The sequence below is a fragment of the Trichosurus vulpecula genome, chromosome 3, assembly GCF_011100635.1.
Source record: "Trichosurus vulpecula isolate mTriVul1 chromosome 3, mTriVul1.pri, whole genome shotgun sequence".
NCBI classification, from domain to species: domain Eukaryota; kingdom Metazoa; phylum Chordata; class Mammalia; order Diprotodontia; family Phalangeridae; genus Trichosurus; species Trichosurus vulpecula.
The window spans coordinates 376,331,920-376,404,008 of record NC_050575.1 but is presented as its reverse complement, the minus strand read 5'-3'; positions in this window follow the sequence as shown (position 1 = coordinate 376,404,008).

The window sequence follows — 72,089 nt, the reverse complement described above, 5'->3', positions numbered from 1 at the left end:
ACTGCTGGGGGTGATGTCCAAAAGTTTAGAAGAAGAAATGGCAGGAGGGGAGGGAGACCTTCCTGGAGCAGAGAACAAACAGCTCATAGGTAGTCCATTATCTCCCTGTTTGGTGCTAACATCTGAGAGAAGGGGAAAGGCACGCCTACAGCTCCAGGCCCTGACCTTCTGGAGTCACCACAAGGCCAAATCCCAAGCCTCTCCTACTCCCTCAGACATTCCCTATTTCAGAAATATGAGAAGAGTGTAACCCCTGTATTTTACCCTGTGAAGTCTTCACAATTTATCCTTCCCATTCACTTATAATGTGACACCATTAGAATACCAACTCCTTGAGAGTAGGGACTTTTTTTTTCTGGAGGGGGATTTCTTTGCTCCCCAGCATTTAATTGTACCTGGCACATAGTAGGCGCTTAAACATGTTTCTTGACTTCTATTAGCAATATATTCTTGGGCTAATTGCTTTTTTTTCTGAGACTCAGTTTCCTCATCTCTACAGTGAGGAAGCTGAGTCTGCTAACCTTACAAAGACTATTTCGGCTTTTATGATGGAGAGAAGTATTCAATGAACCCGGGTTTGCATTTCTGCTGGTGCCAGATTCTTATGTTTCTGTGAGGTCTCCCCTTCTAAGATACATCATCATGCTTAGAGGTCCATGGTTCTATTGAGTATTTTCAAAAAAGAAGGGAATGAGATCTAATAACTTTTTCCTGGACTCATTCCTTCTAGAACTTTTCCCCCATCTGGGTCACTCTGGGCCATCCTTCAGACCTTAATAGATATCATGCTTCAGAAGAACCATGGCTCCTGACATCAAATATTTAAATGACTATTTCAGCCATGTCCCAGGCAATGGGGGGTTCTGCCCTTTGGAAACCAAACCTAATTGATTTATTATCACCAACAGGGGTATACACAACTCCCTGCCTGAACTATCCTAATTGTAAAATAGAATGTTCCTTTCAAGTTTTGATACTCTGCTATTCAGGCATCAACTGGCTAGAACAAATCTAGCCTAGCAGGGGGTTGCTGAGGTAGGCTTTCCCAGTACTCTGTGGAATAAAAGATGAACCCATTTAGGACTTCTAATCAATCCATTAGTGTCGTTTTAAACAATAATCTGCATTTCTATACCACTTTAAAAATAATTTACATTTCTATAGCACATTACTCACAATAGCCCTGTGAAGTAACTAGTAAACCCATTATCATCACCATTTTATGAAGGAAGAATTTGTGCCTCTGAGAGGTCAAAAAGTATTTATTAAACACTCTCTATTTGACAGGCACTGTGTTAAGCACTGAAAATATGAATACAAGCAAAAAAGAAAGCTCCCTCTAGGAGCTTACATTTTAACAGAGGAACACAACATAAAAAAGGAAGCTGAAAAGTGGAGGAGGGGGTAAGAATGAAGATATTTGGCATGGTGGAGGAAGTCAGGTGAGTGGAGCTCAGAGGGGAGTATAAGAATGAACATAGCTGGCCTGGGCAGTTTCCTTAAAATGGGGCTTCTAAGAGGAACTGGCCAATCAGAGGAAGAAGCCATGAGGGAAGAGTAAGAGTAATGAGAAAGCCTGGAGGGTCAGGAGTAGAGAATGGAGAAGCATGAAGGGTGAAAGGTGAATTTAGTGCCCAAAGTAATACAGTTGGTAAATGGCACAGCCTGGATTTTAACCTACATCTTTTCACCCCAGATCCGGTACTCTGGAAGTTCATATCCCAGGGGCACCCAGGCCAGAGGTCAGTCAACCCTTAAACGACACTTAAATCCTGCGGACGACGACCCTGCCAAGTAGCTGTCTTGTCTTTTTTGAATAACTTCTTTGACAAGGAAGTTACTACCTTCTGATGATTATTTTCATTATTTCTTTGCAGGAGGTGGTGTGGCATCCAGATCAAGATGTAGCAGAAAGGGCTGGGTCATAGAATCAGGCAGGAGTTCCAGATTTCAGTCTCAGCTGGGCTACCGACTTGCTGTGAGACCTTAGGCAAGGTGCTTCCATTGCCTGTCTCATACATTGGGTCCATTTGACCCTCCCAGCTGTAGATTCAGCCATATCATTCCCCCTCTCCCTACCAAATGCTTAGGCCATTCCACAGCAGGGGGTCAAAGCTCAGCAGCTGAACATCAAATGACTCTTGCTTCAGATCCTACTATGGCTTTGTGTGCTTGTTCTAGCCTTCTTTGTGATTAAACCCCAATCTTCTCTGCCAGTCCCCATAAATGGATCTCTGTCTTATTGCTCAAGCCCCTCTTTGTAGCCGTCTCAAAATTTTATTCTAATTAATATTCATCAATATTAACTAATTAAGAGGCTCTACCATCCTTGCCGTAATCAGCAGCAATTACAACTTCCACTGATAGTGGTAGGTAAGCCTAAGTTGTTGTTGAGCCATTTCAGTCATGTTTGACTCTTCATGACTCCCATTTAGGGTTTTCTTGGCAAAGATACTAGAGTGGTTTTCCATTTCCTTCTCCAGCTCATTTTACAGATGAGGAAACTGAGGCCAACAGATTAAGTAACTTGCCCACATAGTATTGAGTGTCTTAGGCCAGTTTTGAACTCATCAAAGTAAGCCTAAGAGGCCCAGGAATTAGCAGCTCCTCCCAGGTCACCAGCCCTAATGCTAGCACAGCCCCTGCAGCCATTACCCAGGGTAATCACCCTTGGCCATATGCAACATGGCAACTATGGTACCGCTCAAACACTGCACCCTCAGACAGCGAAATGGTTTTATCAGCAGAAATGACACTGAAGATGAATTGCCGCCTGCTTGGATACTGCACTCCAAAGGGCTTTCCATCTGATCTCCAACTGAAATCTCCTCTATGTGTTTGTTTTCCCCCACTGTTAGAATAGGAGCTCACTGACAGCAAGAGCAAGGTCGCTTTGCTCTTTGTACTCCTGATGCCCGGCACAGAGCTTTGTACATGGTAAGTGCATTTCATTCATCCATTCCTTATTATAATTAATAATAATAAAAAGTAATGAGATTCAGAATGGCCTTGTGGAGAGAAGGCTGATCTCATCACCAGGAAGACCTGGGTATGAGCCTTATTTCCAACACAAATTTTATCTGTTTTAGACAAATCATTTAAACCCTTAGCACCCTGTCTATAAGTCATAGACAAGTTACTAATTTATATTGGTGGAAAGAGTTGGCTGAGAGTTCAAATCTCACCAAAGATATTAGCTTTGTGACCCTGGGAAAGTCACTTAGCATCTGTCTGCCTTAGTTTCTTCATTTATAAAATGGGGAAAATAACGGCACCTACCTCCTCGGGTTGTGAGGATCAAATGATACAATATTTATAAAGTACTTTGCAAACCTTAAAATGTTATATAAATGCCAGCCATTTTTAGTACTACTGTTATCTGATCAAATCATAGCTATGGATGGCAAAATGGAAACCATATAAATGTAAGGTCATTGATGATGATGATCTTTCACTATGGTCTTTCCCCCATGTCTCCTTGTGTATTTCCAAAGTCTCTATCAATAAATTTCCAGCTCTGGTAGGTCCTACCCATCAGGGAAGACTTTGAGTACAGCCCCAGTAAGTTGTGTCTTTCACCTGGGGACTACTGCCGCTAAATGTGGAAATCGCGTCATCAGAGAGTTGTTGAGTATGGAAGGCCTGAGATCTCCATTAGTGGACAGACTTTATAAACCCTTACACATGGATCATCTAAAGTCACTGCAATACTGACAATAGCTTGCATTTCTACGGCACTTTATAGTGTAAAAGCACATCTAATATTTCTTTTAATCCTTATGAAATAGTTAACGTTAAGTCCTGCTGTTCTTATTTTACAGATAGGAAAAGTGTAGTGACTTGCCCAAGGTTACACAGCCAGTATGTGTCAGAGGTGAGATTGGAACCCAGAGCTCCTGATTCTCCAGTCCAATGTGCATTATACTACCCTATACTGCTAGTAGATAGATAAATGATAGCTGATATTTTTATAGGGCTTTAGGTATTGCAAAGCCCTTTTGTAGATTATCTCATTGTAGGGACAGTGGATGGAGTGCTGGGCCTGGAGTCAGGAAGACTCATCTTCCTGAATTCAAATCTGGCTGCAGACACTTACTAGCTGGGTGATCCTGGGAAAGTCACTTCACTTTCTTTGCCTCAGTTTCCACATCTGTAAAATGAGCTGGAGAAGGAAATAGCAAACTACTTCAGTATCTTAGCCAAGAAAATCACAAATGGAGTCACAGAGAGTTAGACATGACTGAAAAACAACTGAACAAAATGGATAGGGAGCTCACCTTGCATCTATAATGGCCTGGGTTCAAGTCCTGCCCCTGATACCTACTGGCTGTGTGACTGGGAAAGTTCCTTGACTTCTCAAATAACTGAGAAGTTCCTTAGGCTAACTAACCCAAGGAGATGACTCTGTAAGACTGTAAGATGCAGAGAAGGTGACCTACATTGGTGAGAAGGAATTTCCTTACCTTGCTGTACTAACCAAAGGCCCAACCCCTATCCTTAACAACTTTTTGAGGTGGGTACCACAGGTAGTGTCATTCTCCTTCTCCTCCTCTCCCCACACCATTTTTTAAAACCAGTTATGAAACTGAAGCTCAGAGGGTTTCTCTCTCTCTCTCTCTCTCTCTCTCTCTCTCTCTCTCTCTCTCTCTCTCTCTCCCTCTCTCTCTCTCTCTCTCTCACACACACACACACACACACATGCATGCACACACATACATACATGTACACACACACAATCACACAGCTAAACAAAAGAGGCAGAATTCAAACCTTTATTACCCCTAATTCCTAGTCAGTACTCTTTCCTCTTTAGAAAGAATAAAACATAAGTCATACGACATGACAATGAAGAAAGGAATGTGCCATTAAAATCCATATGTTTCTAAATATTTAGATATTCAGTTTGATGAAGAGGTGGCCAACTTATGATAAAAAAAGGAGTGATTTAAGGGCCTGGTATTTGGGTATACTGTGCATTGTGTTTGGATTTCAGGAAGAGGAGATTCAGCTCACTAACCAATCATGCATCTTTCATGGACAAGTGTGTGGGACTGTCCCTTGAGTTCCCTCTCAGAATGCGGAGAGCTCCTCAAAAATAAGTCAACTGGACAGTTCTGCTATTCATCTTCCCCTTGGTGCCTGCAGCTGCAGAGAAATCATGAATTGTCGGCAAAATAAAATGTCAGCTTTTATTTACGAGAGTCTCAGTGGCAAGGAGTTGGTGCTCTCTAGATTAGGTCTTATCCCTTCCCTAGCCCATTGTCTAGGAGTGTGTATGTGTGTGTTGAACAAAACAGGTTAATTTTTGTTCTCTGTGCCCTCTCCCCACCACATTCATTTCTATTTTTTTCATGTCTTTGCTCAAGCAGTTTCCCTATCTGGAGTCTCGAATCTTCCCCTTCCTTTGATTCATTCATTTGTTCATCCATCCATCCATCCATCCATCTATCCATCAATCTATCCATCCATTTATCCATCCATCCACTCTTTCATTTAATTTCAATTAAAGAAGAATTTGTTAAATGTCTATTATGGATAAGATACTCTGCTAGGTTCTGGGCATACAAAGACCAGACCAAAAAACCATTCTTTTCCAGCCCAAGTCCTGTCCTCTCTAGAAAGCCTTCGCTGATTACCTACATATGTATTCAGATCTGTATTCTTTTTTCTCTCTGTTGCTGAATCTTCATCCCTTGTCCACTCTTGACAGAGCTAAGAGATAGGGACCAGCAATCTGTTGGGACCCTTAGGCAAGATGGTGGCCCTACTGTATCCTAGAATTTCAGAGCTGAAAGCGACCTTAGTGGCAGTTCAGTCCAACACATACCCCCAAAAGAACCTTCATGACAACATATTTATATCAGGGGATTGGATAGAGTTAAGCCCTTCCCATAGACTGGCACTCTTCTAGTATACAATTGCTTTGACTAATCCAATCAGATAAGCTTCCCTGAAAGAAAGAGCTCAGAAACCATTTCTTCTCCTTTATGGTGGTTCACAGATTGAGCTTGATTGGCTTGATTGCCAATCCTCTTTGGCGTAGCCTCTGGCTCACTGGGACCAAGACACCAAATAAGAGACTTTGGTTCTGTCCCCCTGAATGTAGCCAAAGCACACACACCTGGCTTCATGGCAAGTGCTCCAATGTACCCCCCTGCATATACTTAACAAGTGATTATTCATCCTCCGTTGTTGGTGTTGTTCAATCATATTTTAGTCATATCCAACTCTTTGTGACTCTATTTGGGGTTTTCTTGACAAAAATACTGGAGTAGCTTGCCTTTTCCTTTTCCAGCTCATTTTACAGATGAGAAAACTGAGGGAAGCAGGGTTAAATGACTTGCCCAGGGTTACACTGGCAGTAAGTGTCTGAGGTCAGATTTGAACTCAGGAAGATGAGACTTTGTGGTGCCACCCCTGGCACTCTTATCCATTATGGCACCACCAAGCTGTATGTCCAACTGTAGTTCCTTGTGACATTCTATCAAACATCTCCCACATTGACATTGAATTGGTCATAACTCCTCTTTGAATTTGGTCATTCTACAAGTTTGAGATTTTTCTAGCTGTACTATCATCTCACCCACTTCTCTCTACCTTTTTCACAAAAATAGGCAGAGGTATTTGTTCAAATGCTTCAGTAAAATCCACCATCTCTGTAGATCTGATCTTCCAATTTAGTACCCCCATCAAAAAAGACACATGGTAGTCTGGCATGACCTACTTTTGATAGCTGGCTCTTTGTAGTCATCACTTCAGTTTCTAAATGTTCGCTGTTTAGGAGGCAGCTAGGTGGTGCAGTGGATAGAGCACTGGACTTGGAGTGGAGAAGACCTGAATTCAAATCCAGTCTCAGACCTGAGTGTTCTGGGGTTTGTCATTGAACCTCTCTGTACCTCAGTTTATTCATCTGTAAAATTGAGATAATAATAGGATTGTTGTGAGGATAAAATGAAATAATATTTGTAAAGTGTTTTGTAAACCTTAAGGTACGATAAAAATGCTAGGTATTATTAATATTATGTAATTAATACTAATGGTAATGAGACATTCTGTAATTTGGTAGGAACTGAATGAAGTCAAGTTCACTGGCCTCTAGTTTCCAGATGATTCTCTTCTCCCTCCTCCCACCCCTTTTTTGGGTAAAATCAGAGAACTTTTGATCTTCAGCTCTATAGTACTGTCCCATCATTCCTATATTATTTACAGTGGTTTGGTAATCTTATTTGCCAACTCCTTCTGCTTTGTGGTTGACCTGGGCCATGTGATTTGAATTCATCAAGGGCAGGTGCTTTCTCATAATCTTCTTACTTTTCTTTCGTATCAGCTCCTAATTAATTAATCATTTTTTGCTCTATCCTTTCTTATTGCATGTTATTTTCCTTGTCATAGAAAATAGAAGCAGAAAAAATAAGTTAGCAACTCTGCCTTCTATGCTATCATTTATCGACATCCCATCACCCTCAAGCAGTGATCTCATCCTCTTCTTTAATCCTCCTTTTTGTTCCTATATAACCAAAACCTCTTTTTGTTGTCCTTAGTTTTTCCAGACCCTCCTAAATTCATTTTGAGCTTTAACGATCTTGCATTATTCTACAAATATAAATTTCATAATATCCTTGGGAATTAAAAAAAATAACTAAACTATACTGGAGCCCAATCAAAATATTGTTCATAATTACTGAATCATAACATTGATCAACAAAAATGTAGGAACAACGTTGTTAATGGCTGCAAACATAGCGAACACTTGTATTCTCCAAGGTTTGCAGGACGGGAGAACTTTAAAATTTTGGACATAGTAGAAGATCTCAAAACCGAGTGGGAATAAGATGAGGTGCATTTCATCCCTCTGGTGCTATCTGCCAGCAGACATCCTAAGAATGTATATTTTCAAGGATCCTACAGAAGATAAGCTCACATTCTAATATTTTTATCTAATTTCAAAAACCAATTCTTTCATCTACTCATGTAGTAAGCCCCAGAATATGAAAGAATTATAGCAAGTTAATGACTCATACCCAGAACATTTCTATCTGAACTACATTTAAAAAATGAGAATAAAAACCATGATGCTAACAAGAACAAAAAATAGTTGATATTTATGTAACAGACAAAGAGGTAATTGGGATAAATAAATAGAGAAATCAGTCCAGGTGGTGGTGGTGGTGGTGACTCAGTGATTACTTTGGAGCCCAGTTAGACTTTCAATATTATAATTGGATTCCTCGATCCAGCCAAACTGGAATTCTTGCTGTTCCTCACACTCAACCCTCCATCTGGTATCCCCATTCTTGTGTACCTGTTGCCTAGAGTGCACTCCCATGTCAACTCTATGTCTTAGAATCCTGTTTCTTTCAAAGCTCAGCTCTATTACCATTTTCTCTATGAGGAATTCCATGATGCCTCAGCTGCTAATGCCCTTCCTGCCCCCAAATTAACTTGGATTTACTTTGTATATGTCTTATATATACTTAATTTGTATATACTTATATATATTTTCTTTCCCTACAAAATATAAATTCCTTGAGGACAGGGACTATTTCAGTTTTGTGTTTGTACCCCCAAACCTAGCGCCATCCCTGGCACGTAGTGCTTACGAAATACTTGTTGACCAATTGGTAATTAGCATGACACAGTTAAAAAAAGTATTGAATTTGGAGTCAACAAATTTAAGTTTGAATCCATCTATTGACTTCCATGGCTTCCTTTAAGTGCCAACCAAAAATCTCATGTTTTACACAAAACCCTCGCTAAGCCCTCTTAATTCTATTCTTAGAATTAATTCTTAGTTCCATTCTTTGAATTAATTCTTAATTCTATTCTTAGAATTAATTCTTAATTTTATTCTTAGAATTAATTCTTAATTCTATTCTTAGAATTAATTCTTAATTTTATTCTTAGAATTAATTCTTAATTCTATTCTAAACCCTTCCCTCTATTAATTATGGCCTATTTATCCTATATATATCTTGATATATATGTATATATGTATGCATGCATGTATTTGTTTGCATCTTGTCTCCCCTAGTAGATTGTAAGCTCCTTGAGGGCCAAGACTGTCTTTTTCCTCTTTTTGTATTCCCAGCCTTAGCCATGCCTGGCACTTGGTAGATACTTAATAAATGTTTATTGATTGACTGATTGGACCTGCTAGTTAACTAGTTTCAAGGTCTTAGGCAAGTAATTTCACTTCTCTGTGACTCAGTTTTCTCATCTGTAAGAATGAGGCATTAGACTAGATGATTCTTCAAATTTTGGAACCAATCTACATGTTGTAACTGAAGTTCTTGAAGATAGGGAGTTTTAGATTTTGTCATTGTATCTTCAGTGCCTAGTTATCATTTAATGAATTGTTTGTTGGATTGAATTGAATGCCAAGACAACAGAGTCTAGGTTAGAAGAGATGAGGCCCTGAATTAGGGCATTGTCAGCAGGGATGGAAAGGAGCAGCTGTAAACTAGACACAGAAGACATTAGACCTGAGACTCAACCACATCCCCCTAGGAGTATGTTAGACTCTGACATTAGAGAAAATCCATTTGGATGTCGAAATCCATGTTCAGATTCAATGACTTTCCTCTGTGCTCCAGAACCCTTCATAGATTTTGTTTACTCTGCTAATGAGATCTCACATATTCCTAGGTGATGGGTGGTCACCCCCCCCCCCCTTTTTGTCAATGAAGAAACACTTATGAGATAAAAGCTCTTACTTGATCATTGGAATTGCTATACTTGAAGCCAAAAACTTTTTTAAGTTTTAAGAAGTTTTCGACCCATCTTAAAAGTGTTCAGATTAATTTTCCAACTTAAAGACAAAAAGATTCAGGATAAGTTGAAGAACCTGTACTGTAAAATCTAGAGATAAGTTGAGAGGAGTCTCTGCTGTCCTTCCACTACCTGGAGCCAGTTTGATGATACCTAAGTGGGCATCATCTATCAGGAAACTCCATCACAGAAGTAAAATCCTCTTCCCTGATGATCTGAACATGTGGAGAAAACCAGCGGAGTCTATAGCAACCACAGGGAAACAGAAGATGGAGGAATGACTCCAGCTGTTTCCCTCCTTGCTTGCCAATGGGGTTTCTGTAGTTGCGATTAAGATATTGTCATGCTTAGAATGGGATGTTCTTTCCTTTGGCATCTTTCTGTTTAAGCTAATTTGATAGTTAAGGAGTTGAAACTCTGAAAGTCTTTTTCCCCTCAAGGAGGTACTTCTATGGGCCATTCACCAACATATCATGTGCCAGAGAGAGCAACTGCTCCCTTGGGAATCCTGCCAACTCTCTCAAGAATCTGACTGGCTGAGCCTGCTGTCAGCGGGATCTGGGGGAGGGTGGAGAGGCAGAGCATGGGTAAAGACTGGGGGATGGCTCGGTGTGGGGGGCATGTTTTGTATTTTTCTTCCTTCCTATGGGGTCGTAGGTGGCTCCTGTCCATGAATAGCACCAAGATTGCCAGAAAAACACTGTTATTACTGAAATTCAGAAAACTTTCTTCTTTCCCTCAAAGCAGAAATGGATAGGAAAACTCTGCTAAGTACTTTAATAATGGGCTGCCATTTACTGAACAATAGCTATTAAAACAATCAATTATTTATATCTGGAAAACGAGAAAAAAAGGCTTTTAGGAAAGCTTTTAAAACTTGCATAATGTCAACATCAGTGTTATTAATTTCCATCTCAAAGATAGTATTTAAAACATTGGTTATGAAATTCTCATAGGAAGAAACACTTCCCAAACATTCAGATTTCCAGCCAATAAAATGTCCTTCCACTTGTAGGTCATGGAATGAATTGCAAATTATCTCGTCTCTGGAGCTGCGACCTGGCCACCTTAACTGGCTATCAGTATGCTTCCACGACACTCTGCCCACTCTGTTGCTTTCTCTGGGCTAACTGAGTCGCTGCTGTTCATCTCCGATCCCATGAAGGCTGGAAGCCTTTGGCTCATTGATCCCTTGGGTGGTCTGGTGAAGCTTATGGATTCCTTCTTAGGATAATGTTTTCAAATTCATAAAATAAAATACATGAGATTATGGAGACCAATTATATTGAAATAAAGATGTAATTTTTTCCCCATCCAACTTCATGGCCCCTCTGAAATCTACCCACAGACCTCTGGTTAAGAGCTCCTACACTGGAGGGATCCCAGGGCCTCACATTAAAAACTTGACTCAGAAATTAAGAAATGGGGAGTCGTTATGAATATTAGAGTTAGAAATGGCATTGTAACGTCGAATGTCAGAACACAGAATGGAGAGCTGGAAGGGACGTTAGGGTTTGTCTGGTCCCATTAGCTCACTTTGCAGAACAGAAAACCAAAGCCCAGAGAGGGCAATGAGTTTTTCAAGATCATCTAGTTACTCACCAGCAGCAACAACTACAACGATGATGATGACAATAATAACAGTTAACATTTGTACTGAGCTTACTATGTGCCAGACTCCGTGCTAAGAACTTTACAATGATTATGTCATTTGATCCACACAACAACCTTGGGGGTGGGGTGGGGTGGGGTGGGTGGGTGCTATTATTATACCCATGTTACAGTTGAGGAAACTGAGCCAAACAGAAGTCAAATGACTTGCCCAGGGTCACACTTCTAGTAAGTGACCGAGAGTAGATTTGAACTCAGGTATTTCTGACCCCAGGCTTAGTGTTCCATCTACTATTCCCCCATCTGACTCTAAAAGGCAGAGCAAGTTTTGTTTTTTAACCACATAAGGCTGCTTTGGAAATCCCAGCCCCCTTGAAGCTTAATTTTCTTTCCTTTTTTTAAACTTAATTTTCAATTAAAAAAACACACAACTATTTTCTGTCTCCTACCTCTCCTCTCTGCCACATCCCATGGGAAACAAAAGAAAAAAAAGCCCTTTATAACAAACATGCAGAGTCACACAGTATATATAATATTATATATGTATATACATTATATATATAAAACACATGCAAATACATACATAACACACATATATATATATATATATATATATACATATTTCACATAGGAAGTAGGTACAAGGTAATCTTAGTGGGGGAAGGCAGTTGTAGTTGGTGAATTGGGGGAAAGACTTCCATTCTGAAAGGCAGCCCTTGAGAGGAGTCTTCCAGAAACCCAGAGATTCTAAGCGGTTGATATGAAGAGGGGAAACTTCCTAGGCGTGGAGGACAAAGACATGGAGGCTGGAAATGGAGTATTGTGTGTGAGGAACAGAAAATAAGCCAGCATGACTGGACTGTAGAATGTGTGAATGACAGTAATATCCAAGAAGACTGGAAAGATAGAAAGAGGTAAGGTTGGAATGAGCTTTGAATGCTAAACAGTAGAGTTTATATTTGACCCTGGAAGCCATTAGAGTTTATTGAGAAAAGGGATGTGTGTGTGTGTGTGTGTGTGTGTGTATGTGTGTGTGTGTGATACATTATTATATCTGTGTTTTAGAAAAATCATTTTGGCAGCTGCACTGAAGATAGATTAGAGTGGGGAGAGATGTGAGTCAGGGAGATCCACTGGGAGCTATTGTAGTAGCTAGCTAGGTGGGATGATAGGTAGAGTGCTGGGGCTGAAATCAGGACAACCTGAGTTCAAATCCAGCCTCAGACATTTACTAGCTGTGTGACCTTGGACAAGTCACTTCACCTCTGTCTGCCTCAGTTTCCACAACCGTAAAGTGGTGAATAATAATAGTACCTACTTCCCAGGGTTGTTGTGAAGAACAAATGAAATAATACTTGTAAAGCGTTTGGCACGATGCCTGCCTGGAACATAGTAGGCACTATATAAATGCTCTTAATTCATTCCCATTAGATTGTAGGCTCCTTGAGGGCAGAGACTGTCTTTTGCTTCTCTTTACATCTCTGACACTTAGCACAGTGCCCAGAACATAAGTAGGAGCTTAATAAATGCTTGTTGACTTGACTGACTGACTAGTACTAGCAAGAAGCGAGGAGGGGCTTGACTGGCGTGGTGCCTGTGTGAAGAGGTGGCCCATGTGAGCACTACCTTGGAGGCAGAAAAGATACATCTTGACAGCTGAGTGAATTTGTGGAATGAGAATGAGGAGTCAAGGAAAACAGCAGGATTGTAAGCTTGGGCGACTGGAAGGATGGAGGTGTCCTTGAAAGTAACGGGGAAGTCTGAAACAGGGGGAAGTTTGGGGAGGGGTGGCCAGGGCGAGGAAGATAATAAATTCTGTTTTGGCCATACTGTGTTTGAGATGGCTACAGGATAGTGATTAAGTGATTTAAGTGGTTTACATATTGTCTCCTCCATTGGACTGTGAGCTCAGGGCACTGTCATTTGAGCACAGGGACTGTCATTTGCTTTTCTTTATGTCCCTAGCACTCAGCACAGTGCTTGACAGACAGTAGGTAGTAGGTGCTTAATAAATGCTTGTTGACTGACTGGCTGACTTTTTCAAGGTATACATATAGTAATTAGCAGAACCAGAGTTTGAACTTAGGTCTTTGTTGCTTAGATCTGGTACTTTGTCTACTATTTAGTCAAGTTATCTGGGCTTTTGGAATGTCTTCATTAACTTGAGAAGAATCTTACATGGAGGCACACGGGCTGGAATTGATGGCTTTTAAAAATTTCTTTCAGCTCAGTGACTTCAATTTTGCAGTCAGTGGAGGACATGATTTGTATTTTGGTGAGTTACAAAATCACAGAATGTTAGAAGCAGGAAGGGACCTTAGAGACGCATGTTCTAGGTGCTAATGTTCTAACATTCTTTGTTTAAAGATCTCTCCCAGCTCTGACTTTCTGTGTTCTAAAGGTCCTTCCAGCTCTAACATTCTATGTCCTAAGGGCCCTTCCAGCTCTGACATTCTCTACTCTAGGGGTCTTTCCAGCTCCAATATTCTATGTTCTAAAGACTTCCAGCTCTGACATTCTCCATTCTAAGGGTCTTCTTTGTTCTAAGGGTCTTTCCTTGTTCTAAGGACCTTTCCAGCTCTGGCATTCTCTGTTCCAAGGCTCCTTTCATCACTGACATTCTGCATTCTAAAGATCCCTCTCAGTTCTGACCCTCTTTATTCCAAGGTTCCTCTCCAGCTTTATTATTCCAGGTTTGAAGGTCCTTTACACATTTAACATTTTATGTTCTAAAGTTGCTTTTAGAGCTCCTCTTTTATTCTCTAAGATCCTTTCAGCTCTAATGAAGCATGATTTTGACCTTACAGAGTAGTTCCAACTTGAAAAAAGAAACACTAAATTAGGGCAAACCTGGTAATCTCTTGACTGGGGACCTCGACAGCTTTCTCCTTCACAGAAAGAGAGCTAAGACCAGTAGAATAACAGAAGCTAGCATTTACAGAGCACTCTAAGTTTTGCAAAGCGCTTTACAAATTGTATTGCCTTTTAACCTCACAACAACCCTGGGAAGAGGCCTCATTTTACAAATGAAACTGAGAGGCTGACAAAAGTTACGTGACTTGCTCAGGAGTCACACTGTTACTAAGTGTCTGAAGCAGGATACCGGCTCAGGTCCTCCTGACTCCGGGTCTAGCATTCTATCTGCTGCATTACCTAGCTGCAAAATAATGATCCTTTCTATTTTTCAGAGCATTTTCAGTAGATACTCATCAACCTTTTGAAGTAACCAGGGCAAGGATTGTCCCCCATTTTTTAGATGAGGCACTTGAGACAGAGATAAATTAATTGGCTTTCCTGAGGTCCTAAAGATGGTGACTTACATTTTATTGCACTATAAAGTTATACGATGCACTTTCTCCTAAGAACCTTAGTGTTCTATTTTCATCATACTTATCTTGGAGATAAATGAAATGACTTGCCCAAGGTGAGTTATCCAAATAAGTGTCTGAACCAAGACTTGAGTGGAGGTATTCTGACTTTGAGGTCAGGCCTTTCCCCAGACCTCCATGCTACTTCTTACATGACAAGTTTGTGTCACAGTAGGGACTGGAACCAAGGCCTTCCAACTCTTTACTCAGTGCATTTTTCATTACACAAAGAGATGCCTTGTGTTGTCATTTGCACTCTTTATTCTACGGTTCTTTGATTTTCTTCACCTCCCAACTGCCCAATGCTCATTTCACCTATAGATAGGTAGGTGGTACACAGGAAACAATTCCGGACCTGGAGTCAGGAAGACCTGAGTTTAAATGCAGCTCACTACTTGTATGACTCTGAGCAAGTTACTTAATCTCTGTTTGCCTTAGTTTGCCTGTCTGTAAAATGAGGATAACAATAGAACCTGCTTTCAAAGAGTCGTCTGGAAGATCAAATGGGATGACATTTGAAAGCATTCTGCCAACTTTAAAGCACTATATAAATGCTGGCTATTATTATTATTTTAAAATTATTCTATTTATAGGTTCTGATTTGTGCTGCAATCAGAAATCTCCTTACAAAATTCCTGACCAGAAGGTAAGTAGCCTCCATTAAAAGAGTTCCACTCAATTTCTTCATCTATAATATGAGGGGATTGGGTTAGATGACCTCTAAGTTCTCTTGCAGCTCTATAATCTATGATCCCATCACCCTATGACCTCCAGTCATAGGGAATATAACCTTACTACCTACAGAGCTAGCCCAGTCCATTTTGAGACATCTCTAATTTTTAGGAAGATTTTCCATATGTGCAGCTCAAATCTGCATGACTAGAGTTTAAAGCCACTATTCTTCATTCTGCTCCCTGGAGGTTAGGTCCCCCACCCCCACAAAAAAATTTAAGCTCTCATTCTGGTGAGAGCCTTTCAAAATATTGGTGACAAGGGGCCATGTTACACCTAAATCTTCTTTTCTACATTTCCCAGTTCTTTAAATGATGCTCAAAGGACATAGATCAATTCATAGATAGAGAGAGATAGATTGTTAGATAGATAAAGGATTCATTAACTTCTAAGCCCTGGGTATAGAAAAAGAACCAAGAGAGCTACTGCCCTTACATTCTGATAAGAAGAAGAAAGCACATGATGGGGAGCCAGAAAATGATGGTGGTGGGAGGCATGATGTGGAGGTCTGGGTTTGGGCAGGATGGGGTGAAAGCTAACCTATCAGAGCCTGGTATCAGAAGGGAAGATCTGATTCTAAGTTGTCTCCACTATCCTGAGGGTCTTCCACTGTATATTTTCCCAACTGGATGAGTGGAGGAGCAGCCCTGGAAAAAGCTTGGCAAGCCCTCACTCCAGAGGTGCTAGTCCTCCCTGAGTGCCACATACACATTGCCAAGGTCATCCACTGCATCCTGAGACTTCACCAGTCATCTTGACTTTTGTCTTGCCATTGGACTTTGATGACTCTGGAAGAGAGAGTGAAGCTGATGACTTTGTCCAACTCTGCCTCACTTAAATCCAATTCACACATGAGTCAAGACACAACCCCATGATATCATTGGTCCTCTTCAAAAATGAAGGACCAACAACTCTCAGTTGTTAAGGTTCTTCCTAAAACTGTCCAGAAGAGAGCATGGTATTCCAAATGACACCTGACCTGGATAAGCATGTTGTGTGTGGGAGCCTGAGTATGATTTACCCTGATGCTGGCCCTCCCAACAGATGACCTTGTCAACTCATTGCAAAACTTTCCTCATCTTCCCCTTCATCTGCGGGTCCCCAGCACCCTGGAGAGTAAGGGCACAAGGTCAACAAAGACCTCTGAAGAGTCCATTTGCCTTAATCTTCTGAGGCAGAACTATTTCCAATCTTTTTAAAAGATTCATCCTAAAAGAGAGATGTTAGAAGCTTTGATGTCTCTGTTGGTCTCTCTGCAGGAAGAATAATAAAAAAAAGCATAGCACCATCAGACCCACTAAAGTATTTAAAACACTGCAGGGCACTGAGCTCTGTGCTCAGTGAGGTGGGAACGACAGCAGATGTGGGAGCCAATCCTGTGCAGTCCAAATACTAGGTGCTAATGAGAGACTGAGCAGGACCCAAGCCAAGAGTCTCGTTTACTCTTTTCCTAAATTGATTGAATCCCTTTCCATTTTCATTTGCTTACAACACAGGAATCTATCCCCCTGCAGTAATTTCAAGGAGATAGAAGTCTGCCTTGGAATTTCTGGCCATGTTGCTAATCCCCTAGGAGAGGATATTGGAAATATTTATGAGGTAATTCATATGTAACAGGTTGGCATTCTGTCCCCAACAACTGCAATGGTGGTAGGGGGCGGGGGAGAGGAGCTCAGGCCTGACTAAAAGCAGGCTCTTTCTTTTTTTCATGAGATCTCAAGTCACTGAAAAATCCCTGTTTCCACTTAGATCTTGTGTTTTGTTCACAAGTCATCCAACCTCCCATTCTTAGTTAAACGAACAGTTTAATTAAATCAGTTAAAGCATAGTAATAGAGAGGAAATACATCGGCAGGAGGAGACACAGTCCCAGAAACCTCAGCTAATCTCAGCTTTTTCCTCCCAGGGATGAAGCTTTGCTACCTGGTGGTTCGAAGGCTTCAGGAAGCTCCCTAATTGGCACCACAGAGGGCACAAGTGGGAAGTGTGCAAAATCACATGGGTGGGGGGATGACAGTAGTTGTTCTGATTGTGGGTACAAATAGTGGGGAGGGAGCTGGGCTGCTTTACCTGTGTAATAATATTATGATAATAATAACATCAAAGGAATACAACCATAGCAAACACACTTAAAATGTCAAAAAAATGATGCAGTGGATAGAATGCTAGAACTAGAGTTAGGCTAGACCTGAGTGCAAATCCAACCTCAGACACTGACTAGCTATGTGATGCTGGGCAAGGCACTTCACCTCTGCCTCAGTTTCCTCATCTGTAAAATTGAGATAATAATAGCATCTACCTCTGAGGGTTGTTCTGAGGATATTTATAAGGTGCCTTAAAATGCTATATAAATGCTAAATATTGTTATTATCATTCACAATTATAGACACTTTCATTGCCCGAACAAGTTACTTTATACCCTTTCATCTTTAAGTAACGAAGATTGTAAACCCAGTATCTCCCTTATGCCTGGACTGATTCTATGTGAACTAATCTAATCTAATTAAATTTAATGGAATTAGGCAAATGCTTTTGTCTTCCAATGCACAAGGAAGGGGGAAGGAGATTTGACCCTTACGAACAGGTATGCTAACTTGAAGTTCCCTTTTGGGTTTTTCCGGAGGACATGTTGGTTATCATGAACCACATACCTTCTTTACTGTCCCACACCTCCTAGTTAAAGTCTAGGCCACCTGCCCCTCACTGCTTAGCTTAGTTTCCAGCTCATTTATAGGTGCCTCTGTTGACTAATGGAACAGGACATTGCTCAGCTAAGCCCAGTCCAGCCCAGCTTTGCAGGTTCAAGGATGGGAAGAGTCTTTTCCCCTTGCTGTCATGGTTCTGCGACTGTGTCCTTTCCTGTTTGAACTCCATGCATCTCCTCATGCTTTGAAATAAGTCTACCATCAAATCTATCTTGGCAATGCCAACCAGAGAGTATCCTAGCATTGGCAGTTCCTTTGGAAATCCTCTGTTCCTAAAGTTCTGAAACTGTGCCCAGACGCAGTCCCTTCATCTGCATCAGTGATCAACATTTTGGGTTGTTCATTCTCAACAGGACTTTCATACCCCACTCTATAGAGACAAATAAAGGGAGAAATAACAGGGCAAGGGAAAGTAGTGCAAAGTATAGAATTCTGGACAATTAAATCTGGGAGGGATCTTAGAATGTCAGAACCTAGAATGTAGACATTCTCTTCCAGCCATCTAGCTCTGACATCCAGTTCTTCCAACTTGTGTTCTAATTTCTGTTTTGTTGTAGTTGTTAGAAGAGATCCTAGAGAATGGCAAGATGGTGGCTGGAAAGCAGGGACTTGTTTAACCTCTCCCCCAAATCCCTCCAAACACTTGTAAAAAAATGGCTCTGAACAAATTCTAGAACTGTGGAACCCACGAAATAGCAGAGGGAAGCAGAGCTCCAGCCCAGGACAACCTGGGTCTATTGCATGGTGCTGGGAGCGGAACACAGCCCAGAGTGGGCTGCACCAGGACAGACCAGACTGGGAGTCACCACAGCAGGCCTTAGGGCCATGAATCATTGAGCTGTGGCAGTTACCAGACTTCTCAACCCATAAATGCCAAAGACCAAGGAGCAGGTTAGTGGTAAAACTGCTCAATTGGGGTGAAAGAGTTCCAGCCTCAGCCCTGGGGGTGGCAGAGGTGATGCATGGTGGCGGCTGCTTTCAGAACTCCAGCATCAGCTGCTCCTGGAGTCCCTGGCTCACACAGTGGGAAGAATCTAGCTGTGCTCCCAAGTGGCACTCCCAAGTAGTGAATTGGAGTGGGAGTGCAAGGAATGCTTTGCTGGCACAGAGGCAGGTTCTCTTCTTTTGCCTGGCTTGGATCTGGGTCGTGGTCCTGGTTGGCTGTTCTTGGGGAAGGAGGATCCCTGCTGTGGCAGAGCTTGCAGTGATAGTGAGAAGTAGCTCTGAAAACAGCAGTGCAGTCCCTGAAGCTTGGGACAAAGCACTCTCTACTCTACAAGCAGTCATACCCTGACAAAAAGCTCAAGGGTCAAGTAGTTGGCTGGGAACATGAACAGGCAGCGAAAAAGAACCCAGACTCAGACTGAGACTTTAGAATCTTTTTTTTTGGTGACAAAGAAGATCAAAACATACAGTCAGAAGAAGTCAACAAAGTCAAAGAGCCTACATTGAAACCCTCCGAGAAAAATATGAATTGGTCTCAGGCTATGGAAGAGCTCAAAAAAGATTTGGAAAAGTGAGTAAGAGAAGTAGAGGAAAAATTGGGAAGAGAAATGAGAGTGATACAAGAAAACCATGAAAAGCAAGTCAATGACTTGCTAAAGGAGACCCAAAAAATATGGAAGAGAATCACACCTTAAAAAACAGACTAGCCCAAATGTCAAAAGAGCTCCAAAAAGCCAATGAGGAGAAGAATGCCTTGAAAGGCAGAATTAGCCAAATGGAAAAGGAGGTCCAAAACACCACTGAAGAAACTACTACCTTAAAAATTAGATTGGAGCAAGTGGAAACTAGTGACTTTATGAGAAAACAAGATATTATAAAACAGAACCAAAGGAATGAAAAAGTGGAAGACAATGTGAAATATCTCATTGGAAAAACCACTGACCTGGAAAAGAGATCCAGGAGAGATAATTTAAAAATTATTGGACTAACTGAAAGCCATGATCAAAAAAGAGCCTAGATATCATCTTTCAAGAAATTATCAAGGAGAACTGCCCTGAGATTCTAGAGCCACAGGGCAAGATAGAAATTGAAAGAATCCACTGATTGCCTCCTGAAAAAGATCCCAAAAAGAAATCTCCTAGGAATATTATTGCCAAATTTCAGAGTTCCCAGGTCAAGGAGAAATAATGCAAGCAGTCAGAAAGAAACAATTTGAGTATTGTGGAAACATAATCAGGATAATTCAAGATCTAGCAGCTTCTACATGAAGGGATCCAAGGGCTTAGAATATGATATTCCAGAGGTCAAAGGAGCTAGGATTAAAACCAGGAATCACCTACACAGCAAAACTGAGTATAATGCTCCAAGGCAAAATATGGATTTTCAATAAAATAGAGGACTTTCAAGCTTTCTTGAGGAAAAGACCAGAGCTGAATAGAAAATTTGACTTTCAAATAGAGGAATCAAGAGAAACATGAAAAGGTAAAAAAGAAAGAGAAATCATAAGGGACTTACTAAAGTTGAACTGTTTTGCTTACATTCCTACATGGAATGATATGTGTAATTCATGAGACCTTTCTCAGCATTAGGGTAGTTGAAGGGAATATACATATACATATATACATATACATATACATATACATATACATATACATATATATATATATATATATATATATATATATATATATATAGACAGAGGGCACAGGGTGAGTTGAATATGAAGAGAGGATATCTAAAAAAAATAAAATTAAGAGGTGAGAGAGGAATATATTGAGAGAGGGAGAAAGGGAGAGATAGGATAGGGTAAATTATCTCACATAAAAGTGGTAAGAAAAAGCAATTCTGTTGGAAGGGAGGAAGTGGCAGGTGAGGGGGAATGAGTGAATCTTGCTCTCATTGGATTTGACTTGAGGAGGGAATAACATACACACTCAGTTGGGGATCTTACCCCACAAGAAAGTAGGGGGAAGGGGATAAAAAGGGGGATGATAGAAGGGAGGACAGATAGGGGTAGGAGGTAATCAAAAGCAAACACTTTTGAAAAGGGACAAGATCAAAGGAGAAAACTGAATAAAGGGGGATAGGATAGGATGGAAGAAAATATAGTTAGCCTTTCACAAAATGAGCATTGTGGACGTGTTTTACATAATGATACATGGGTGATCTATGTTGAATTGCTTGCTTTCCTAGGAAGGGAAGAGGGGAGAGAATTTGGAACTCAAAGCTTTAAAAGCAGATGCTCAAAAAAAGTTGTTTTTGCACACAACTGAGAAATAATATATATAGGGAATGGGGCATAGAAATCTATCCTGCCCTTCAGGAAAGTAAGGAGAAAGGGGATGGGGAGGATTGGGGTGACAGAAGGGAGGGCTGGGTGGGTAACAGGGCAATCAGAATGTATGCCATCTTGGAGTGGGCAGTAGAAATGGGGAGAAAATTTGTAACTCAAAATCTTGTGGAAGTCAATGTTGAAAACTAAAATATTAAATAATAAAATATAAAAAAGAAGAAATCCTAGCACATAAAATGTCAGAGCTATAAGGGAACCGTAGAACATAGAAACTCAGAGCTGGGAGGGACTTTAGAACATAGAAAATCAGAGTTGAGCAGGATCTTAGTTCTCAGCCAATTCAAATGCGAAGACTCCAATTTCCACATAAGAGTAGTTGTACTATTATTATCTGCTTATTAAGAAAATACATTATGACAAAAAATTACTATGGATTCAATAAAGCTCTTAAATGAATTTTTTACTATGTGGATCAGAAACTAATTTATATGTATTTGAAAAATAGAAATACATAATTGTTTAGTCTATAGAGAGAATGTTTGCTAAATAAAGATCAAAATGCAAAGTTGGTTTGGACAGTTGGATAGGCAGTTGGGCAGCTGGAATCAGGAAGACCTGAGTTCAGATTTGACCTCAAGCACTTACTAGCTGTGTGACCAAGGGTAAGTTGTTAATTTGTTTTTGCCTCAGTTTCCTCAACTGTAAAATGGGAGTAATAAAAGCACCTATCTCTCGAGGCTATTGTGAAGATCAAATGAAATAATTTTTTCAAAGCTCTTAGCACAGTGCCTGGAAAATAACAGGTGCTTAATAAATGCTTATTTCTTTCCTTCTTTCCTCCCTCCCTCCCTCCTCCCTTCCTTCCTTCCTTCTTTCCTTCCTTCCTTCCTTCCTTCCTTCTTTCCTCCCTCCCTCCCTTCCTTCCTTCCTCCCTCCCTCCCTTCCTTCCTTCCTTCTTCCCTTCCTTCCTTCTTCCCTTCCTTCCTTCTTTCCTTCCTTCCTTCCTTCCTTCCTTCCTTCCTTCCTTCCTTCCTTCCTTCCTCTCTCCCTCTCTCCCTCTCTCCCTTCCTCCCTCTCTTCCTTCTTTTCTTCCTCCCTTCCTTTCTTCTTTTGTATAATAATGAGGCCTCCTAGGGCTTCATGGCCCACAGATTGTAAACCACTGACCCATTCCAAGCCCTTCTTTCACAAAGGTGGTACCTGAGAGCCAGCCAGGGGAGCTAACCTGCTCCCGGTCCTATATTAAATTTGTAGTAGAATTGGGACTTGGGCTCAGGTCTCCTAACAACCCCCTGCCCGTGCTCTTTCCTTTCCCCTGAACTTGGAGAACAACCTGTGGTGAAAGTAGAATCGTTTTCTGAGTTAATAATTGACTAAGTTCTGGGGAGGTCACACTTCCTGGCCAGACTCCCCAGGGAGCAGCTTGCACGGTGGAATTCAAGGGCTTCTCTCTCTGACTCATAAATAGTTGCTTCTTGGATTGAATTTGCATCTCCTCCTCCCTGGAACATTCAGTCTGACTGCTGGGTGCTAAGAACTGCATCAGAGCCTTGACCTGTGTGGTGACAAAAACTATTACAATACCCCCAGGTGACATTAAGTATTCAATGAATTCTTCATATCCCCATGGTTGCTCTGACATGGTTGGATTGACCATTAAAAAAAATCCAGCTCAGTATAGGAAGTGTTTCTCTGGGAGCACGACTATTTAGAGAAGGAAGCCGTCCAAGGAAGGATTGTTATGCTTATGAACTATTCATCCACTCAACAAATATTTATATCCTCCACTCTGGGCAAGGCTTGGAGTTCTTTGTTTTCCACATCCAGGAAATGAGGGAATTGGGACAAGTCGATCTTACTGGTCCTTCTCAGCTCTAACATTCTTTGTTTCAAGAGCCTTTTCTTCCTTGTTTTGGGGATAAGACTTGACCAGTGATTGAATTTTACCCCTCAGTTTCTTCATCTATAGATTGGGCATAATAATAGCATCTACCTCACAGGGTTGTTACTATCAAATGAGGTAATATATATATATAGAATGCTTTGTAAATCTATATAAATGCTAGCTACTATTATTATTAATTATTTTTTATTATTAATTAGCATAGGTAGGCTAAGCTTTCTTCTACAGTCTTATGCCTAACCCTTTACAAAGATACAATGCAAAAGCCTACTTCAGACCAGACTGTTTGAATTATCACAAATTTCTATGTAATGGGATTTAAATTTTGAAGGTTATAAATGGTGTATTCTGGGAAACAATTGTTTTCCCTATTTTACAGATGGGAACACTGAGGCAAAGAGGGGTGAAGCTAGCATAATGATGCTTTTCAGTTACTTCTAGCTTTCCTAGGGTTCCAGAGTCAACCCATTTCTCTTTCAGCCAAGTAATATCATCACTTCAATGAATGACTCATTTTCCACTCTTAAAAAATTACTCTTTTAAGTGATTGTTTGAATTGAAGTTGTTTATTTAGTCCTTGATGTGCATTAGACTCAAAAGTAATTACTGATTAGTGCTCTATTGTAAGGGGTGGTAGAGTTCCCTCATCAATTTGATCCTCCTTATAGAATACAGGCATAGCCTTAGTAAGTTTTCGTTGTCCCAAAAATAAAACTGGGGTGCCTTCTGCACGTAAGATGAGGGGATTGGATCTGATGACTTCTAAAGTGATAATCTTGTTTATTGCCTTTCCTGGAACTCTGCGGGAAGTCCTGGCAGTGACCCTGAGGCATAGTTCTCAGACACTCCCCCGGCTCGGATGGACAAACTTTCCTAAAGGTTCAGACCTCTCCAGTTGGTGGGCCCACAGCTTGTATTTACTCTACTTGTGATTTTTTTTCTAAAATTAATTTTGTTTTTTTAGTTAACAAAAATCTGTTTTCTTTCCTCCTACCTTCTCCTCCTTCCCCAACTGAAAAAGAAAGAAAAGTAAAATTATGATAACAAATAAAGATAGTCAAGGAAAATAGATTCCCTCATTGACCGTTTCTAAAAATTTATGTCTTAATCTGCACTCTGAGTTCATCACCTCTCTGTCAGCTTTGGGCAGTGGGTTGAGCAGTGAGAGACAGGAGGACTTGAGTTCAAATGTGACCTCAGATACTTGGTAGCTGTGTTTTTCTCTCCCCCTCCCCCTTTTTTAGTTTTGTCTATATGCTTCTAAAATAATATTAATAACGGATATGAAAATGACTTGAATGAAGACATGAAAAGGCATTTATTAAGTACCTATTATGAGTTAGTCAGTGGGCCTTTTAAGTACTGGGGCTAAAATTATAAGCAAGCAAGAGAGTCCCTGCCCTTCTTAATGGGAGAAGGTCATATGTAAAGGGAAGCTAGAAGAGAGGTTGGGATATATGTTCAAGGTAGCCTGGTTTGGAAATGACCAAGAAGTGACCGGGAGGCCTCCGCTGAAGCCAGTCTGATCAATGCCGAGTGGAATCTTTCTTTTACCATCTATATTATCCTTCTCAGTAATTCTTTTGTCTCTACTCTTTATTTCCATCACATCTACTCTAGTAGTCCACACCCTGCTGCTCTGATGCCAAGGGAGAGGAGTTAAATGCTAGCTTCTTTTTGGGACTTAAAAAGGTCCTATACCAAAGGAGGGAAGACACAATGTAATAAGAATAAATTTGTTACCTTGGCATAATGGACTTTGTTTTGTGTTAGGCTGCCATTTTGTGATGGAGTGTGTTGATGTTTTCAAATTTTAAAATAAGCACATGTGTGGTATAAGTTGGTAAACAACATTTACGCTCGTGACAAACATATGGGACCTTTATAAAACTCAGTGAATAACCTCATCATTAGATTCTGTCATAAGATATCAGCCACCAAACAGAATGTGGGTGTAACCAACTAAAACCCCTAGATGGAGCTATTATAACCCATTAGTATTATTCAGTTGAGCTGGATTCCATGAGGCAGTCATTTTTACTGTTGAACTTGTCTACTGATATATAGTTAGTCAATCTAGTGAATGCATTTGCTTAACCAATGCCTGCTGAGTAAATGACCAAGCCCAGTGTGGCAGGGGGTAGGTGTTGGGGAGGGGTGGTGTTGACTCAATGGCATGGAAAGTCCCCCAGCTATTTTTGGATTGTACTTCCCTTTGCTATCCCTTTGCTAGGGAAATGGCCCCATGACACTTGGCCTACAGGTTTTTTTTTCCAATACTTGATCTGATCTTTAGGAGCCGCCTGTGAATTTATTCCCCAATCTATTGCTCAACATAAGGCCAATGAAAGACCATCAGTTCTGCCCATATTTGGATATCCTCTACCAGTTAATTGATTGAAAGCATGAGCTGAAGATTCTCCTGGAAGGTCATGTTATAGGTCTATCAAGCAATGAGAGTGTATGTTTTATTTTGCCTCTTCTGTACCTGGGTATCAAGCACTATTCTGAGGCCCTGGAGGAAGGGGGCATCTCAGATCGTGAGGCACCTCTAAGGTCCACTTCATTGGAGGAGGCCATGGACATTTTAATAAAGTGCTATTGGCTCAGAACCCTGCCTCAGTTTCTTTCATTTTGGGACAATTTTGGACCCCATCAGCTTTTAGCCTTTTCCTAGTTCATGACTAGGGTTGCCTTTTGCATGCGTGGCTGTTCTTAAGGACAGTGCTGATTGATGGAAGGAGACTTGACTTGCCAGGAAGCCACCTCAGGGGGAAACACGTGGCCTCTGGCTGGGCAGAGAGAGAATCTTGTTTTCAAGGACCAGTATGAGTCAGGTTTACTTTGAAACCCTATGAAATCAGGTTGGCTGTGTGTTCTTGTCAGATTAATATTTGTATTGTCTAATAGATAATATAAACTAATGTTTGCATGCATTTGATTAATAAAGTTTGATTGCTAGCATTGAGGAGTGTAAGTCTAATTACTGTTTTCGTTGCACCAGTTAGCATGAGTAATGGTAAATGGGTTTTTGTGTGTGCACTGTGCATTAGAGACAAACAAGAGGGGTTTCTGTCCCAGACACAGGCTTTGCTCAAAGCCATATAATGACAGGATTGGGATTGAAAACCAGGTCTCCTAAATCTCAGACTATGGTTATGTCCATGGCACTAATAGGTAGCTGTAGCTATGTCAGTGTCTGCTTTTATCATCTTCTCTCTCTTCCTCATCAACAATCACTCCTCTCTCTTGGCATCAGAGCAGCAGGGTACGGGCTACTAGAGTAGTTGTGATGAAAATAAAGAGTAGAGACAAAAGAATCACTGAGAAGGAAAATATAAATTAAAAAGATAGATAAATATATATAAATAGATTATATATTATATATAAAATATAGATAAAAAGAAAGAGGCCACTTGGCACTGATCAGACCGTGTATTTAGTGGAGATCTCCATCCAGGTCACTTCTTTGTCATTTCCAAACCATGCTACCTTGAGCATATGGCCCAACCTCTCTTCTTCTGATTGATCAGACCAAGGTGTGGTCAGACCAGAAAAGTGAATCCTGTGGAACTCAGGTCTAACCTGAAGACAGTTGACTCCTGAGTTAGACCAGGAACAAACCACTGATTGTTAAAATGCATAATGCTGTCAGGAATGCCCATCCTTATATCTCCTTATGTTATTTCTCCCTTCTCATGGTGAGAAGGAATAGAATTAAGCCAAAAGCTCACATTATCTCAAACCAGGATTCTCCTATGGTTATGTAGAGGTCAACAGCAGCTTCCTCTACCCTTCTGGCATGAATATTGAGCATTTAACCTGGGCCACCTGTCTCAGCTGGAGAAGACAGCCATCTATATAGGGAGGGCATGTGGAGGGTAGACCAGAGACTTTCAGAGTCTCTGTGAATCTCACATTTGAGGGCCCAGGTCAAAACCATGCCTTGGGCACATGTCCAACTTTAAGATTTAGGGATTGTTCTGATTAACACCATTAGGAACAGTAACAAAAAGCTTTATTAATTCATATGGTGTCATAACTACTGAAGGGTGGCCATGATGCAACAGAAAGGGAGAGCATTTGGTGACAGCGGGTCTGTGTTATAATGTTAGCTACCTGATGTAACTACTTACCTGTGGGACATCAGGGACATCATTTAACTTCTCTGGTCTCAGGTTCTTTTTCCGTAAAAGGGAGGGATAGGATTAGATGCTCTCAAAGATCTCTTCCAGCTTCAATGATTCTATCACTAGCTGAAGTCACACTTTACCAGAGGGTACGCATGGAATACCAACTCAAGCTTCCGACTGCCTTATAGCATTAATGCTGGCCCACCATTACATAATAATCCTAGCTAACACTCATATGGTGCTTTAAGTTTTGCAAAGAATTTTACACATGTTAATTCATTTGACTACATAGCACATTTGGGTTATCGATCACTTAAGAGGCATTTTCTCCCTGTTGTATCCTGTGAGATAGGTAGTACAAGAATTTTTATGCCCACTTTACAGATGAAGAAACTGAGGCCAAGGGATATCAGCGTGACAAGGCCACTCAGCCCTTAAGTGATAGAGCCAAGTCTCAAATCCATATATTCCAAATCCAAATGCACGACTTTCCATAGGTAGTATGGAAGTTTGGCAAAAAGAGCCCAGGACCTGAAGGAAGGAGAGGAAGACCAGGGTTCAAAGCCTGTCTCAGACATCTATAAACTGTGCGACTCTAGGAAAGGAATTCTATATTTCTGAGTCTCAGTTAGCTCATCTGTAAAATAGGGACAGCAACACTTACACTATCGACCTCATGGTATTGTTGTGAGGAAAGCACTTTGCAAACCTTAAGGTGCTATGGAAATGAGAGTTGGTTTATTTGTTTATTTATTTTGGTACAAATCTGGATGATTTTATTGGTGCAGGAAACTCCCTATGTGGAAAGGCTTCTACCAAAGAAGACCGACAATGTTCTGAAATTTATAGTCTTTGAGAATTGCTCAGAGGCAACTGGAAAGTTAAGTGACATGCCCAAAGTCCCACAGCCAGAATAGGTCACAAGTGGGACTTGAACCCAGGTCTTCCGGCTCCCCCCCCTCACAATTTTCCCTCAGAGCCAGACCAAAAATCTGGGGTTGTCCTTGTACCGGCATGGTGGGGGGTTAGGGAGGTTGGTGTGGATCGGGGGAATGGCAAAACACAGAACAAAGATCCTTCGGCCTGGCTCCATACTTCTCATTCTCCCTTCATGCTCTCCGCTCTTCCTTTCTCTCCCTTCCTCCCTAACCACTCTATCTCCTTTAAGGTTGGGGGGGGAACAGAATTAGCATTTATTAAGGACCTACTAGATGTCACAGTGTCTAGGGTGCTGGGTCTGGTGTCAGGGAGACTCATTTTCCTGTGTTCAATTCCGGCCTCAGATACTAGCTGTGTGACCCTGGGCAAGTCACTTAATCCTGTTTGCCTCAGTTTCCTCATCTGTAAAATGAGCTGGAGAAGGAAATGGAAAACCACCGAGTGTCTTTGCAAAAAGCAACCCAAGGAGGTAATTGAACACGATTAAAAAAATTACTAAACAGCTATGTTCCAGGCACTGTGCTAAGAACCTCGGGAATATTATATCGTTTGCTTCTCACAGCAATCCTGGAAGGTAGATAGAATTGTGATTCTCATATTACAGTTGAGGAAATTGAGTCAGACAGCAGTTAAATGACTTGCCGGGGTCCCACAGTCTGAGGCCAAATTTGAACTCGGGGCTTCCTGATTCACTGTGCCACCGAGCTGCCTCTAAGGCCCGACTTCAGGGGTCATTAGGAGAAGAGCCACTAACTGGGTTGCCTCTTTAGAGGAAACCCACCAGAGCCAGGAAACAAACAAACGGAAGGGATTCACCCAAGAGCCCCGGAGGGTCAGCTTTAACCAAGACTCCTAATCTCCATTTAATTTGTTGGGCAAACTGTGATGGGCAGCCTCTCGGTGTGATTGGCTCCCAGATGCGCCCCTCCTAAGGAGGCCGGAGGAAGCTGTAAAACGCATTACTGAACCATCTGGAGTTCTTTGACCTTGCCCACTTGGCCTGGCCCCTGGATCTCATCTCCGAAATTAATTCTGCTCTTAATACTCCACGGAGCACAGAGTGAAGACTCAGCGGAGCGCCCGCTCCTCTTTGCGCAGTCGGACAAAGGTGCAGCCCGGGGCTTCGTAATTCATGAAGTGTACATGCTAATAATTTGCTACGGTTACGTCTCCTCTGCCGCTCCGGGTGCATAGAGGAGAGGAGATTAATTGGGATGTCCCCGGGACATCGGGCCATTTGAAGAAGAACCCAGCGTTCGGAGTTTCGGCCGCCCCATTTTATAGAGGTCTGCATTTGAGATATTATTTACCTAGCTTCAATGGGCACTCCAATCCTCAGCCACACACAGATCTACCTCTTCTTCTAGTATTGCTTGCTTGTGTACCCTTCCCCTGGTAGCGCCTCCCCAACTTCTCACCTCCCCCACCCAAAGCCGGAAGTCATCTCTCCTTATCTTAAAGTCTACAGCCTCTCATCAAACTTGCTCACAGCTAGCATGCACACAGCAGACTCCTTTCCCTCTGAGCTCGTGTGCCCACACCGCTCTTCTTTCTCACTTAGCACCGATAAAAAGTTTCTTTTGAGACTTTGGGATGTGTGGTTTTATTGGTACAAGGAACTTTTTGGGAGCCAACTCCCTCTACCTATGCAGAGTGGCCCCTACCTCATGTCTAAGAACTTATTTTTTTTAAAATAGATAACTGCATTTCAATACAATTGGCTCCCTTTGTAATCCTATATATTTAAAAACGTCATTCCACAGCTAGGTGGTACAGTAGATGGCGTCAGGACCCCTGAGTTCAAATCCTGGCTCACACTTACTAGCTGTTTGGCCCTGGGTAAGTCACTTAACCCTGTTTGCCTCAGTTTCCTCATCTGTAAAATGAGCTGGAGAAGGAAATGGAAAACACTTCAGTATCTTTGCCAAGAAAACCCCAAATGGGGTCAGGAAGAGTCAGACAGGACTGAATCCACTAAACAACAACTCTGAGAAGAGGTCCATAGGCTTCACCAGACTGCTGTGGGGTCCATGATATGAAAAAAGGTTAAGAATCCATTTTAGAACATTGTTTGGGGCCATTGGTCCCTAAGAATTTAAATGACTTGACCAAGGCTACGTAGCCAGTATGTTTTAGAGGAAGGACTCGAACCCACTCACTAGCCACTAGCTGCCTTCCTATGCGCACTCATATTCTCACACACACACACACACACACACACACACACGAACAAAAACACACACATGCACACAGAAAGCTAAATATATATATATACATATATATATATATACACATATATGTATAATATGCACACGACTATGTTTTCTAGTTCTCTGTACCTCTTTGTGCCCTCGAGCTTGGTGAATAATATGGTATTTACTCTTTAGCAAATATAAATGGGTATGCACATATTCACATATATGCACACAGACACACACATACACAAAACAATGTATATTTACACATTCACCTGCTATTATAGCTCCTATCCCAATCTCTCATGGAGTCTTAACTGAAAACATTTTAATGCTTTGGAGGGATTGACTCAGAGAGCTAAAGTCTTAAAGAAGAGCGGAACAGCAAGCATAGATCGGCTCAGCTAAAAATAGAGATATGTTCAAATGGACCTGATTTTCCAGTCCACTTTGCTGGCTTCCAATAAAGCAAAGCCTTGACTTTGTACACTGTGAAGCACTGTAGAAAAAAGAGCTATTATAAATCCCAGAATGAGCACTCTTCTTATAGGAATAGGTCAGACAAATGGCATGGTCTCCATTTTATAGAGAATGAAACTGATGCCCAAAAAACATGACTTACCCAAGGTCACCCAGAGAACTAGGGGTCTAGAATCTAGGTTCTGACTTGTAGCCCAGTGTGCTTTCCGCAACATAAAATAGTTTCCAGAGATAATGCCTGGTGCCATTTCAAACTGCAGGTATTTGAATTTAGGAGGGAAAATACATTTTAAAGTCCTCTTGGGAAAGAAGAGTTTTGTTTTGGCCAATCTTGAAGTGGTAGGGGTGGGTAGACAGCTTTTGTTCATTTATCAATCTGCATTAAACTTATCTGAATTGGATAATAGGGTCTCTCATTCATGGTTGGGGTGGGGCAGTGGAAGTGGGGGTTAGCTGGGTAGGGGGAGGTGAGAGGGAGCTTTTATTTATTGAAGCTTTCACATTTTATAGAAGGTTCACAGATGGAGGGGCAGAGACCAAGGACCCTGGAGAGCAGCCAATCCCTGGGAGGTTAAAGCTGCTGTCTTTGACCAGAGGGAAAACAACTGGTGGATTCCTATGCAGTGTGGACTCCATGGTAGACTTCTAGGAAAGAAATAATAGTTGTAACAAGAGTGATAATAGCAGTCCCCCTTCTTGAACACTTTAAGGTTGAAAAAGAAGCGTTTTCCTCAAAATACCCTTTTGTGCAGTATGAGAATTATCATCTTGTCTTTTCTAGATGTGGAAACTGAGGCTTGGGGAGCAGGCAGGAGATGGGGGTTGGTGGGAATAATCACAAATCGCTTTTATATGGTGAATTCTTTATACTTCCACTCTTTAAGGGATCTATGATCTCATCCATTCCAATGAGGACGTGGCCTCCAAAGGTGTAACTCACAGGCCACTCATACCTTTTCCTCTTGTGCTAGAATGGTTAGGAATGTCCTAGCGTTAGCCTGTTCCTGGGCATTTGATGACCTGGCATACTCAGTACGGAGAGGCTCATCATCTCAGCACGACATCCTCAATAGGAGTAGTTCAGCAGCCATGGAAACTTTTGAAACAAAGAATCACAAAAGATAACCCTTCATAGCCCAGCCCCAAGCCATCTCCCCAGCCTTATTGTTCATCAGTCCCCTCCCCCACTTGTCACTCCAGAAATATTGACCTTCTCTCTGTTTCTCAGGGAAATCACTCCCTCTGTGCCTTTGTCTGTTCCCCTCATGCCTAGATTAGATTACCTCTTCACTTCTGCCTTCCTTGAGATGCAGCCCAAGTACTACCTTGTTGTTGTTCAGTTGTGTGACCCCATTTGAGGTTTTCTTTGCAAAGATACTGGAATGGTTTGCCATTTCCTTCTCAGGCTCATTTTACAGATAAGGAAACCGAGGCCAACAGGGTTGAGTGACTTATCCAGGGTCACACAGCTAGTGAGTGTCTGAGGCTGGATTTGACCTCAGGAAGATGAGTCTTCCTGACTCCAGGCCTGGTACTCTATCCACTGTGCCACCTAGCTGCCCTTTTCTGATTCTCCCCCTCACCCCCTAATGGCTAGTGTCCTATCTCCTGAAGTCCTATCTCACAGGGTTGCTGTGAGATCAAATGAGATACTATTTGTTTTCCTTTAGTACAGTACTTGGAATATAGTAGGTGCTTAATAAATGCTTGTTTCTTTCCCTTCACTTCCCCAACTACTTTGTGTTTATTCTCTTTATATTGACTCTACATATCCTCACATATGTATTTGTTGTCTCTTCCTGTAGAATATAGGATTTTTGAGAGAAGAAATTATTTCATCCTACGTATTTGTATTTCTGTTACTTAGCGTAGTGCCTGGTGCATGGCAGGTGCTTAATAAGTACTTATTGATTGACTGATATAGAGCTTTAAGTTTTATAAAACACTTTCAAATTTCTTCACATCCACTCTGTGAAGTAGGTGAGGTGCATAATTTTATCCCTAATTTATAGGTGAGATAATTGAGCCAGGGAGTGTTTTGGAGGGTGCTGACCTATTTAAATCCACATAGCTAGCAAGCCACCGATCTGGAACCTCTAGGATATGAGAGATGGAACCAGGGGTGCAGTGTGGTTTGGAGGGAGCCAATTCTTTGTGAGTGCCAGAAGACGGAAGGAGTATGAGACAAAGAAATCTAAACTGAAAGGAAGTTTGTTAATTATGGAACAGGCATTGCAGAGGGCTCAGTGGAAGAAGGCTCAAGCAGAAATGGAATGGGATACGGAAGGGGCAAGTTGAAGTGAATGGGGTGAGAGAGTGGGAAGTGAGTATTGTGGGGGGGGCTGACTTCCCCTTTGGCAGACAGGTATTTAGTATTACAGGATAGAAAGTCTCCATTATTTATTATTATTATTTAGTATTAGTTAGATAAAAAGTATTATTTAGATAGAAAAATATATACTTAGAATAATTATAGTATACTTAGATAGCTGGTCCTCAGGTGTGGCCCTTTGATTGAAACCAAACTTCACTGAACAATGAAGTCTGGATTCAGTCAAAGGAATTCACTTGAGGACCGAGAGAGCCACATATGGCCTCCAGGCGCAAGTTCTCCTTCCCTGGTGAAAGTCATAATATATACGATACTTACAGTATATTTAGATAGTTATAGTATACACTATACTTAGAACATACTTAGATAGAAAGTATTACTATGTAGTATTAGATAGAAAGAAGTAGCATCAGTTTTCTAGCCATAGGCAATGAATTTGGGCAGGGGACCATTGGAGGACACTTGGCTGCCTGGGAAGGCAGTGTGAACAGCTTTGCTGATGATGGCAGAGGAGGAGACTGCCCTGTCCCTTGGACTGTCTTGGCACTGCCCTCAGGCAGTGGTTTTGTGGGGGGGATCCTGCTCTCATGAGGCATGGTCTGGGAAAGAGTCCAGATATGATGTTTTTTCCAACTACATTATGCTATTTCTCCTTGGGACATGGGCAAAGGAAGATGACCAAGCTAATAAGGGGATGGAAAGCTGTATGTTAAAATTGAATGGAGTGCTTGGCTTTATAGAGGTATCTGTCCCTGGAGGTATTTGGGCAAAGGATGAATGAGCCCCATATTGGGATGATGGAGAAGGGCTTCCTGTTTAGCCATCACTTGGACCAGGTGTTCTTTTAGGTTCCTCCCAACTCTAAGGTTCTATGAATCTGTAAACTAAGGAAGTTTAGCTTGGAGAAGAGAAGACTTGGGGTTACTGCCTTCAGTAAGGGTCATCAGGTGGAAGAAACAATAAGACCAAGTCAGAGTCAGGAGCAATGAATGTGCAGAAGAAGGGGTGTGCTGGGAAGTGTTTAGCAACTGGCTCTCTAAGAAAAAGGTATGTATGATACACTTTTAAGTTCAATCTGTGTTATTAGCAATTACCTCCATCGCCTTTTAAAGTCTAGACAATCAACAAAGCAATTAATCAAGCTCTGATTTATAGCATTTGCCAGTTTCTGAACACTGAAAATTAGTAATTGGCTCTCTCCACCTGGTCCAGGTTGGGTCTAGCATGCCCATGGGCACAAGCTAGAAGGAAGCATATTTCAGGACAAGACAGAGGAACTTCCAAAGAATCAGAGCTATTGAGCAACAAAGTAGATTTGTCCTTTAAGGAAGTGAACTCTCTGTCCCTGGCAGTGTTCAAACAGAGGTTGTATGATGAGCTGTTGTGGTTGTTGGAGTTGACATTCCTGCTTCCGGTATGGTTTGAACTAGATGACCTCTGAGATATTTTTCAATGAGTTCCCTCTCCTAGAGACTCTGTAAGTGAAGAATATAACTATTTTTCATTTTAAGTAGATTTTTATGAGGCAGCCAGGTGGTACAGTGGATAGAATACTGAGCTAAAGAGAGGTGAAGCGCCTTTCCTGGGGTCACACAGCTTAGGAAGTTGCTGAGGTTGGATTCGAACTCAGATCTTCCTGTCTCCAGGTCCAGCACTCTACTTGCTATCACTGACCTAACTGCCATGCAGAAAGGGGAAACACCATCCCAGATTTCAAGGTTGAAGGGAACTGAGAGGTCAATTAGCCCTTAACTCTGCCTAGTTTTTGAGTTCCTTGGCTTCCTTTAAGTCTCAGCTATAACCCATTTGTTACAGGAAGCCTTTCCCAACCCTTCTTCATTCTAGTGCCTTCCCCTGTTAATTATTTCCTATTTGTCCCATATATAGCTTGTTCCTATATCTTTGTTGGCATGGTTTCTCCACCATTAGATTGTAAGCTTCTTGGGGTGGGGACTATTTTTGTTTCTTTTTGTGTCCTCAGTGCCTGGCACACAGTAGGTGCTTAATAAATGTTGATTGATTGAACTATTCTAGCCCTCTCAAATTACGGATGAGGAAACTACCCCCTAGGGATGTGGAGTGACTTGTCTCTGGTAACATAGGGAGTAAAGGTCAGAGGTGGGATTCGAACTCAGGTCAGGTCCTCTAACCCCCCACCCCCCCACCAGAGGCAGTGCTCCTTTCATTACCCCACCATGAAATCCCTGCCCAGTGCTTCCCGAGGGTGACTCCTCTCAGCTTCCCAGCCTCTGGAAAGCACTTTGTGCAGCGAGAAGAAAGAATCATTTCCCAATCATTTAGAAATGTGCCACCCAGGGACAGGCAAAGCAATTAGATTCCCATTGTGTACTTTCGTTTGCTATCCCCAGACATAAGCTCAATTATCGTTCCATGAAAATAATATTTAAAACTTTATATTAAGTTTTGCTTCTTCTACTGATCCGTGAATAGCTTTTCTTTTATTTTGACATAAATTTCTCCATTTCCAAAAAAAAATTACTGATTTATGTCTAGGCAGAGAAACCCCCTCCACCTCCAAAAAAACAGCTTAAGATGAATTGAATTCTACCGATTTCTGTTGTCAGGGCAATGCCCCAGATTTTTCATTTAGTTTGGTAAGAAATAGAATCTTTATCGTTTCACTTAACTGAGTCAATACTGCGTAGATGTCAGGAAAATGAGTCCTAATCCCTTACAAATAAATGACGGATGTCACGGTCTGTGTCTGCCAAAGGCAGATGTTTATGAAACATATGGGATTCTTTGGAGTCTGCATGTTTCTCCATCTCATATATGATGTGGGGAGTAAAATGGATGGGTTGGTTGGTTGGAGAAGGAGGATCTGCTCTATGTCATTTTGGGAGACTCTGAGAGCTAGCCCTCAACTTCATTCTGTGAAACCTAATTATCTCCATCACTCAAGTACCAGAAAGCCCACCATTAGTTAAGGCATTGAAAGTCTTTGTTCAAATAACAATACTCAGTATTATAAGAGCTCACATTATTATAATGCATCCCCAAAGACAATCCTATGAGATGAGTCATTTAAATTTTTTGTCATTGCAGATGAGGAAACAGGTTCACAGAGATAAAATGATTTTGTCTAAGGTGATAATTCTTAATTTTTTTTGTGCATGTTCCCCTTTTGGCAGTCTGGGAAAGTCTATGGACCCTTCTCAGAATAATGTTTTTAAATGTAGGCCATTGAGGGCAGCTAGGTGGTGCAGTAGGTAGAGCACTGGCCCTGGAGTCAGGAGGATCTGAGTTCAGATCTGACCTCAAACATTTAACTAGCTATGTGACCCTGGGCAAGTCACTTAACCCTGATTTGCTTTCATTAAAAAAACAAAAACTAAAAGCATGAAGTTAAATACTGGAAGCCAATTATATTTATATGCAGTAATCAAAATATTTTTCAGAAACCAATTCATAGACCTCAGATTAAGAAACCCTGGTCTAAGGTCAGGCAGGTTCTAAACGTCAGCTACAGATCTGGTATCTGGCAACACAGGTCTTTCCTCAGACTCCAAAGTCCCATGTTTTTTTTTTCCACAATGCCAGGCTGAATTGCTAATTTTATCTTGAAGGAAGTGCAAAGGAAACCATTATCATTTTCATTATGATTAAAGATAGATAAGTAGCTATCTGGAAATGGAGTCAAGAAGAACTGAGTTCAAAGCCTGCCTTGGATATTCAGTAGTTGTGTCACCCTTGGCAAGTCACCTAAACGCTTTCTGCCCAGGTTTCCTCATCTGTAAAGTGGGGCTGGTACTAGAACCCACCTCACAGGATTATTATAAGGACCAAACATAACAGACTATGTAAAGTGCTTTTCAAATGTGGAAGTCTTGCATAAATGTTAGCAATTAGCAGCAATCGAAAATTTTGCTTGATTTAATTTATTGGATCCGCTCTAGGAGAGGGCAGGATACCAAGGGGATACAGGACAGGTAAGTTTTTTGGAGTGACATGATGGAGACCATCACTTTTGCCTAAAGTACAAGGGTCATGTATTCAATTAGTAACGTTATAGAAAGAGAGAGTATTTCTTTTTATAAAGGCATATATGTGTCTCTGTGGCACAGGGGAATTTATTTTGTGACAGGTAAACTCACCTCCCTGAAGTTGAATAAAATGCCATTCTGACATGGGGTCTTGAAGGCCATCCCTAGGGATCCCAAACTGGTAAGTCCACCAAGCTGAAAGTGCTTCCCATATGAGCCCAGGTATGGATTCCATGTTTGTTCTTCTAAGAGCAGCCTAGCTAATCTGGAGAAGGAGGAGGCTGATTGTCAGAACTTTGGCCCCAAGAAATGGATTTTTAGGCCACAGTAAAAATCACAAGGCCCATCTACTGAGGCAGAGAAGAGATATGATCTTCATTCACAGAGTGCTAAGATTTAGAGCTAAAAGAAACATAGGTTCATAGAATCTGGAGCCAGGAGGGAACTTCCCCTTCATTTTACAGAGAGAGAAACTGAGTCCATGAGAAACAAAGTAACTTGCTCAAGGTGGGGTAAATAATGGAGCTGGGGTTCAATTTCAGGTCCTTGTTCTCCAGATCCCATGTTCTTTGCATTACATTGCCCTGGTTGAAGGGAAAATATGAAATGAGGGACTTGCTTTGGCTGAAAGCAACCACTTTTGTTTAAAGAAAAACAAAACACCACAAAGATGAGCTGTGACCTTTTGGAGGTTCAAGTCAGCCCTCAGCTGCCTTGGTGGTTTGTCTCTCTGCCAATTAGCCCAGGAGGGTGCCAGGGTGATGGTGGTTTTTTGGGCACCATTTTCTTAAAGCGGGAGGGTACAATCTGTTTCCCGAAAGGAATTGTGTGTGTGAACATGTGTGTGTATGTGTGCATATGTGTGATTGTGTGTGTGCATGTGTGTGCATGCATGTGTGTGTGTGTGTGTGTGTGTGTATGTAGAGATATTTATCTTGCTAAGTCGTGGAGCCTGGCGTCTCTTCTGTTTATTCAGTATCAAGGAAAACTTGGGTTTAATATGTTTGGCTTCAAATAGCCTTGTATTCTGATATATGGCACTGAGATCTGCCCTGAAATTAATGCTTTCAAGGGCCTCTTTGGCTGCTCTCTGAAAGAACCCCAGCCACTTCGTTTTATCTACTCCGGGAATGTTAAATAACCTTTGATTGGAAGTCAGTGGAGAAGCTCAGGCAGAGGTTCAGAAATTCCTCTGGCTGAAGAGAAGAGGATGCATTGTCTCTGGCTTGAATCTCCCCTGGTGAAAACTCCATTTGAGGTCTCCATAGTGGGGGTCTCTTTCTTTTGGGCAACCCTCCTGGGGATCTTATTTCCCAATCCAGGGACAGCATATCTTGGGCTAGGGAAGGCCCGCAGCTTGTCAGAGTGAGTGAAGGGAAAGTGCAGAGGTTAGGAATCAGTGACTTTACTTAGCTGAACTTGTTGAATGACCTTGGGTAAGTCACTTATTTTCCTGAGGTTTCAGTTTCCTCCTTGAAAAGGTGAGTGTGTGGGGGTGTAGATAATCTTAGAGGTCTTCTCCAGCTCTTAGCTATCTGAGTCTTTTTGTAAAGTGGGTTAGATTCGGAAAGACATAGGATGATAGGTTTAAAACTGGGAGAGACTCCAGAAACCATTTAGGTCAGTGCCTTCATTTTATAGGTGTCAAAATTGAGACTCAGAGGGGTTGAAACTTGTCCAAGGTCACACAGGGAATAAAGATCAGAGGTGGGATTTGAAGCTAGCTCTTAAGATTTCAGAGACTACTCTTTTTGTTACACCACACTCAGGTGGTCACTACTCTGGTTTTCCTAAATGCTACTTGAATGTGGAGATTTACCCCAGTGTACCGATGAATAACTTAGGGAATCAGCATGAGATAATGCATGTAAAGCACGTTGCCAGCCTTAACACACTATATCAATGCCAGCTGTTAGGGAGGGGGAATAGACTGGTGTAGAGTGACCTCTGGTGATGCTGGAGTTAGAGGTTTTATGATTGTAATTCCTTGGTTTGCCATTTCTGACCTCTCTCCATCTCTGTCTTTATCCGTCTGTCTCACTTTTTCTCTGCTCTCTCCCCTCTATGCTAGAATTTAGAGCTGGAAGGGATTTTAGTGGCCATCACATTCAACTCTGATTTTACACAGGTGAAAACTGAGGCCCAGAGGCCTTGTGACTTGTCCAAGGTTACCCTGGAATTGAGTGGAAGGACTGGAGAGTTCCTTTCCTTTGCTTTGGAGATAGTGGAGTGTATGTGTGTGTGCATACACACATGTACATGTGCAGTTTTTGAACTGAAGGTGAATGACATGATTGGATGAGTTCAACAACCTATAATCATTCCGATACCATTTTGGGTATTATAGTGACCTGAGTTGGGGTCCTAGTCCCCTTCTAGCTTCTAAGTTCATGAAGGCAGAGGCTATGTGCTAGCGAAGCCCACCTACCTCCAAGCACAAGCGGCTGCCCACAGAGGGCAGGGGAGGACTGAGACATTCTAGGCTTGGAGGATGCACAGAAGTGGAAGGGGGCAGGATGAGATCATTAAAAAGCTGCCTAGGATGACTGATGGGTACAATGCACGAAGGGGAGGAGGCATTGAGTGCTTGACCTGGAATCAAGAAGATCTAAATTCAAATCCTGCCTCAGACACTTACTAGCTCTGTGATCCTGGGCAGGTCAGTTGCATCCTTTCAGCCTTGGTTTCCTCATTTGTAAAATGGGGATATTAATAATACTTATCTCCCAGGGTGAGGATTGAATGAGATAACCCAGATAAAGAGCCTTGCAAAGCTTCAAGTGCTAGAAAAATGCTATCTGTTATTAATAAAACCCCAAATGCGGTTGAAAGAGTTGGAAATGACTGAACACCACCACCACCACCACCGCCAACAACAAAATAATAAAGCCGGCTCGTTCAGGGCCTTAAACACTGCTGGGAGAAGCTTCTATTTTATCCTAGAGGCAGCCAGTGAAGATTCTTGAGCGGGGCAGTGACTATCAGAAGACAATTTTTGCAACTGTGTGGAGAATGGATTGGAACGGGAAGAGATTGGAAACGGGGAGACCAACCAGGAAGTTATTATAACAGTCCAGAAGAGACATGATGAGAATCTCAACTAAAGTAGTGGTTGTGTGAAGAGGAAGGAGAGTCTGGATGTAAAAGATATATACCATGTCTTAGAAGTTATGACAAAGGCCAATATGACTTTTTAAAATGATCATTATTAAGATATATATAAACAGTTTTGATGAGCAATTATTTTCTGTAATGGAGTGGATGCAGAATAGACTTGGTTATAGTAGCCTTCCTTTTCTGCTCTGGGCAAATCAGTTGGTTAGCTTCCTACAGAGGAGAAGGGTCAAAGCGGCTCCAATTTTTATTCCATAAGATACACTAATTCTCCTCATTCAGTCTTTGCTCCAGCTTTGTCAGTGGTCTACTGGTGGGGAATGGGGGGTGGGGGAGGGAAGGTGTTAATGTCCCTCCCCCCACTCTATCCCCTGTTGTAGGGTTCCTGAGCACCCAAGTTCCCAGGAGAATGTGTCCTAGGAAGGACCTGGGGAGTCTGCTCCAGATGCCAACCCATAAATTCTGACCCTGCCGGTCCTCGGGAGTGGGAAACGGTATCCTTTGTTAGAATGTTCCCCTGAAAAGAATGGTTTGCATTAAGTCTGGGCAGTGAGGTGGTGGGAGGGACTTTGCTTCTCCTCTCTCCCCTCCCCATTCCCTTCTCCCTTTGGTTTATCCATCAAGTTAAACTCTACTTTGCGGGTCAACTCTGAGAGAGCTAGAGGGAGGGCCTGAAAGGGGTTTTGGCCCAACGAGGGGCAGCTGGAGAGCCTTTACATTGAACTTATAATAATAAAATAGAGATTTCAGATCTCAGCAGTTCAATACTTCTCTGGAGCAGGCAGACCAAAGCCAGCTTTTGACTTGTTTCTCTAGCTGAGAGCCGGGGAAGCTGGAAGGGAAGGCAGGCTTTTGGCCAGAGATGCAGCTCACAAACCACAGGCATTTTATTGAGTGCAGAGAAATGATTTTGACAGGGGTGGGGGGAGGGAGAAGCACATGGAAAAAAAAACCAGCCCCATTTCTCTGCATAAAGCACAACGGTCTCTTTTCCTGTCTTCTTTTCAAATCTTATCTCCTCTCCCCTTCCCAGAGAACCGGGAGGCGAGGCTGATGGAGAGGGCTGATAATGCTGGCGCAGTTGGGATAGACTTTCCTAGCAGGGTGTGAAGCTTCCTTCTTAGCCTTGGCCGTTTCATCTAGGCTCTCCATGGTGAGTCCAGTAAGCAGAGGAGCCTCCAAAAGTGAGACTTCCTGGGAGAAATGACCTTTTATACCTCAGATCCCAGCATCCCCAAATGCCAGGCTTTTAAAGGAACTCCAGACCATTCAAACAAGCCTTTTTGGCCCCTGGACTCTGAGGCCTCCCACTGATGCTTCACAAACGTTCCTTTCCTTGCCCTCTTCTCCCTCTCCAAGACACGCCCCTCCCCACTCATTTTCTTTTAATCAGTACTAAAGGCCAGCTCTGCTGGCCCCCCTCCCTCCACTCCCAATGTTTGCAAGTGTCTGTGTGGATTTCATAGAATCACAGAGCTAGACTGTAAAAATTGCTCGATCTATGTTTCCTCAGTTTTCTCATTTGTAAAATTAACTTAATTCTCCTTCTATATGTAAATCCTATGAAGGCTGTCCTCCCTCTCCCTCCCAGCTTCTCAGCTGATAGCATCCCCTTCCTTATCAGGACCACCTCCACCGTCCTAAGGAACTAGCAAAAGAGGTCAATTTCCCCCATGGCCCCTCCAGCTTTGAAATTCCATCTGGTCGGGGAAACTTTTCCAGCCTAGATTTCTCCCAAGTACTTCGACCCTCCTACACACATCCGTAGATTCACCTACAGTTGCCGACAATCATTCCAGGCTTCATGGGCTTTGTAGCCGATACATTCCTTAACTCCCAATCTCCCAAAGGGGGCTGAAATCCTTCTCTCCTTTCCATTCCCTTCCCTGCCCCACTTCCCTTGCTTAGAGCTCAAAGGATGGAATGAGCTCGACCAGACAGGTTTTATACATTTTAGTTCCAGCTTCCCCCAAGTCCAAAGAAACCCTTCTGACGGACCACCAGGGGGCACTGTGGCCACATGGGTACTACTTTCTCGGCCAAGTCTGGAGGCCACAGAATCCAGGGTTTTCATGATGTTAAGAGTCAGAAGGGTCTTAGAATTTGATGAACTCTAAATGCTGGTTGAATTGTGGAGCCATTCTTTATTCTGGCTGTGCATACAAGGCCCTCATATCATGCGTTGCTCCTCCATACTCTAAGAAATTAGAGTAGGGACACTGCCTAAAGATGGCATGGTGGTGGGGTAGAAATAAGAGGAGAATGAAATTAGAAGTCAGAAGGCATGGGCTTGAACCCTGGCTTTGCTGTTGACTCTCTATGTAACATTGACTTGGTCACTAAATCTCTCCTGGGGCCTCAGTTTTCTTGGGGGAAGGGATGGTCTAGATCAGAGCCTCCTTGATTTTAAGGGGTCTGTTGATAGATTTCAGGGGGGCTGTGAATTTGGACGAGAAAACAGTATATCTTTATTTTCACTAAGCTCCAACTAAAATTTAGCATTTACAAATTTAAGAGGAACCCCCCCCCCCCACCATTTTCCTGAGCTAGGGGCCATAGGCTTGCCCATGATACAAAAAAGGTTGAGAACTTCTGAACTAGATGACCCCTAAGGTCCATGTCCCTAGATAATGCCTAGGTCTCCAGTAGCCCAAGCTTTGTCCAGTCCAAGGCCCCTTTCATAGTACCTTGCATCTAAAATTGTTTAATTCAACAAATGTTTGTCAGTTATCTTCTATGTTCTAACATTCTGTGTTTAAAGCTTCTTTTCTCTTTTACTATTTCAGGTTTTAATCTATTTTCTAGGATTTCCTTCTAGCTCTAACCCATATTCTAAGTTCCCTTCTAGTCAGACACTATGCTCTAAGATTCCTTCCAGTATGTGAGGCCTCTGGCAATTCCTATCTTTGTGGCTTAGAGCAAGTCACTTATCCTCTAACTCAGTTTCCTTAACTGCAAAATGATGATGATGATGGCAACTATCCCCCCCCCAGGGGTGTTGGGGGATAAAGTGAAATAATATTTGTAAAGCATTATGCAAACCTTAAAATACTAAACCACAACAATAAAGATAATGATAATTGTTTAGGGCTCCTTCTGATTCTAACGTTTTTTTTTGTTTTTTTTTGGGGGGGGGCAGGGCAATTGGGGTTAAGTGACTTGCCCAAGGTCACACAGCTAGTACATGTGTCAAGGGTCTGAGGCCTGATTTGGACTCAGGTCCTCCTGACTCCAGGGCCGGTGCTGCCCCCTTGATTCTAACTTTCAATGATTCTGGAGGAGCATTCGTTCTCTAGAGAAGCTTGAAAGGCTGATTTCATTGAGGATTTCATGTTCTTACTGAGTTAGAAGGGATCTCTAAGAATGATATATACAATTCTCTCATTTTCTGGAGGGGGAAACTAATGAATGCATCTCCCTCCCCTTGACAAGTGAGGGTTAATGATTGGTTCCCCATGGTGACCATCACATCAATTTCCTAAGGGATGCGTGATTGTCAAACCACAGAGAAAGGTCTTCTCCTTTGGGCCTCTTTATTGAATCCTATCAGAAGGAGATTTCTGAAAGAATCTCCCCTAATGAAATAATTTTTTTTTCAAAAGGGATGTGCTCTCAGAAAGAAACGTTTCTCTCCACTGATGCTGCTCCTTTGAGAGCATGGCCCTGGATTGAGTTCAGCTGTTTCCATTGTACTGGGAGCTCATTTACTCATTGGGAGTCATGGGAAAAATAATGAAGCAAAGAAGTAGAAACAATGAATTAAAGTAATACCCTATGCAATTAACTGTTCTGACATGGGAGGTTTTCTTGAAAAGATTTCCCTTAGGGTATGAGGTGTTACTGATGCAAGCACTGAAGGCCTCTGATTTAGAAAGAACATTTCCTGTTTTTGATAAATAGAAGGCTAATAGTTCTACAGGGCTGACTGGCTGTGTGGCCTTGGACGTGTAAAGTCTTTGGGCTTTTTCTCCCAAATTAATTCAAGGTTTTCCTGAGGACCCTCTATGTGTCCATCACTATGCTAGACTCTATCATGTTTTTGACAACAAACTTAACCATGATGTTATCATTTGTTTTTGCTAGACCTCTTCTGAGCTGAAGTCTTGGATAGCTGGTAGAATTTTTTTAGTCATTCTCTTAGCTAAGAGATATAGTGGTCATGAATCCTTCCCATCTTCCGAGCCCTCAAAACACACATCAATATGTAGGTGTGGTCCTCTCTTAAACAACCCTAAGTATGATACAAAGTCTGTGGCATCATTCTTGGTAGTTTTCTGAATGCATGAGAAATGTCACATGGTGAGACTATTGATACTACAATTCAGTATTCCTAGAATCTTCATCAACGTGTAATGAGGATGCTAAATTGATGGAGCTCCTTGGGGATGGTTAAGTGTGGTTCTAGACTTCTTGATTCCTACCAAACCTCGAGTCTTTTGCTCTTAAAATGTCTGTCTTGGTCAGAATGAATCCTGACAGGGAATCCATATACAGAGAAATATTTCTCCCACAACACTTTAGAAACAGTGAAAGGTTTCTGGTTACTGGTTGGGTATGCCAGTTCACATCTGGTGAAATGATCACTTACTACTAGAACGTAGCATATATCCTACTTCTTACTGTCTCCTTCCAGAGAGATAGTAAAAGCCAATGCACATAAGTTCCAAAGGTTTTCTGGTGCCTATATTCTCCAAATATACATCATGAGTTAGTAGTATGGTTCTACCTTCCCCGTTGTGACTTTTCCAATCGAGGGTAGGCATAAGAAATTAGATGGGAATTTTTGGGGAGTTTTGTGGAAGCCACAGATGACACAGAGTCTATGACCAAATACTTACTCCAAATTTTACAATAAGGCACTTGTTGTATACCCCATCAAAGAAAAAGAAAAAAATTCGGACTTCTCTGTTATGAAGGGAGGGCCAAAAATTTTTACATGGATTTTCCAGATTTCAAGGGTGCCATACCCCTAAACTCCCCACCCCCCATGTGGAAGGGATAATTACTTTTCTTTGAACACAATGAGCACAGCTCTTACTCTTTTTAGTGAGAAGATCTGCTGTAAGAATTTACTTTAGTAAGGATCTGCTCATCGTGGATCATCTTGGGTGAGTAGAATTGGTTTCCTTTTAGATCTAGGGTTCGCTCTTGTCCTACGTGTCCAAAATGATAATGGAATGCCTTTGTGGCTATAGAGCAATATGCCTTGGGTAGCACCAACTATTTTCTGATACTCTGTGTGACTGATTATAGTGTGGAATTTTAGCACTCCATGGCATAGCTTCACTTTCTGCCATTGTCACAATAGAAAGGGTCCCTCAAGTAATGGACCCTGGATCCTTTGGGTTCACTTCCTTGCCTCTTGGCTGGTATCACTTCTCAATGCCCTTCATCAATCAATCAAAGTTTTTTTTTTTTTGCTATCAGTCATCAAAGGATGACAGTGGCAAAGAGGGCTGGTTCGATGAAACAAATTTTACACATGTACTTCTGGCATATCATCTGGTAGAAGTCCCAAACTCTGTGGTACATTGTCATTTGACTGTGTTCCATTCCCTTAGTATCAAATAGCCTTCCCTCCTTCTCTGGGTATCACCATAGCCTTGACATCATGTGGCTTTGGGGGCAGAGCAACTGTGTTTCAAAAATTTGACCAACTGCCTCACATGTACCACTGTTGGTCTATGTAAATCCAAGAAAGCTCTTTGTCCTGTATATAGATGTCTAGAACAGGGATGGGGAACCTTTGGCCACATGTGGCCCTGTAGGTCCTCAAGATTGTCCCTTTGACAGAGTCCAAGTTTTACAGAACAAATTCCCTTAATAAAAGTCAAAAGGTTGCATCCAAGGACCTACAGGGCCACATGTAGCCTCGAGGCCACAGGTTCCCTACCCTGGTCTAGAAGGTTTAGGAAAAGACCTGTACCAAGAAAATGACAATCATAACAAACATATTTATTTGCAGAAGACCACTAAAAATGAGAGCTGTTATTCCATCCACAGGCTGGAGTTCTTGCCTTTGATATGTGCTGTCACTGAGGCATTGAGCCTATGTGTATAGAGTTAAATGAGACAATGATCATTAGCATTGGCATTTAATAAAGGGGATGAGGACTTTTCAGACACTTTGGCTGAGCCCAGAGTGCCATCTTGTATCCCTGGACAATTTTTCAGAAGATTTTACATTCTTGATAACACTTCCCTTCAACTCCCTTTTCCCAGTACCATCCCCTTCCTTGGCCCAGGAAATAACCTTCAGAAACACCCTGAATAGTTGAGAAGAAGGAGTCTAAAATGCAAGGGCTAAGGACATTTTCTCTCCTCCTCTTGAAAGCCGTGTACAGGCATACCTTGGAGATATTGTGGGTTTGGTTCCAGACAACCGTAATAAAGAAAATATCACGATAAAGTGAGTCACACTGATTTTTTGGTTTCCCAATGCATATAAAAGTTATGTTTACACTATACCATAGTCTATTAAGTGTGCAATAGTATTATGTCTAAAAAAACCCAATGTACATACCTTAATTTAAAAACACTTTATTGTTAATAAATGCTAACCATCCTCTAAGCCTTCATTGAGTCAGTGAGATCTCTTTGGTGGTGAAAGTTCTTGCCTTCATGTTGATGGCTGCTGACTGATCAGGGTGGTGGTTGCTGAAACCTGGGGTGGCTGTGGCAGTTTCTTAAATTAAGACAACAATCAAGTTTGTCACATGGATTTACTTTTTCACTTGAACACTTAGAGGCCATTTTAGAGATATTAAATGGCCTAATTTCAATATTATTGTGTCAGGGAATAGGGAAACCTGAGGAGAGGGAGAGAGAGGCTGGTTGGTGGAATAGTCAGAACATGCACAACACTTGTGGTCTTTTATGGGGACAGTTAGTGGCTACCCCAAACAATTACAAAAGTAGCATTAAAGATCACCAAGTCACCATAACAGATATAGCATAAAGAAAAAGGCTGAAATATTGTGAAACACAGAGACATGATGTGAGCAGATCTTGTTGGAAAAATGGCGCCAATAGAGCTGCTTGATGCAGGGTTGCCACAAACCTTGAATTTGAAAAAAAAAAAGCACTCTCTGTAAAGTACCATAAAGGAGAGTACAATAAAGTGAGGTATGCCTGTAGTTGCCTGACAGTAACCAGAGATAGCTGAGAATGGGAAGAGAAGAGAGAGGGAGACAGAAACAGAGATAAAGAGAGATACAGACAAAGAGGGAGAAGGAGGGAAGGGAAGGAGGATGAGGAAAAGAAAAGGGAGGGACAGAGTGAAGTGAAGGGGAAAAGGAAAAGGAAGGGGAAAAGAGAAGGAGAGTGGGGAGAAATAGAAATGGAGAGAAAGTGAGGGGGGGAGAGAGAGAAAGGGGGAAGTGAGACAGAGAGAGACAGAGAGAGAGGAGAAAGAAAGAAAGGTTAGAGATTGGGAATCAGAAATTCTTAGGGAATATATCAGTGGTGGCATTCAGCCAATTAGCACCGTTTCGGTAGAACCGGTACCTAATTTTAGGTTGAGTTCTGTGAACTAGTTGTTAGCGGGGGCGGGGCTTGTACCAGCCACGTCAGCAGCTGCGGCGGTGCCTCGGATTTGTTCTGTGGAGAACCGGTTGTTAATTCATTTGAATCCCACCACTGAATATAGTGATGGTCATTTTCTAATAGAAATGGAAATAAGACCCTCGCTTGGGGTAGCACGGAGTAAATATCCATAGTAGGGGAGTCAGGAGACCTGAGTTCCCTTGCCTTGGCTCAGCTCCTCTCTGGCTGTGTGACTTTGGGCAAGACATTACCCTTCTCTGGATCTCACTTTCCCCATACATAAAAGGTGGAGTTGGACTAGATAATTTCTAAGACCCTTCCCAATTCTTGACCATCTATGATTAAAAATACTCTTGCGATTAATTCTGGTGAAGCTAAAATAAATCATCATGGCCAGAAGAGAGGTTTTTTTTTTCCCCTTAGAAATTATTAAGGACCAAAAAATTCTCTCCTTGTCCCAGTTCTCTCCCTTCCCCCCTCTCAAATGACAGTGCAGCATAGAGTTTGGGGCTTCTATCGGAAAGGTGTTTAGGAGGGCTTGCTGGGCCCTGAGAATTATATTCACATTGTAACTGAGAATGCATCTCCCAGTTTGGGGGGCTGAGTGACATATTAGCCCCCTTTATTCTGGCTGATTGCTTCCCTGAACTAGGGCAGCTCCCTACAGAGTTCTAACACGAGTGAGGCCTTAAGCTTCCCAGAGACTGCTTGGACCTCCCTGAGTTCCCTCGACATGCATACTCAGACACACACACACACACACACACACACACACACACACACACGCTCCTCCCCGCCCCCACTCAGGTCAGCTCTTTACAGCAGACAGGAAGGTGGAGGGTATCAAAGAAGGAGGTGGGTGTCCACTGAGATTTTGATTTTCTGGAATCCCCATGAACATCTGGACTTTTGCTTTTTCTACAGGACTCACCAAGGACCTGACTTCCTGAATGGAATGGGTATAACAGAATTTTTTCTTTCTCTGACTCCTCCATCTTTTCTTTCTCTGACTCCTCCATCTGCTTCTCCACTTCCTCATCCTCTAGCCCTTCCTCTCCTGCCTCCTCTTTCACACACACACATATGTGTATATACACATATAAATTATGTGACATCATAGTATTATAATATACTCATGTAAAATAGAATACAAACTTATATAGCATATACTATAATGTGTCATGTATGTATATGTATGTAGATATGTGTCTGCATGCTGTATGTACATGTATATGGTATATTTGTATATGTATAGACACACACACACACACGCACATACGTATGTGGCAGGCCATCCTGCTCGTGCAGTCTAGAAGTGTTAGCTAGCATTTATGAGGTGCTTTAAGGTTTGTGAAGCATTTTATAAGTATTATTTCATTTGACCTTCACAACCATCCTGGGTGGTCGGGGCTGTTATTATTTTTGTTTTGCATATGAGGAAACTGAGGCCAGTGGAGGTTAAGTGACTTTCTCAGGGTCTAACAGCTACTCAGCATCTGAGGCTAGATTGGGACTCAGGATTTCCATGTTCCAGATGTAGTGCTCTGTCCACTGCACCACTCAGCTCCCTATCGATGCTCCTTATTAGACTGGGAGTCAGACTTCCAGAAACTTTGAAGTCAGGGATAAGTGGCTTTGTTTTTTTGTTTTTGCCAGGGGAAATACAGAAATTTGAGGCAGAATGGAACATATCTATATCTATTCTCTCTCTTTATTTAGAGTTGTGATGTTATTGGTGTAGGAAACTGCTGGTGAGGAGCTCCTACCAAGGCAGATAATTTCTTATGTCTCAGAGAGCCGGAGGCACTGAGAGGAGGTGTAGTTGGCCTGGGGTCACATGGTGAGTATGTGACAGAAGTCTGAATAGGACTTTGAATCTTCCTGAGCCCCCGGCAACAAGTCAAGTCGACGAGCATTTATTAAGCACTTACTATATGCCTGGCACTGTGCTAAGGCACTAATGACACAAACGCAAACAGAAGGAAAGACAGTTCCTGCCTTTGTCCATTTCTCATCTCTGTCTCTCTGTCTCTGTCTTTCTGTCTGTCTCCTCCCCTTTCCTCCCCTCCCGTCTCCTCCCTTTCTCTCTCTCTCTCTCCTCTCCTCTGCTTTCCTGTCCCCTTCCTTCCCCTCCCCTCTCCTCTCTCTCATCTTATAGTTGTGGGTGGGCCAGGACAAAGAAATCAGGACTTAGATCGGGATCTTTTGAGTCAGTCTGGACTCTTTCCCCGACACTGCTCTGCCGCATTTTAGAGATGGGTAGGCCAAGAAGGAAGAGAAGACAATGGAGAACAGTCCTGTGTTTCTTCAGTTGGTGTGGTCTCCCTGCCCCCAATTTTAAGTATGCTGAAAACAATTTTTTCCCTGCATTTTTCTGTCCACTTCCTCTCCACCTTCCCCCCTCCCCCTTAGGCCTTGCCATCTCTAGTCAGAGTGAGGCAACCTGATGGCTGAGGAAGGGTGCTTCCAGCCTGTGTGAGCTCTGGCAGAAGGGGGATCCATCCACTCTCTGACCACATCCATGAGACCCCAAGGCCCAGGGTGGGTCCCCAGGGCTTGCAACAACTGTGATAAAAGAGGCAGCCTCCACCTCCGCCCCCATTTCCTCACAGTGACTGAAAAGTCAGGGGCTGCGGAGATTGCAAACAGATGTGCAGCACCGGGCAGGTCTGGTTGGCTAGCCTCGCTTGTGGGCCTGAGGAACATGGCGCCCCCGCAGTCCTTCTGACCCCACTGCATAAACAATGACCCCGCCTGTCTTTCTCCAGACACCACATCAGAAATCATTCCCCAAGGCATTTATTTTTTATTTTAGTTTCTGCTGAGTCTGCCTGTAAGCCGGTCGCACTCCCCCACATATTGGAAAACACATGTTTGCATGGGGAGAGGGCTGATTCTGAGCAGAGAGGAGGATTTCAACCAGTGTGACTAATAATGGTACCATTAATTCACATTTTTACTGTGCAAAGCACTCTCCTTGTACTACCTACCTCATAGCACTGTTTTAAAAATTATTCACTGCTCTGTACCTCAGTTTTCTCATCTATCAAATGGGGTTGAGTGGCCCATGGTTGCACAGTCAGCAAGTGTTCCATCATAGAATCATAGACTATTTAACTTGGAAGGGACATTAGAACTTGGCCATCTAGGCTACAGGACACAATGTTAGAGCTGGGAGGAAACCTGGAGATGATGTAGACCAATCCCGTCATTTTATAGTTACTCTGATAACTGCATGCTCTTATAGCTAGGAAGTTTCTGAGCCTGAACTCAAGGCCAGGTCTCTGGACCAAAGGTTCAGTGATCTACGTACAATAGGATATAGAAAACTATTGTAGAATGTTGGACTCTGGCCCTAAGCTAGGGTCCTTTGCTCAGACCTCTAGCATGGGTCTGGGTTGGATGCTATCCTGGCCCTGACCTCTATGTGTCTGAGATACTACTCTTGGCTTTAACACGGGAAGCCCTGCCTGACCCTAGCTCTCTGGGTTCTGTGGTTGGTCAGAAATTTACCTTGATGCTTGGTCTTCTTCCTCCTGAATCTGACCTTATCCTTTCAGTCTGGTGGCTAATGGAATTCCTGGTCCCTGACACTGGCCTGAGATTTTTCTTTAACCAGGGTTTCCTTAGAAGGAGAATTAACAGAATGGCTCTGGGTATAGTCAGGCTCTCCTGAAATTCAGTCACAAGCTAATGACCTTGAAAGGTCATATATTCTAGTCTTCTGCCTGTGGGAAGATGGATGACTAACCCTAGATGTGCAAAGATTACTAGAATATTGGAACTTTAGGGAATTTAAGAGATTTTACAGTTTAACTCTCTGGTTTTAAGTAGAGAAAGGGAAGTGGCTTGCTCAAGGTCATTCAGCTCTGAACTCCTGCCTCAGGGCCCATTTTCAGCATTTCCACAATATAACACTTCCTCTTTTCCACTTCTTGGCCTAGGAATTGTAATCAAATCAGCACTGCCGTTCTTTTATGTGTGTCCTCTCCTAGTCTCCTATTAGAATGTAAGCTCCTTGAGGGCAAGGACTATCTTACTTTTGTATTTGTGTTCCTAGTATTTAGCATAATGCTTGGCATATAGTAAGCACTCAATAAATTATTTATCAATTTATCCACCCGCCCACCCATCCATCCATCCATCTATCCATCTATCCATGTATCCATCTATCCATGTATCCATCTATCCATCCATCCATCCATCCATCCATCCATCCATCCATCCATCCATGTACCCATCCATCAATCCATCTATCCATATATCTATCTATCCATTTATTCATAAACAGGGTGAATGGAAGAGTTGGGGCTTGTTCAGATCCATACTCTTGACTTTGACTTACTTTAGTGGCTGAATGGAGAATGAATTGGAGTGGGAAGAGAGGCACACTTGAGGCACACTTATTCTGTGATTTTAAAGATGTCACATCTCCTCTTGGTCACTATTCTGATAGTATATTGCCTGGAAAGGTGACACGATGACTTTAGCATCAGAAAAACCAGGGGCATACTGAAGCCAGCTTGAATCAACTCTTTAGAGCTGATTGTTAAAATTTCAGCTCAAGCATTTAGATCTCAGAAACCCACAGCCACTACAAATCAGGACTTGATATATTGTTTTGCTGATTGTCTAGACTTAAGAAAGTGATGGAGGAAATGCTAATAATGCAAATTAAGCTTAAAAGTATGTCATGAATACATATTTTTCCCCTACAGAGCCACTCATTAAACATTTACCAGCAAACCTCTGGGAAGACCTGAGTTCTAGTCTTACCTCTGATAACACACTTGCTATGTGATCATGGGCAAAGGCCATGCCTAGCAGTTCTTGCATCTTAAACTGTTCAGGGCAAGTGGCATGATGCCCTTTCATTGGAACACTGGCCCCTCAGAGTCAGGCACTGAGATTCCATAAAGGGACACATTGGAAAGTCATGGAATCATAGGGGAATAAGTCTGGGCTGGGCTAGGCTGGGGAGGAGTTCAGTTTTAGTTTGGTTACCTGGCAGCATCCTATTTTATTTTAACATTTTATTAAAATTGTGTAAAAACAATTTTTAACATTTGTTTTTAAATTTCTTTGAGGTCCAGATTCTCTTCCTCCCTTTCCTCCCTACTTCCCCTCTCATTAAGAAGGCAAGCAGTTTGATACAGTTTATATAGTCATGCAAGATATATTTCCATGTTAGTCATGATGTAAAAGAAAATACAAACCAAAAAACCCCCAAGAAAAATAAAGTAAAGGAAAAGTATATTTTGGTTGGCATTCAGACTCTACCAGTTTTTTCTCCGGAAGTGGATAGCATTTTTCATTATAAGTCCTTCAGGACTGTCTTGAATCATTGTATTGCTGGGAACAGCCAAGTCATTCACAGTTGATCATCATATGATATTTCTGTTATTTATACAATATTCTCTTGATTCTGCTCATCTCACTTTGCACCAGTTCATGTAGTCTTCCCAGGTTTTTTCTGAGAGCAACCTGCTCATCATTCCTTATAGTACTATAATATTCCATCGCACTATCCAATTTTAACTAATTCTTCTTGCTAGCTAAGTGCTGGACTCTGTTATTTCTTCAGTTGAAGGGATGGGGGGAGGGATTCAGTGCTCTCTTAATCTGGTACTCTGGAAGAAAATCCTAATTTCCTTGCTCTAGCAATGGCTCTGAATTTTTGACATTTTTTCAAAACTTTAGACAATTCTCTAAGACCATCAAATTACAAATGAATTGCAAATCTGCATTGGTAGAGTGATTTTCAGCAGGAGGAATTCTCCAAACCAATAGGATCTCAGGTCCAGATCAAACAAAAAAAAATTATTGCCCTAATAGTCACAACATTGTCTCTTAAATTTCCAGTTTTCCTTCTTGCTTAAATTCTAGCCAATGGCATAAATTTAATTTCTGTGCTCCCTAGGAGAACTTTTCAAAGGGCCCAACACTGGCTCCCAGAAAGCTTCCTCCTGGACCCTGAGTTGGAAGCCCCTGCGTGAAGCAGGATTATGGGATAGAAGCTGTTTCTTTTGGATCTCAACCATTTCTACCATGTCCAAATGGATAATTACTTGTCAGGTGTGGAGTAGGAAGGACTCACCTATTGGGCAGTGGTCAGGCTACATAGATCCTAAAATCTCTTCTAACTCTAAGGATGCTGTGTTCTGTCTTCCTTACTTTACAAAGAGGTTCACTGTAAGATTCCTTTAAGAAGCTAGTGTGCTATACATAAGTAAGATTGAACTAAAAAATCAATCCAACTCAATTCAAGTCAAGTCCAGAGGACAGACTGTAAGTTAAGCATCAATTATTGCCTTCAGAGTCCTGAGCCAGATTATTAGAGATGCAAAATTTAGTTAAGACATTGTTCTGTTTTCATGGGGTTTATTCCAGGATCCTTTTATAATGTGAATCACTGTCCTCCCTCCCCCTCCCCATCATTCCCCTTTCTCCACTAAAGCAGGGTTTGTATGCCTTATCGTGGGGTGGACATGACCCTAGATATAACCTGGAGGTCACATCAGAAGAGTAGAAGAATGAACCTAAACAGTCTGATGGGTGTGTCTGATGTCTAAGGACCACTTCAGTGAAGCTCAGGAAGGTGGCTTACCATGTAGACTCTGGAAGGTGATTTTGGGGCCACCACAAATCTTGAAGACTCTCTACTCAACCGTGAAGAAGTTGTGATCTGCCACGGTGGCAAGTGGATCCATGACAACAATTTATGGTCTTAGTGGTAATATGACAGTGCCTGCAAATGGTCAAACCGATAAACATTTATTAAGCACCTATTATGGGCCAGGCTGCTACTGAGTTAGGTATACAAAAAGCGATTAATAAATGCTGAGTGAATTGTTATTTACTGTTTCATGCCCATGCCTCATGTCCCCAGCTAGGTTGTAAGCTTCTTGAGAGCAAGAGCTCATGCTGCTGTGCTCCCACAGTAATGGGCACACAATGCATGCTTAGTAGGGTGCTGGGTTTGAGTGAAAGAATGAGCTTTATTGATTCTGCTTATGGCGTTAGTTATTCTTAGAATGAGTTGTACCTGTGAGCACTTGGTCAGGGAACAGAGTTTCTTAGACATTTCCCACCTTGTCTCAATGGGACTCATTGTCTAGATTTCTGCTTTTTACACCCATATTTGGAATAGTGGGCAGGTACCTAAAATGGACCTGATGTGTGAAGGGCTATCACCACAAACAAGGATTAAATTTATCCTGCTTGCCCCCAGAGGGCACAACTGGGAGTGATGTGTGGGTGTTGCAGAAAAGGTGACTTAAGCTCCTTGTATGAAAAATCTGCCAATTAGAGTTGTTGCAGAGTGAAATGGGATGCTTTAAAAGGTAGTCAGTTTTCTATCATTAAAAACATTTAAACAGAAGCTAGAAGACCTTATTGAGGGGACTCTACTTCAAATATGGGTTGGGATGGACAACAGTTTTTCTTCCATATCTTAGATTCTTGAATGTGATGCCTTGACTAGAAATGGAAACTTGCCTTTCCCATGTAGGTTAGAAGAAACTATGGTGGTTTTTCTTCTGGACTATTTTTATATCTCTGCATATAGGGACATAGATCCTAGGATTTATAAATGGAAGGGACTCAAGTTCATTTTTTCTCCCATGAGTGGCTTGGTGGGCTTTTCTGGTAGCTGGAAGAGAATCACAAAATCGTGGAATATCAGTGCTAGCAGGGACCTTAAAAAAATTAAATGTAAGAATAGGGAGGGACCTTAAAGATTGTCATGTCTAAGCTCCTTGCTTAACATTTGAGGGAACTGAGGCCCTTCAGTTCATGTAGCTGGTAAACAGTAGTGCTAGAACTTAAACCTCTGTCTGTTGACTCTAAGTTCATGGATGGAACGTGGAAATTTGCAACTTTCTTGGTTTTTCTCTTCCTGTCACCCCTTAAATCCTCCTTCCTTTTTATGTGAGCAAGGCAGAAAAACTCCCAGTGGACCTGTGGGCTAGAGATTCCTGATCATTGCTGCACACAGCTCAGAGCATTCAACCATTCACCCGGCCCATGAAAAGCAAATTAGGAATTGTCTAAAGTTCAAAGCACCATGCATTCCTGCCCAAATTGAGAGCTGCTGATGCCTGCAGATTAAGTTCCCAAAGTTTTATTACATTGCCATGGGCTTGGCACTATTCTCCCAGAACAGCACAGAAATGTAAGGCCTCCCTTACTTCCTTCCTTGCCAAGTCGAAATATGAATCTACAGTTTATACAGATTGCATTGACTCTAACAAATGATTTATGAGGCCTTGTTGGAGAAAGGAGGGAGGGAGGGGGGTGGGAGTGGGGGAGATGGAGGGGCCTGGATGGGGGCAGGGGAAGGGTGGGCTAAGAAGTGGCCGAAGGGAACTTGAGGAAGGATGGTTGGAATTTCCCTTCATCATGGGAAGATTCATTTGTGTGTGGCTGGCTCCTAAACAGAAATTACTGTGGGAGGGAAAGAGGTGATTATGGAGTATGTGAAGAGACTGGATTTGGAGTACAAAAAAACCAAACATGGCTTCTAGATCTTGGGCCTGTTGTTTCTACTGATGAGGCTTCCTTCTTATCATCTGCTTTCACATCAGATCTCTGAGCCTAATTTTCTCCTTTGGCACAATGGAGATGAGGGTGTTACCCACTCCCACTTCAAATGCTTGTTTTTTGGAAAGTGGCTCCTAAATTGTAAAGTCCTTGGAGGAATGTGAGTTGTTATGGCCATACAAAAAAATAAAAGCCCTGTTGGTTGAGTGGGCCTCGTTAAGGAATGGTGAGGGATTTAAGCTCTTTCTCCTGGATTAGGATGGGCTCTAGGCTGGGTGCTTACCCTGCTCTGGCCAGTCCTAGTGTCTTTACAGCTGTGTGAAGAGTGAGGCTCAATTTTGTGGTTTATTGTGCAGGTTTTTTTTTGTTTGTTTCTAACCCCTCCCCCATGTGTGGGCATTTATCAATTATAGATAAGAGAGATTGAATTGAAAAAGGTTATGTGATAGTAACTGGAGCAGTCTGCTGTCCCTGGACTGTGGTGGTGGTGGCTGTTCGATTTTTGCTGTCTATTTTGCAGCTTGGTGACTTGAATGAATAGCAATGGAAGTGGATTTGTTGATTTATTATTCCTTCTCCCACTTCCAGCTTAAGCCCCACTGCATACATCCAGAAAAAACGCCATATTCTTCCTAGCTTGGCATTTGCCTGTCGGAAGGTGACATTTTGTGTAACATGGGACATCAATTCTGGAAGAAATCATATCAGATGGAATATTAGAGTACGCATAATGTTCTGTGGAGGTAGCATGAGTCACGCGGTTTGAGTACTGGACTTGGAGCTAGGAAGATCCAAATTCAAATCCCACTTCAGATACTAGCTATATGACCCTGAGTAAGTCACTTAACTCCTCTTACCTTCAGTTTCCTTATCTGTAAAATGATGTTGGACTTGATGCCCTTTGACTTCCCTTATGGCTCTAAGCCTTGAAAGAATTGGAAGGGTGAAACACAGAAGTTTAGGACCAGAAGGAATATCAGAACATAGAATGTAAGAATATACAATGTCACAGTTGGACGAAGGGACATTGGAACATAGAGTGGTAGAACACATAGGGACCTTAGAGCTGGAAAGGACGTGCCTTTTAACAGATGAGGAAACTGAGGCCTAGAAATGGACTGGCTGAGGCCGTGGCTAGTGGTTTTGAGTCAGTGGCTCAAACCCATGTTCCCTGATGTGTGACTGTTGTTTCTGGCATGATGGGGATGCAGAAACCAAGAGCAATATTGCCATAATTCCCCTTTTCTCTACCCTGTGGAAATCTGTGGCCTAGAACCAGAGATTAAAAAGAACTGGAAAAAATATCTAGGTTTCCTATTTCAGGCATGAAAGCCAAAGCAGTATATAGCAAATTGAAATTCAAGATAAATACATCTCCAATTCTACTCTATTTTACCTATAATGAGATACATACTTACCAGGAAATTATTTATATTGAGAGCAGATGAGATAAGAAACCAGAAAGAGTTACCTCGATTAATGAACAAATATCAGTCTTCATGTATTTACTAAGACTCATGTATTTACTAGAGAGATAGAAAGCTAGCCAGTTAGATGAATCCATGTAGATAGATAGATAGATGGATAGATAGATGGATAGATAGATGGATAGATAGATGGATGGATAGATAGATGGATGGATAGATAGATGGATGGATAGATAGATAGATAAATAGATGAATGGATGGATGGATGGATAGATAGATGGATAGATAGATAGATAGATAGATAGAACATTTATTAAGCTGTTATGCTATGCCAGGCACTGTGCTCAGCAAAGGGCATACAAATACAATTAAGCAAAACAGCGAGGGGGAAGGTGGTAGGTGATAGAAGGGGCATTAGGCTGAGAATCAGGAGAGCTGGGGTATAGTCCCACTGTGGTTGTTGATTGGTTATGTCAATTGGGACTAATCGCTTCTTTCCTCCGGGACTCAGTTTCCTCAAATGAAAGGATTAAATGAAATCAAGATAATGTATGTGAAGCAATGTCTAAGTCTTCAAGTACTATGTGTGGGCTATTATGTATTATTATTAATAGTCAATTATATTAATATTGTTATTATTTCAAGATGACTTCTTGGTTACCTTTCCATTCTGGCATTCTATGTTCTAGGTCTGATGGATGTCCTATCTATGCCCTAATCATTTATGACAGAATGTCCTTTCTAGCTCCAAGATTCCGTATTCTAAAGTCCTTTTTAAAAGGTGGTAAGACAGCCTTAAGCACCTAGGAGGTGCAGTGTATGGAGTACTGGGCTTGGAATTAGGAAGACCTGAGTTCAAATTTAGCCTCTGAAATTTACTAGATGTGTCCTAGGGCAAGACAATTAGTCTCAGTTGTTGTGAGGATCAAATAAAGTAATATTTGTAAAATGCTTAGCACCATAAAAACATGCTGCTGCCGCTACTGGACCTGTTGTCAAAAGAACCTGAGTTCAAATCTGGCCTCTTACATTAACTCACTATGTGACCCTTAGCAAGTCACTTAACTTCTCCCAGACTCAGTTTCCTCATCCGTAAAGAACCTAATAAGGATAGCGAGCATTTATATAGCACTTTCAGGTTTGTGAAGCACTTGACAGATGTTATCTAATTTGATCCTTGAAGCAGCCCTGTGAGGTAGGTACTATTATCATCCCATCCCTGTATGACACGGGGTTGTTGTGAGGATCACATGAGCCAACACGAGCAAAGTGGTTCACAGACATTAAAGTGTTAGATCAATGGTGGCTATTATTATTATTATTATTAATGCACAGAACTGCACTGGGGAATAGAAAACACATAAGAAATTTTACTTTATATTCTCTATCAGTTTCCTTATCCGCCAAATGGGGCACATAATAGCTATTCTTTATGCCTCACATGGTTGTTGGGAAGACACAATAGATAACAGATGTGAAAAAAGACATCGAAAAAGAGTTCGGTAAATACTTGTTGGTTGCCTAACGGAGTGAACGCACATCTGTTTATTCTTAGTTCACTTATCTTTTCACCAGACTTTTGCCTTTAAGAAGGAGGTTGGAGACCCGGCAGAGGAAAGTGGGAGCCTCATTGGAGAAAATAACTGAAGGATGGATGAGTAAGAACGGGATGCAGAGGTGTTTGATTTAAGGGACTAGAGATATAATTAGCTCAGAGAAATACCCTGTAACTCAATGACCTTTGATCTTGTTTCTGGCATCTCATTGGTTAAGGCTAGATATAAAATTCATATTTGTAACCCAGATCCTTCATTTTGTAGTGACTTTAAGGGGCTAAGTATATCATCACTGTCTAAGGTATTTCGGTCACCAACAAAGCCCCTGCCCCCTCACATGTACATATAAACACGTTGCAAATGTTGTGATAGTAAAGATTTTATTTTGGGTTATAAAGCCACCTAGGCCTTCCTAAACCATTTCAGCTATTCCTCTCAAAGCTAGGATGCTTATTGTCTGAACTATGATGTACAGTTCAATGGATGGCCTATAAAACTTGTCTATGAGTGTATGTATCTTGGGCAGACCCTATGTATAGACAATGAACTGGACATGGAATCATGGGACTGAAATCTCTTGGGGAAATAACACAGTCATTTCAGTGAGCCCCCACTCTTTTCATTGATACAAATGTCCCTAGTTTATTGACAGTATTCTTCCAGTGAGAGTATGTAGATGAGAAGCTTTTCAGCGTATTTGCTTAAGAATCCTAGAACACTGTATTTGCTGAAAATTGAAGTAATTTCTCCAAAGACAAATGGGGATACATGTGGTAGACTTGAGTAAGCTGTGACATATTTCTAATGGAGAATTATGCGGGGGAAGTGACATAAAGGACATCATCAGAGATCTATGTGGCTAGAAAAGGAGACGAGCTGGCCATGGAAGAAGAAGGTAGGCTATCCGAAGACTGACCCATGTGCTCTATTGGCATCACAGTGTTAAAAGAATCCAGAGGAAGGACACACATATATTGGGGGAGGGTTTCAAGAAGACATGGACAAGAGTCAATCAGGATGAGAATCTTAGATGGTTTGGAAACTCCCCTAGTCAAGTGACCATCAACATAGGTGATGTCATAGATCCTTCAAAGTATCAAAGGATTTCCAAAAGGAATAGAATATCCTTTGACTGTTGACTTGGCTGAATGTTTTTAATGTGTTTTCTCTTGAGAAAGTGCTTCTGGCTGAGATTGTTGTTTGTCTTTCATTTCAAAGAAGAGCAATGACATCATGGGGTGACGTTCTGACTTGCTCAATTCTATAGAAAGTAGGAGGAAGGACTATATCCATGCTTCCAGCAGCCTAGCTTGGGGAATGGGGGGATGGGAATGGGAGAAGGGAGGAACCAGAAGGACTTCAGGAGGCTGATCAGCTTGGATGAGCAATGGATACAATGCTGAGCCTGGAGTTGGATAGACCTGAATTCAAATTTGGCCTTAGACATTTATTGTGTGACCCTGGACAAGTCACTTAACCTTTGTCTGCCTCAATCTCCTCAATTGTAAAATGGGATTAATAATAGCACCAACCTCCCAGGGTTGTCATGAGGATCAAATGGGATAATAATTGTAAAATGATTTCCATAGTCCCTGGCACATAGTAGGCACTTAAAAATCTTATTTCCTTCCATCTGCATAAGAGACAGCAGACTGGAATTATATTTATCTGCCATTGGTCAAGTCTAGGACTATTATGTTTTGTAGGTGCTTCTCTGATCACATTTAAGGGGGAAGGTAGCCCTAAGCTTATATTCACCAGCTTAGATCCTTCTCACTAAATACCAGTAAAACAAACAACCATCATGAATAGTAATATGGAGTAAATCCATGTTTACAAGCAAAATGACAAACAAATTTGAGAGGTTTTGCAGATTAGAATATACCAAAATATACAAAGGAGAAAATGGGTTCTTAGACTGTGTAGCTCAAAGCACCAGAAAGAGGGTGGTCTTCATCAGAGGAGGCCTAACCCTTGAAGGCAGAGAATGTGATGGGGCCAGCTTCTATATCTGTCCATGGCTATGAGGGCTCCACTGCCATTAAAAAATCTCTTTCTCTCCCTCCTTCCTCTCTTTCTTTCAAATAATCTTAAATGAGATAACATTTGTCCAGCAATTAGTGCAGAGCCTGGCACATAGTAGGTGCTGAATAAATTCTTCTTCCCTTCCCCCTTCCTTCTCCTTTTTTGTTTATGTTTCCTTCTGATCTTCTTTCTGCTTTTTTTTCAGTACATTAAAATAAATGTCCGGAGTCATTATAGTTACGCCTTCCTTTTCCCCCAATCCTACCCCACCTCCCAGTTTGAAAAGAAAAAAAAACTGAAGGAAAGAGGGGAAAAAAGTCCCTTGTAGCAAATAAACATGGTCAAGCAAAATGAATGTAGAATAGTTATGTCCAAAAGGGTATGCCTCTTTCTATACCTTTAGTCTATTATCTCTCTCTCAGCTGAGTGATGCTTCAACTTTCATCTTTTGGAGACCTGGTCAGCCATTGTATTAATGAGAGTTCTTGAGTCTTTCAAATCTGTTTTTTTTAAATATATATTTTATAATTTTATTGTCCTTGTTCTGATTTTGTTTGCTTCTTTCTTCACCAGTTCATACCACCTAGGATTCTTTTAAATTATCTCTTTTGTTAATTCTTTTATGAAACAATAATATTTCATTATATTAATGTGCCATACTTTTTTCATCCATTCTCCAGTTGATGGGTACTCCCTCTGATTCTAATTCTTTTCTTTTTCTTTTTTACCCCTTCCCAATCCCGTTTTCAGGATGATGGAATTTGTTTTATTAGAGATTATTCCCTCCCCCATCACCTAGATTATTGTTTCCACAATTCGGCAACCAGCTACTGTGGCTGTGTAAGACCAACAACAACCAGCACACAGAAAGCTGCCAACACAGGTTCTTTTGATCTGCTTTACTAAGGAAAGCAATGTTAAGGGGTTAACAATCTTACTTTAATCCAACATACAAATATCATTCACTCAGCTCAGGGGGAAAAGCCAGTACCCTGAACTTCAGAGCAAATACAAACAAATTACAAACATACATTTATGAACAGACTAAATACAGTATTTATAGTTACCAAGGAACCATCAACATCTGAGTTTAGCCAGGAGCTCGACAACAGCTGGCTCAGAGTCAGGCTCCACTCCTGTTGTGGCTCAGAGCTCCAAAAGAGAAAGCCAGCCTCTGGGTTTATATATCTTGTTCAGGGTCAAAGGTGAGTCACACATGCAACTCACCCACATGACCTAAAATTGTCACAAAAATGCAACTTAAACCCACGTGGTCTAAAAGCCTCTGATGTCACAAACATGTCACTCAAACCCCTGTAACCTAGGCTTTTCCTTGAGGCAAGGAGGTCATCAAGGACTCCTAATTTAATCAAGGAAACAAAGGCCGAACTCTTCAAGGGCACTTGGTTGAATAAATGCTAAGAGCCCATCTTAATTCCCAATACAATTATCCTTCTTCCTTTCTAGTTCCTCTTATTTCCCTGTTGAATTTAATGTTTCTATACCACACTGTGAGTGTGCATGCACATGTGTATTAAATTCTCCTCTTTCTGTATCTGATGAAAGAAGTTCATCTGATGCCCACTTGCATCACCCCCACCTCCACATTTGTATACATTTTCATGTATCCCCAATGATAAGAAATTGTAAGTTCTACTCCCTTCTTCCTACTTTCTACATTAGTATATTTTTTACCTTCCCTTCTTTTTCTACACTTGAATTCTTCATAACAACATAAATACAGTCCAGTCTCTGTTTCTCCTTAGGAATCTTTGAAGATATTAAGGTTCTAAAGAGATAGTTGTTTCTCTCCCTCCTCCACCATCCCATGCCCGTTAAAATGTTAGTATCATTATATTCGTTATTGTTGTTGTACAGTCATTTCAGTTGTGTCTGACTCTCCGTGACCACATTTGGGGTTTTATTGGCAAAGATGCTGGAGTGGTTTGCCAATTTCCTTCTTCAGCTCATTTTACAGATGAAGAAACTGAGGCAAACGGGGTGAAGTGACTTTCCTAGGGTCACACAGCTAGTAAGTATCTGAGGACAGATTTGAATTCAGGAAGATGAATCTTCCTGATTCCAAACCAAGTACTCTATCCATTGTACCACCTAGCTGCCCTATCTGCATCATCATATATCCTCCAATCCTGACAATAAATTGTAGGTTTCTCTTAACTCTTGTGTTTGTATTTCAGTTCTTATTCATCTTTAGTCGATTCGCCAGAAATGCTTAAAAGTGCTCTGTTCCTTTAAAGGAACACTCAGATTAGAAGGTAAGCTCCTTGAGAGTAGGGGATATCTTGTTTTCGTGTTTCTGCGTCTTCAGAGCTTAATGCAGTGCCAGGCACGTGGTAACAGCTTAATCAATGCTCCATCTCTCTCTCTCTCTCTCTCTGTCCCTCTCTCTCTCCCCCCCCTCTCTCTTCCTCTTTTTCTCCTCTCTCTCTCTCTCTTGTCTATCATCTATTAGTCTATCACTTATTTGTGTATTTATCATCTATCAATCTATCATCTGTCTCTTGATCTAGTTATCATCTATTTATATATCTATCAATCTTTCTTTCTATTGATCTATTTATCACCTATCTATTTATATATCTATCACCTATCAATCAATCTGATCTTATCTATTTGTGTATCTATCATCTATCAATCATCTATCTAGTGATCTATTTATCACTTATCTATCTGTCTGTCTGTCTGTCTATCAGTACGATTGAAGTCAATTAACTGTTGAATCCTCAGTTTTATCATATGTAAAATGGGGATCATAATTGCACTAGTTGTGACAGTCCAAGTACACCCTAAGTGTGAATAGGTTAGCACCACCTACCTCAATGGAAATGGAGGCTCTTGTCATTCTTCATTGTGTGTAGGCATAGCCTTAGGCTGCCTGTGGAGGTGAGTGCTAGCCTGGACTGATCATTCTACCTCTGAAGTCAAAGATCAGTTCTTTGGAGGCCTTTGGAGAAGTCTGATTCAGAGATGCTTTCAAAGATTTTGAAATACCACAGACAATGGAACCAGATAGTCACAGTGCTGAAGGAAGGAATGTTGGACACCAGGCCAAGCAAGCAAAGTTTAAACTAGGATGGTTGAGTTGCTGGAATGCTCAGGCGAGTGAAAGGGGAGATTAAGGGCAGCCAGTTCAGTTTTTAACCTCTTGCTTTTACAAGTGAATGACTGAAAATCTCTCAGATCTGGAAAAGTTTTCAGAAGCTATTTAATCCAGCCCATACTTGAACAAAAACAGCCAAATGACACTGCAGTGGATAAAGTGCTGGACCTGGAGTCAGGAAGACTCCTCTTCCTGAGTTCAGATCTGGCCTCAAGACACTTACTAGCTGTGTGATTCTGGGCAAGTCACTTAACCCGGTTTGCCTCAGTTTCTTCATCTGTAAAATGATCCAGAGAAGGATATATAGCAAACCACTCCAGCATCTTTGCCAAGAAAACGCCAAATGGGATCACAACGAGTCAGACACAACTGTAACGATAGAATAAAAATTACTTGGACCTTCTACCTTCTACAGTGTGTCCAACAAATGATCATCTAATCTTTGTTTGAAGACTTCCAGTGAGGAAGAATATATGATATGCAGCCAATGGGGGTGTCATTCAAGGAGACAAAGTGCCTGGGACTCTACCTTTACTTGTTTGTCTGTGGTCAGACCTCGACTAGATTCTTGTGTTAAATTCTGGATGCCACATTTTAGGGAGGATATTAATAAGTGGGAAAGTATCCTGAGGAGGACAAGCCAGAAAACAAGGTGCTTCAAGCTCATACTTCAGATGACAATTGGCTGAGGGAATGGAAGGGTAGAAACAGCGTTAGGCATGAGTGACTTTATAAACGCTTTGCTGAAATTTGGATGAAGCATATCTACAACATTTCCCTGGTCCACTAGTTAAATTACCCTGCCAGTAAAGGTCACCCCATAAGATATGGGTAGAAATACTGGTTCTTTGAAATCATAGTTTTCTTTTCTAGATATTCACTTACTGTTGTTTTAAAAATACATTCCAGTCCAGGGGTTCTGAATCTTTTTTGGGTCATGGAGCCCTTTGGGAGTCTGGCAAGCAAAATCCTTCTCAGAATGTTTTTAAATGCAAAAATTAAAATATGTAGGATACAGTGACACTGGCCTCCTGGCTGTTCCTAAAACAAGGCACTCCATAAGTGTTTTCACTGGCTGCCTCCCATATACCTGGAATACTACCCCTCCTCGTCCCCACCTCCTGGGTTCCCTGGATTCTTTTAAGTTCCAGCTGAAATCCCATCTTCTGCAAGAAGCCTTTCCTAATTCCCCCTTCATCCTAGTGCCTCCCCTTTGAGGCTATCCCCAATTTATCCTCTAAGTATCTTGCTACATAGTTGTTTGCATGCTGCTTCCCCCATTCAAATGTGAGTTCCTTGAGAGCAGTATCTGTCTTCTGCTTTTCTTAATATCCCCAGGGCTTAGCTCAGTGCGTGGAATATAGAAAGTGCTCCAAAATGCTTTTTTGACTGATTTAAATCAATTATATTGAGCATAAGATACAATTTTTTTCATCCAAGTTTACAGATCCCCTGAAATAGATCCATGGACCCGTCTTCTGTCATTTTGTCATAAATGGAGGTCAAGTTCAGTGACGTATAGTGAGCAGACCCAGTTTTCTTCCCTTTTCTGAAAACGGGAACAACATTTGTCTTGCCGCTCCTCTCCTGTTTCCAGAATTCTTCCAAGATCTCTGGCAATGGTTCAGCAACCACATCCTTCAGCTCGTTCTGTGCCATGAAATGTTTTTTGTCTGGGCTGGGTCACATGAGTACGAGTAGCTTGGCGTTCTCTTATTATCTTCCTACTAATGTTGGGTTTCAATTCCTTATTCATCATTTTAGCTCTCTCTCTTTCCAGTTCAAAGATCATTCTCCTTATCAGAGAAAAGAGGAGCAAAATATGTAGTCAACTCATTTGTGGGTGATTTGCTTTTCTCTATTCTTGTTATCATCAATATGAGAAAATTTCAAATGATGTAATATTTGTAAAGTGCTTAGTATAGTGCCTGGCACATAGTAGGTGCTTAAAAAATGCCTTTTCCTTTCTTCCTTCTTCCTTATCCTTATCCTTATCCCATCCCAGAGAAGCTATTCTTTCTCTTCTTGGATCCTCCTCTTTTGAGCAACATTTTTTTTGGGGGGGGGCAGGGCAATTGGGATTAAGTGACTTGCCCAAGGTCACACAGCTAGTACATATGTCAAGTGTCTGAGGCCGGATTTGAACTCAGGTCCTCCTGACTCCAGGACTGGTGCTCTACTCACTGCACCACCAAGCTGCCCCCATTGACCAACATTTCTAAAAGAAATATTCAACCCTTTTTTTACAGGGCACTATCCTGAACTTTCTTTGTTCATTGTGCTATAAAATGTAGTAGAAAATAAATGATCATGACGGTGCTGGTAACTTTTGCAAAGCAGCATCGCATAATGAAAAGAACCTGGGATAGGGAATCAAGGGATCTGGGTCCTAGTCTCAGGAATCTTGTAGTTAAGAGAGAAATTGAAATAGGTGGTCCCTAGGGGAATATTAAGCAGTTAATCAATTTCTGAAGGCCTCTATAGGCCCTCCAGCAACTCCTTGTTAGTTCTAAATGATCTGATATGCTTCCTGGTGAAATAAACAAACTTGATTGAGGCATCAAAGGTAAATTGATGGGAAGACAGAACCAGCTTATACCCCCGCTAAGCTGGGGATTTTGCAATCTGTCTTTCTGCCAAGAGAGTCAACAACAGGGAGGTTAATCCTTCTGAATAAGCAGCCAGCCAGGGAAGAATATATGATGTATCTATGTTGTTGGACTATTGGAGGGTTGGAAGGGGGCTTCTGTTTTTCAGTGTTTCTTCTCTCAGAAAATGGTGACCTTGGCCTTTCTTCAAGTTACTCGGTGTGGTTTAGACATCAGAATTAATATCTGGACCTTTTTGACGTAATTGCATTGGACTAGTGATTCTCAGACATTTCGGTCCAAGGACCTCTTTTCACTCTTAAAATTATTGAGGACATCCCAAAGGGCTTTTGTTCATGTGAGTTATATCTATGAATACTTACTTTTTTGAAAATTAAAGCATCTTAGTGTTATTATGAAAATAGTTTTGACCTTAAGAGTTTCCTGGAAGTGTCTTCTGGGCATCCCCTGGGCATCCTCAGAACATAGTCTGTGATTCATTGCATTAGATCATTCTTAAGGACTATTTGTGTCCCAACTGTATTGATAAGAATAATCTATTGATCAATTCTAACAGGCCAATGGGGGGCAATGTGAGCTGTGGGAAGAGCATTGGATTTCGAATCAAGGGACCTGAGTGAAAACCCTGGATCCTCTGACTATGACCAAGACATTTAAATTCTCTGAGCCTCATTTTTTTTTTCTCATCTGTAATATGAAGGTAATAATACTTGCTGTACTTTCCTCACAGGGTTGTGGTTAGCAAAGCACCAAAGAAAATATGAGTGATTCTTATTAAATGAATATTCTACTCAAGTCTATTATAGTATAAAAAGTTAGGAATGCCCCAAGAATTTATATTGTATAGGTCCAGGAGTAGATGTTGGTAATGATAAATAGATTTATATAATACTTTGAAGTTAGCAATGTACTTTACATAGATTCAATTATTAGCATAGATTCAATTGCCACCCCTGTGCAGATGACCTCCAGATGAATAGCTCTAGGCTCTCTACTGAACTCTGATCATGTTTCACCAACTGCCAACTGTCCAGTTCCCATTGGATTTCCCATAGATCTCTCAAATGCAAAGTGTCCCAAAGAGAACTCATTATCTTTTTCTGAATTTCCTTATTTATGTGGAGGGGACCATTATCTTTCCAGGTATGTCAAGTCAAGTCAAGAAACATTTTTAAAGTGCCATATGTTAAGTGCTGTGTTAAATGCCAGGAATATAAGAGAAGGCAAAGGAGAGACTCTGCTCTAGTCCACAGCCCAGAGAGTCTAATGGAAGAGACAACAGGCAAATATTTAGGTTCAAATAAGATATATACAGGATAAATTGGAGATGGTCAACAGAAGAAGCCTCTCAAGTTTGGAAGTTTAAAACCATTCTCAATCTCTCCTCACTTATGGTCTTCTATCTGATCAGTTGTCAAGTCTTATGGAGTGTAGTTATCTCTTGCATGTGACTCCTCTCTCACTTTAGCGCAAGCCTAATTACCTTCATCCAGTCTATTATAATAGATATTGTAATTGTAAATGTAATATTGTAATTGTTTTTCCTGCCCCAAGTCTCTCCCTACTCCAGCCCATCCACTACACAATTACCAAAGTGAGGGTCATAAACTGTGACTGTATCGGTCCCTTGCTCAAAAAAGTTCCAGTGGCTCTCCACTTCCTCACCTTTTCCTCTAGGATAAGAGACAAATACCTCTGTTTGGTACTGAAGTCTTTCACAATCTGTCTACCTTTCCAGGCTTACTCCCCTTCACTCACGACATTCCATTTCCCATCTGCTGGCTTTTAAAGCACAGGCTGTCTTCCATCCCTATTATGCACCCCCTTTTCACCTCTGCGTCTTAGAATCCCTAGCTCCCTTCGAAGCTCAGGTCAAATGCAACCACCTGTGTGAGGATGAAGATTTACATTTCTTAACCTCCCCAACCCCCACCCCAGCCACTACTCTTTCCCTTATTACTTTGTATAGTACATGTTTCTATCTATCTATCTATCTATCTATCTATCTATCTATCTATCTATCTATCTATCTACCTAGCTATCTATCTATCATCTGTCTATGAATTGGTTGTTTTCCCCATCAAAGCACAAGCCCTTTGAAATCAGGGTCAACTTTATTTTGGTCTTTATATTCCTAGGTCCTATCAAAGGACCTGTCACATAGAAAGTGCTGAATAAATATCTGTTGTTTGACTGATAGAGTATCACATTTAAGTATCTTGGCATTGTTATGAGATTGGTACTTAAAATCTCTATTTTACTGATGAGAAATCAGGCTGGAGGCAGGGAGATAGGAGTCTGGACCAAGTCCAGCCAAGGATACTTGAAACATGCAGCTTCATCTGAACCAAAGCTTAGAAATCCGCATCATTTCGACCACAAAGGTAGCAATCAGGACATGCCTCCTGGATCAGATCACCTCATTCCAGGCTGCCCCAGTACAGACTGCCCCAGCAACACAGCACTCCAGTCAGTCATCTCTGAGGTCTTTGAAGAACATAGTGGTTATTATTCACTTGCTATCCCTGATATCTGACTGTGAAAGATCATATAAATATCAAGGGAAGAGGTGGGTTTGCATGGGCTAACTGGGAACCTTACTTTCAGCCAGACAAAGGAACACACACACACACACACACACACACACACACACACACAGAATTTTGTGTAGAAATATATATTAGAATCAAACACTGATCACACAGAGACAGGGAGAGGGGAAGGAGTAGAGGGAGAGTAAGAGGAAGGATATTTTCAGAGAGGGATCAGTCAAAATAAACTCCATCTGGAGAAGGTGGAGCATGAAGGAGGGAATAAAAGGAAAGAAAGAAAGGGGACTAGATGAGGAAAATGGAGTAATGGAATGGAAGCAGATTATATCAAATACAGATCGATAGTTTTAATCACCTTCCTCTCTCCTTATCCTCTTCTTTGTAAAGAAGGAAGTGGGAGGCAAAAAGGATAGGATAAATATACAATTAACAAATGAACACAATAAAAATAAAATGGAGGAGGGTAACAGAATGGATTAGAAGGCAGAATCCAACAATAGGGTGTTCACAAGAAAAACATTTGAGACAGAAAATTTCACATGGAATTAAATTAAGGGGCCCAAGGAAAATCTATTATGCTTCAGGTAAACTAAAAAGTCAGGAGTTGCTTTCATGGTCTCAGATGGGGAAACAGGAAAAACAGATGACTGAAAGAGATAAACAGGGAAACTGTATTGTGCTGAATGGGAAATGATGGAACAGAATTGGCTAATAGATAGTTGATGCTCAAGATAAATAGGCAAGAGAGTGCCCAGCTGCCCTTTATGAATTCAAGTCACTTGTCCCAGTGATCTATATGCTTGACTACTGAAAGAACCAGGTCACTGGATTGTTGAGAGTGATATTCAAAAGATGCTGGAAAACAGGAAGGGTGTTGTAACATTGAAAAAGGGAAAATATTGTTCTGATTAAAAAAAAACCCAAAACAAAACAGAAAGAGAACCAATCTGCAGACGTTAGGCCAATGAACTTGACTTCAATTCCTGGCCAACTTCTAGAATGGATTATTAAATAAGTATTTAATGAACAAAAAGACTTAGTGATCACCAAGGCCATACCCAAGGACCTAGAAGGCCACATGTGGCCTTGAGGCCGTAGGTTCCCCACCCCTGGATCCTATGACAGAGAGATTGGATATGTTTTGTTTGATCCCAGAGGACAGAACTCAGAGCAATGGATAGAAATTGCAAAAATGCAACTCTGAGCTTGGAGAGAGGAAGCATTTCTTGATTAGAACTCTCCTCAAGTGTAGCTGCTGAATTGGGAGAAACTGGGTTTCCCTCATTGGAAGTCTTTAAGCAGAAGTGGGATGACCTCTTGTTAGCTGTGTTGTAGTAGGGATCCCTTGTTGAGTGTGAGTTGGATTAGATAGATGGTTACTGAGGTACCTTCCAGTTCTCAAGTTCTGTGAGTCTGTGATGGTCTCAGTTGTTTGTTTGGCTAGTTATTCTCTCTCTCTGTTTGTCTCTTTCTGTCCCTCTCTGTATCTCTCTGTCTCTCTGTGTCCCTCTCTCTGTGTCTGTCTCTCTCTGTCTCTCTGCTCTGTCTCTCTCTGTCTCTTTCTCTCTCTCTGTCTCGCTCTCTCTGTGTCCCTCTCTCTGTCTCTGTCTCTCTGTCTTTCTCTGTCTTTCTGCTCTGTCTCTCTCTGTCTCTCTCTCTCTGTCTTTCTCTGTCTCTCTGTCTCTCTCTGTCTCTCTTTCTCTGTCTCTGTCTCTCTCTCTGTCTCTGTCTCTCTCTGTCTCTGTCTCTCTCTCTCTCTCTCTCTCTCTCTCTCTTTCTCTCTCTCTCTCTGTCTCTCTGTCTTCTCTACTATTCATCGATGCAGGTGGATCCCAGTGTTGATTTTATAAGGAAGCTTCAACCTGACTTGGGCCAATTTATCCCCTCTCTTGGAAGACTGGTGGCTCTTTGCTGCAAGTGCTCTTTCTCTTAGTGCTGGACTTGATGTAGACAGTCAATCGGCTTTAGCCTTTTTGTAATTCAGAACCTCCAACCTCAAGTGATCCACCAGCCTCAGACTCCCTTACTTAATTTTTCAGCATTGATTTTCACAAGAGTTTGAATTACAAATTTTCTCCCCATTTATACCCTCCCCCCACTCCAAGATGGCATATATTCTGGTTGCTCTGTTCCCCAGTTAGCCCTCCCTTCTGTCCCCCCACTCCCCTCCCATCCCCTTTTCCCTTCCTTTC